Below are 72,089 nucleotides of genomic sequence, written 5' to 3'. Positions count from 1 at the left end.
AATCATGTAATAAAAATAATTTTTCTGATAATTCTCCGGTCTCTGTTCCTCGTTCGAGAGCGAAATGTAACTTAAAAATCCTAATGCATGAACTTTTAAAATATCATGAAATAAATCCTATCATACAAAAATTATGCATAAAATGCATAAAATAATTAAACAAAAATTAATGAAATAAACATGCATTTAATACTTTAAAACGATTTAATAAAATACAAAAAAAATTTAATAACTTGCATGCATGTGGTCCACGTGGACCTTCAATATTTCGAGACGTTACATGATTCGTCATATCTATCATAGTATTTATTATCAGGATCAGATCTAACTCTTTTAATAATTAAGCTAAGTTGATTTTTAATTTCACTTTTATAATTTTTGAACATATCCATTGATTGTGTCTTTTCATGAATGATATAAATGAAGCCATAATTTGAAAAATATTATGTGAATATCATAAAATATTGTTGATCATTCCATGAAGCCAAAGAGAATGCTCCACAAATATCAGTATGTATAAATTCTAAGATGTTTGAACTCTTTTTGGTTTCACATCTCTTTTTGTAGGTTTGTTTTTCTTTTATACAATTAACACGATTATTAAAATATATGTACTTTAAAGGCTAGAGAATTTCGGCTCACACAAGTTTCTAGATTCTTTTTTCAGAGATATAAACTAATATTTTGTGTCATAACACAACTAAATTCTCACTGGTTAATTTAATTTTAGTGTTTCTACTGATTTACATGGATTTATTAAATGAAACAATAATATTTAACAAATAAATATTATTGTATCCTGATAAAGACCCAAAACCAACTAGATTTGAATTACGGAACAAATTGAATATTTCATTTCTAAAAGATCAAGAAAAACCTAATTTGTCCAATGTAGAAATGTAAATCAAATTCCATCTAAAAACAGTACATAAATGTATCACAAGGATCCAAATAAATTTCAGCATTCTAAATTTTCCTATTGCTTCAACTTGAACTATGTTGTCATCACCAACATAGATGAATCTTTCAATATCATTTGGTTTTCGAAAATCCAAGCAGCTCTGCACAGACACATTGATGTGGGTTGTTGCACCAAAATATATTAATCACATGTGTCTAGGAATTGAAGTTAAACTAACCTCATAACAAACCATATCTATAAGCACATATTTCTTAGCATGTCAAGTATGGCAATTGGTGTATTGATTCTTTATATGTCCATCATTGTCACAAAAGAAACAATCAGAACCTTGAGAATCGTTGGGATTCTTCTGACGTTTCTTTGGAGGCTGTGTACCTACACCTTCTTTATCCTTCATTTTCTTTACTTTTTCCTTTGAGTATATGCATAATGAGCACTTTCTGTCTTGTCTTGTCTTGATTCAATTTTTCATCTTCATGAACATAGTGTGATACGAGCTCATTCAGAGAACAAGTCTCTTTTTGACAGTTTTAACTCACCTTAAACTAATTAAACTGTATTGGAAGATTTATCAAAACCACATGCACCAGAAAGTCCTCAGAGAGATCAAGCTTAAGTGCTTTCAGCCTTGAAGTGAGATGAGACATTTTCATAATGTACTCCCATATATTTCCTTTACCATTATACCTCATTGACACTAGGCTTGCCATGAGTATACCAATTTCAGACTTTTCACTGTTAGCGATCCTCTTTTCGAGCTCCTTAAGGAATTCTTTAGATGCAGCAATGTCGTTAGACATTGTGCCTTTAAATGTTTTTGGAATGACCCTTTTCATGATTATCGTACACATACAATTAGACATCTAACACCTTTGAAATTCTTTCTTCTCATCAGAGGTACTCTTATCAGTAATGGTACGAAGAAAGTCAATACTTATCACAAGGTCCAAATCAATGACTCTGAGAACCATAAGTAGATTCTCTTGCCATCATTTGAGATTCGAGCTATTTAGCATATGAATGGAATGAATGTAGCAACTAATATTCTCAAGAGTCAAATCTTAATAGAGAACAAAACCACAATTTACATGCTCAAAATTTATTCGTATAAAATAATCAATAAATTTCCCGAACATGATACCGATCACTCCATCAATATTCTATCTTTTAACAAAATATTAACTTGTAAGTGATAATCTGACACAACAATCAAACACTGATAGTAACTAACATGTCAAATAATTCACATATAAACCGAATAAATTCCAAATGTTTACACCGCTATCAATATACTAAATCCCCGAAAAAATTTCAATCAAAATATATTTTCTGAATCCGAATTGCAAATACATGCATCAGCTTTAATGAAAATCTCAATGAATCAACATGAGGGCCCCTGATACTACTTGTTGGAGAAAATCCATAAATAAAACCCAGAATCCATCATGTTAAATCATCGAAAATTAAAGCAATAAAATGTAACCTAAGCGTACCTAAATCTTTAATCATTAAATCTTTAGAACAAGTTCATGGCCTTCCAGATCTACGCGTTCTTTTTTGGGAGAGCTCTTTAGTTTCTCCATGGATCTTAATCCGATAATGGGGACCAGGGAACATGATAAGGTGCGATCTGGAAACTAGTACCATTATATAGATAATGTTTATCATCATTTTCTGATATTAAAGTTTTAACACATGATAAAAATTAAAACTATATTTTTGTCACTATACATTAAATATCACAATCTATCATATATATTAAAATTCATTAACCAAAATTTTAATGGAGCATTTTAATTTAAGCTCAACCTTGATATAAAACTCACAATACATACGTACATGCCAACCAGAATGTGAAAAACTAGAAATCAAATGGGAAAAGGGGAGTTAATGCAGAACACTGCAAATAGAAGATAACAAATAAGGCAACGTTTAAAACTTCTCTATAACATGCTATCAGCTCTAGCTGGCAATCGCCTGAAGAAATTGCTGGGGACCGATGGCATCTTGCTTCGAAATCTGGGGTGCCTCAGCACAAACAAACCCGCTAACAGAATCACAATCTTGAATGGAGTTATATATAGAGCAACAGCAGCACAGAGACAGAAAACCACGAATATACTCGTCGCTCTCGGGTCCCTCCAGCCCAGCAGAGCATGAAACCTTTCCCCCTGTGTCGCCATGTCTCCCACAACCGTCTGTATCCTCCCCGCCACGCTTCTGAGCCTATCATACCTCATCCGGACAATATCTTGAGCTTTAGATGTGGGGAACGTGTCGAATTCCTCGTCTAGTTCATCTGGATGCACCGCTTCTGCCCAAGAAATTTTTGTGTCCATGTGTGGTGGGTTTCTTGGTTTGTGTCTCAAGTTCCAAAGTCCGATCAGAAACATGTAGAGGAATGTTGTGGGGAGGATTAGTTCTGGGTAGCAGATCAATATGCAGAAGAGGATGTGCACTAAAATGGTGGTGATTGGGTTCTTCCATTGGCAGACCTCGGCAAGCCATTTGCTCATCGAGATAAGGCCGGAAAAGAGGGAGACGATTCGAAAGAAATTGGCCTTGCTTCTGCGCATGCTCCACATATGAGAATCCACGTCTAACATGTATTCAACCACTTCTTTTCTCAGTGGTGGCTCAGCTCTTCCAAGTCTTGACGCCACAATGTTCATCGCCTGATACCTTAAGCTGTCTAATTGGCTGACTGTGAATGGATGCACGTAGTGCATTTTGGGGAGTAATGGCCGGCTGTAAAGGTACAGCATGTGTGCTAATGAGAGGCAAGTGAATCGAAACGCTATCTGGAGTTCGCCTGTTTTCTTTAAACCAGATGGTTGCAGCACAAGGAGTGGGTAAGAGTGGGTGTAGATCCTATCAGTTTCTAAAGTCGAGAGCCGGATTCTTACTTTACCGATTCTTGAATCTCTTCCTGACCCACTGCCGGCTGCTGGTTTCTCGTTCCCTCCCAAGTGGCAGTTGTCGAAAACTCCAATTGTGATCACCGTGCTGGGGTCATACACCTCCCATGTGTACTGCTCATTCCATTTGGGGCTCATGCTATCTACTATGGTTCGAGTTCTTACCCACTTCTGCCCATATTTAGCTACGCAGTAAGCATCCGTGCTACCTCTTCCATCTCGGGTTTTCATTGGAAGAAGCCCTTGTGCACTCAAGAGCCCAACTTCAAGAATACCAATTGGCTGCTTCCACAGTTGCCTAGCAGTTGGCCTTTGATCACTGATGTACATGGTGGACTCATCTAGTACGTGGTATCCACCTTCAAGACAGGCTCTGAGATGAATTCTCGTTGAAAATTTTAGCTCCTTTCTTCTATCTCCCTCCAAAACACCGAACCCAAACTTCTCAAGATCGAACCAACGAGAATGCACATGCCGGTGATCCAAACGCCTCTCAAAGATTGTTAATGGCAAGCTTACCTTCCCAACAAGCTCATCTTTAGATGCGGTCAGCTTATTTTCGATAGTGAGGAATAGTTGCTCTTCGAAAGGCTCTGCAGCAACAAAGATCAGATCTTCATTCCAAAACGGATTAATGGTTCTAGTTGGGCAGAGCTTAGTCTTGAGTATCTGGTTCCCAACTTGAGCTTTCACAAACACTTGTGGGAGCTGGCTTTTGTCTTCTGATTCCACGTCCTGTGCCTCAATCACATTAACACGCAAGTACCACAGTTTAGGCGAAACATACACCTTTGATCTTACACTGAAAACGCCTTCTCCTTGCACTAAAGCAGCGTCTGAATGCCAAGATTCAGGAAAAGCTTCATCAGCTTGTGTCCCCATCCAAACTGCCACCATAACTTCCCCTTTCAATTTATTTTCACCCCGACGATCTTCGAGACGATACCATTGAGGGGCCAAAGGACTATCTGGTGGAACTCTTGTGGGAACTTCATTCATATCAAACACAACTTTCCCAAGATAATCATCTCTTGTTACCAACTCTCTGTCTCTAACAAACACTTCTAGAACAGAGGACTGAATCTTTTCTTTCGAGAATGCGAACACTTGATTCCACTCCGGGTTCGTTTTCTTCTCAAATCTCTGAGTTTTACCCTTGTAGTTCCCTAGCTTCACCTCCACATAAGGATCACAGTTTCCTGTGACAGGATTAGGAGGGAGGTCTCGAGCTTTCACCACACGAACATATAGATAATACATTTGTTCAACAAGATCATACGTACTCGTGACTCTGTCACTACTAATCCACCCTCCACCACCTCGAACTCCTCCATGAGGCCACCGCTCCCCTAGCTGTGGTTTTGTTTCTTTAATCTTGTAGTCATCTTGAGGAGGGTTTGAAGGTGCACGAGTGTTCATCATGTAAATCAAACAGTCTGGGACTGCCAAATTTGTCTCGCTTGAGCTTGGTTTTTCGACCTTGGGTTACTGGAATGATGGATGCAAAACACGCATCAGCTTTAGTTAGAACACATAAATCTCTACGCAAAGAAATACTATTTTTTTAAATGAAGATTTCATTACCTTTTTTGTAAATTTAAACTCTGAAATGTGCTTCATCTTCTTTCTCCCTGCCTCTGTCACCAGCTAATCATGTTCTTGATTTTTATGAAGCTTCATTGAACTTAAGGTTCGATCGAGGGACCAGGTAGTCTGAAATAATTAAAAGGGTATGAGCATTTGCTTTGTTTAAACGCATTTCTTCAGTTTGCCCACTTTACTTAAGCTTATCAAAACCTCAGGAAAACTAGAATATTGGCAACAAAAAGCTTCAAATATTCTGCAATTTATCAAAAGTAGTCTAATGGCCCATGCATGATAACAAAGGTTGTCTTTTGGACTTAAAAACTGTGGCATTTTGGCTTTTTTAAGATTCTTGGATTTGTTTATTGAAGCTCATATTCAATCCCTTGATTGGAAATTTCACATCCTTCTCATGTTGTAACACGTATTATTTTCACAATCGATACAAGTCCGAATAAATAAGATTTTAAGCATCACTTATAGTACACATTGTCTAGAATAATTTAAGATCGACTCTGATACCATTTGTCATGTTCTTAAATCCGCGGCTTAGTTAAAGACGGACATGAGGACAACTCGTGTAACTTAAAATCCGATTACGTCCCGACAGAAGAAGATTGAAGGCTTTAAATTCCAAGAGAGGACTAAAACAAGAATGTTGAAGCTTTAGAGAAGGGTGATAACATGCTCGATTCTTGCCTGCTAATAAAGATGCTTTCAGACTTTATTCTTTTATTTACTTAAGCTTTGAGGTGTCATTATTAATACTTTCTTCATCAAAAGCTTAAAAGCGATTCCATTTGTTTTACTTTAGAGAGAACACCGTGCCTTTCACTTATGTTATTCAATTTTAATATACATGAATTCATACAAAATTAAAATATTTAACCCACAGAATATCTACCTATAATGTTGAAATTCCATTAGAAAACCAAGTTTACACAATATTTTTGTAATGTAAATTTTTTTTAGAATAACATTTTTTTTAGCTGGTTTGGCCTTACGATCTCCTATGACACTTATACACAATACTGCCTTAGCCTATGAGTTTTCCCGGTACACATCGAAAAATATTACGGGTTGAATCGTCATAAAAAAATATGATAAATTATAATTTAAAATTTTCATCTCTATGTAATGATACTCTTCAGCAACGTAGTACACGTATTGCATGTATATATAATATGTTTATTTGTTATGTAGAATATATGTTTATGTTTCAAATAATCATTTTAAATATGATTTTCTATATTTAAATGATAGACTAAATACATTGATTTATTAAATATATAGTTATTAGTTGAGAGAAATGTGGAGAAAGATTGATAAGATGTATTTAAGACTCAAGACTACTAATAAGTACATAAAATAAAATCTTTGTTTATATAGAGTGTTGGTGTAAATTTTGAAGTTTTGTGGTGTAATAGGTCATACCAATTTAGTTATTCTAATATCCTCAAACTTTAATATATAGTATAATATATATATATAATATTTTTTCCATGGATTTTTATTTGTTTCTTAACTATTAAAACATTTCTTTTCTCTAATTGAAATTGTTATTACTAACATCATATTTATTTTCCATAGCCTAAAAATTTATCCCAACATCCAAATTAAATTACCAATACTTATTAGGAACGTATTCTCACACTTCGCTTATCCACCGGAAAGATGCTCTTAAAATCGAAGTTAGGTCATCAAAAGAAAAGGTCAAAGTCAGGATTTTTACAAAATTTTACCTAAATTTTTATTGGTTTATGTTTATATTTATGAAAATTATATTGTCATGTTTATTAATTAACAGTAACGAACACGTGCGAACACTTTATTTATGATCAATTAGGTATCCAATTGAATTAAAAATAATGTTTATGTTGAAGATTTGAAACACATGCATATTAAGGTATCCGACTGAATTAAAGATGATGTTCATATTGAATATTTGAAACACATATATGTTGAGATAAATATAGCTGATTGTGTCAATAAATAAATATTCCAATTTTTTTTATATTTTTTACTTTTATGACTTCTTAAAATTCTGTATCTGTTGTGAAAAAGTAAAAATTTACGGTAAAAAGTAAAAATCTCAAACTCTCAAAATTATCACACTACACACTTTATAATATTTTTCTCTCAACTCAATTGTGATTTTCTTCACAAATGAGATATCTATTTATAGAAAATTTTTACAAATAATTCAAAAATAAATTACATCATTACCTTCATCATCATACACAAATTTCAATATTCAACACCTAATTTTACCTAATTTTCAACATTCAAATATTCAACATTCAAATATTCAATACACACATTTTAAATATTATTTTTCAACAGTATCTATCTTGTTATTTATTAGGTATTTCAACCTTATTTATCATTTCCTTTTGTTATAGATAATTTGTATTGTAGATGTGTAACGATCATGTGTTATCTCGATCTTGGGCTCCTTCGGGGTTCTTTTCCCATCTTGGGTTCCCACTGGGGCATTTTCCCTCACGGGCTTTCCCATGCGTCATTACTCATCGGACTATCCACACCAGGTTGGTGGAGTGATACCTACTCAAGTCTCGAACCATGACCTCTTGCCATAAGTACATAGTTCAAGGAGACTTGGTACCAAACTCAATTGGTATCAAGTCTCCTTGAACTATGTACTTATGCCAGGAGGTCATGGGTTCGAGACTTGAGGAGGTATCACTCCACCAATATGGTGTGGAGAGTCCGATGAGTAATGACGCATGGAAAAGCCCGTGAAGTAAAAGGCCCCAGTGGGAACCCAAGACGGGAAATGGCCTTCGAGAAAGCCAAAGATCAGGATAGCACATGGTCGTTACAATAAAAGGCGCCTTTCACTGTAATGACCCGACACCACTCACTCGCGATCATTACTCATAGGACTTTTCCAGCTCAGGCACTAGGGATTTTACCTTACCAAGATTGCTTGGCCAAGACCTCTTGGATATAGCTCAATTGGTACCAAGTCTCTTTGAACTATGTACTACTTATGCTAGGAGGTCATGGGTTCGAGACTTGGGGAGGTATCACTCCACAACCTGGTGTGGAGAGTCCAATGAGTAATGACGCATGAGAAAGCCCGTGAAAGAAAAAAAGGCTCCAGGAACCCAAGACGGGAAATGGCTCCCAAAGGAGCTCAAGATCGGGATAGCCCATGGTCGTTACAAGATGATTATCATTATCTATTAGATTTGTAATATTTGTAATCAACATAATATATATATAAAGATTTATATTCTTTTATATGAGTGATTGAGTTCAATGAGAATTGCATCTAAGTATTGACTCATATTCATATATATTTCTCTTATGAATTCTCTCTATTCTTTTATTATTTATAACATCCTTGATAATTTATATATTTTTCAACATTTTCAATCTTGATGTCTATGTTTTGTTAGTCATCAATTATATTTTATTTTTTATTTTTTGCTTGTTTATGTTAAATCTTCCATTTTAGTAATTGACCTCAAATATAATTACCATAAGTATATCATTTTTTCGAAATTTTTGCTATTTAATAGATAATGACATAAGAGACAACTCCAAAAAAATTCCTAAAATATGATTTCGGTTAGAGATTAGTCTTAATATCATGGAATCTTTGATGTCCACCTCCATGTCAAATTTTTTAGTTTAACTCATAACATTAAAATATTAATAAAAAAACATATTATTTATCACATGCTTTGCATATAGACCTCTTTTCCACTTAATATGCACAAAGTAAAAAACTTCATTCTCATACCAAATTCATTTAAATTTAATTTATTTTCTATTCATTGAACTATTGTTGAACAATAATCTAGATTTCATAGACAAAAATATGGTAATTTAAAATTTAAAGTAAGTACTTATATGTAACACACTTAAATTTTGAAGTGTTTAGTCAAAATTTAATTAAACAATTTGAATAAATATTATAACAATAAATTAATGAAATAAAATANAGGAAATTTAAGAAAAATTTAAATGGAATAAAGAGCATTTCAATAAAAATATTTATTCTAGCAAAAATATTTTTTGTAAATATATAATTTGCATACAACAAATTCAAATAGATTAACACCTTAAGATAATGGCTACTTTCTACCCAAAATTTAAGAGCACAACTTTCTCGCACAAAGGGGCCGAATTTTTAGTGAGCTTGTGGAGGCTTTTTGGAGTGTCAATTGTCTAGGCCATGGGTGGTATTTATAAGCTGCAAAAAAGGCATAACAAGGGTCATATATGGCTGAAAACTTGGAGCCCAAACAATTTCCATGATGGTCAAATTGCTCAACCACATCAAAGGTCACTTTGATTTACTAAAGAGTCATCTTTTACACTATAAAGATGTCCAACTCCTAGCTTATCCCTTGGCAACATTTTATTGTCATTTTATGACAATATAGATTAGCTTATTTGAGCTAGATATTAGGATCTATGATCTGGAGTTTGCACCCTCGAGTTGTCTCACTTTGATTCTTGCGAGCTTGCATCACATCGGGCTCCATTATGCTAAATTGAGTACCTTTGAGATGTTTTGCGCTTTAAAATTCTAAGTCCTCGTAGGAGTTGCTTTTGAAATAAGTCCAGCCGAAAATGAAGAAACTACATAAAATCAAGTCGATGAATCATCACCAGCGGGAGATAACTCGAGAAGATAATATTACGGATGCAAATAAAGATCCAGTGGTTCAACATCGAGATCCAAATCCCTTAGGATAATGCCTCCATTGGAATCAGAATCATTAACTCGAACTGGTCATCAGTAACCTAGCTGCTCCTCTCAGAACTATAAGGAAAATGATTGATGCATTATTGCATGTTACATTCATTTCTTAGATAGAAAGATGAAGCATTAAGAAACTCAAGCTGGAGAGAAGCTATGTATTAATAATTTAATCAATCTGAGTGAAATAAAGTTTGGCATCTGGTTCTCATACCTTCATATCAACATATTATTAGGACTAGATGGGTGTTTATGAATAGATTTAATGAAAACGACTCAGTTTGTAAGAAATAAAGCTAAACTTGTGGCTCAAAGCTGTAGATATATAGAAAGAAAGAATAGATTTTGATGAATTATTTGCTCATGTAACCAGACTAGATACCATTAATATATTTCTTGTATTTGTTGTATATAAGGACTTTATGATCTACCAGATGAATGTTAAGTACGTATTTCTTAATGGCGTATTGAATGAAGAATTTTATATTGAACAACCGACTAGTTTCTTTAATCGTATATATCCTGATTATGTTTATAAATTTGATAATGCATTATATGGATTGAAACAAGCTCCTCAAGCACTTGTGTAAATTTATGCTTGAGCATAACTTTTGTATTGGAACTGTTGATAAGATACTGTTTAAATTTACTAAGGATTATCATTCTTTGTTCTTACAAATGTATGATATTATATTTAGCCCTACTAATCCTAAACTCTGCGATAGATTTTCTAACTTAATGCAGAAGTAGTTCGAGATGAGTATGATGGGAGAATTAACTTTATTTCTCGGATGCAAGTAAAGCAGCTAGATATTGGTATATTCATCAACCAGGCCAATTATACCAAAGATGTTCTGCAGAATTTTTCCATGGAAAATTGCGTTGTAGCTGCAACGTCTATAAGTTTATCAATCAAGTTAGAAAAGATGAAGGGGAAATTTCAGTGTATTTAACCATGTATATTTGTTTGATTGAGTCACTGCATTATCTGACTGCTAGCCGGCTAGGCATCATATTTTATGTATGTCTGTGTGCACGATTTCAAGCAAACCATAAACAATCACATTTTATTGCAGCTAAATGTATTTTTAAATATCTTAAAGACACTTTTTGTGTGGATCTATGGGATAAGACTCATGTTTTATCTGGTTGGTTATTCATATGCAGATTATGCATGTTATAAGATTGACAGGAAAATCACCAGAAGATCATGTCAGTTTATTGGATACAGACTGATATAATAGTTCAGCAAGAAGCAAACATCAATTGTTGTATCAACAGTTGAGGTAGAATATCTAGTCGTAGGCAGTTTTTGTGCCCAGATATTGTGGATTCAACAACAGCTCGGAGTTTATGGCACCAACTCATCTGAATCTCAAATAATATGTGATAACACACGTGTCATTGTCATCACCTACAACTCTGTGTTGTATTTTCGAACAAATCACGTAGACATCAGACATCATTTTATCTTCGATCGTGTGATGAAGAAAGATATCCAACTAAAATATATCTCTACATATCAACAAACCTCTGATATATTCACAAGCTTTTACCCGACTCTAAGTTTCCTTACTTTCGTAATATTTTTGGCTTAATAGATTTAAATTAGATACATTAATTTAGGGAGAATTAAAGTCGAGTTGGTAAAACAATCTGTCAATCTGATACGCAACTCTGACCGTTCCGACTGGAGTTTGCGAAAACTTGACTTCGTCATATAATCTTATTGATTCTTCCTCTAAAACATATTAATTCTTTTGAGTTGTCCAATATGTTTAAAAGTTCACATTTTTGAATTATATTAAATTTCGAATTTATTGCATGATCAGTTATTATTCGCTTGATTTTATCACGCGGATATATCAACCGCCAAAAGTTAATTTTTAACTTTTAAATTATCAAATTAAACATCTGACATGCAAACACATGGACTGTCATATGTATGACATCGGACCGTATATATTATGTTGGTACCTCATCACAAGAACTTGTTTAATATATTTAAGTCTAATCAATAACGATATAAATCTCGCTCACTATATAATTAGTGCTCAAATCACCAAACTCTCCAATGAAAACCCATGATTCATACAATCGAGTAAAAAAAATCTAAGCTTGAGAAAGTATGAATACTAAGTATACGTATTTCAAATCAAAATCCTTCAAAATCCTATGATTTTCAAACAAATTAGGAGACAAGTTAAAAACCACAGATGCTCAAGCGTAGAAAAGATTTCAAATACAAGAAAACAAATATATCAACATATTCAATCAACAACTAACAATTAGAAAAATGAAAGCCTTCAAAACAACAATAAAACGTTATTTTGGAAGCATAAATCGTACATTGTAATTGAAGTTTGAGAACGGAAAATGATTTTGATTTCTTACATTGTTCTTCGATTAGTATACTTTTGCAAATAGAGAGAAGTGAAAGAAATAAATAGGGATGTAAATGAGTCGAGTCGAGTCGAGCCGAATGATATCAAGCTCGAGCTCGGCTCGTTTAAGATATATACATGCTCGAACTCGGCTCGTTTGAAAATTAATAAACTCGCGAATAACTCGAGCTTGGTTTGTTAATAGCTCGTTTATCGTATTTAACGAGTCTAACTCGAACTAAGCTCGTTAAGCGGGGTCATTCTCGAGTTCTTTAAATAAACACGTTTTCAAGCTCGAGCTATTCGTGAGCTTAGTTCATTATATATATAATCACAATTAGAATGAAATGTTGTAAAAAAAAAATAGTTCATTACCAGAACAAGAAAACTAATTGGTTGCACCATCACCACTTGGTTGAAGTGACATAAATCGATTAGGTCTCGCAACGGTTTCACAAATCTATATCAATGAGACAAATCGACCTAATCCAGAACTGCAGTCCATCGGTCCATACGTGCATTGAAAATAATACTTTTTTACATAAAAAATAATAATTTTCACACAAATCAATATATATTACGCAACATATTTTTGACATAAAAAGTAATACTTTCATTCAAATCGGCACATTATAGACAATACTTCTTCATAACATAACTAACAAAAAATGATACTTTTGCATTGAAAATAATATTTTGAACATAAAAAATAATAATTTTATAGGTCAGATCGAAGACGGACTTCGATCCGTCTAGCAAAATTGACTGATAAAACGATCTTATAAGAGTTTTTGTGTAAATATTTCCTCTTTCAGTGAGAGTGGAAGAAACATAAGTTCAAACCCATGTCAAAAAAATATATCCTCCACCATATTTATTCTCTCTGTATTCTTGCTTGTAATTTTTTGAAAAAAACACACATTCATGTCGACAAATGTTTCAGTATCATCCTAATTTGCAGCCTATTGTCATTATTTATTAATGATTCAAGAGGGAAATGCCATTATTAGCATAATATTTGTCTTCTATATGTTTCCATGCAAAATAGCTTTATTTGAAATATTATGCCTTAAGCCTTTGTTCATGAATGATGACAATAAAATTTAGCAAGAAACTCAACCATATCATTGAAACTGAAAATGACAGATCTAATGAAATGGTCAGTTTGATCCTACCTTGTAGTGTTACCCAAAGGCTAGAGTCGAATAAATTCTATTTTCCAAAGATAGGGTCAAATAAGTCCCAATCAAATAGTTAATAAGCTTAGAATATGCATGAGTTTTCTTATCATATTGAGTATCGATGTGGTATACTATACCACAAATCAACACGCCCAAAAAAAATGGATAACAAATCAAAACATGAGCGTGCTGCAGAGAACACTTCACCTTTAATATCAACCTTTCAAGTTTCAGCATCTTTAAGTTTCCAGGTAGTACTTGAATTAGCTCATGTTGCCGTTCATTCGAACCTTAGCTATCGACCTCTACATATCTGCCAAATCCACAGGTTCGAGAAAAAACAGTAGAGAAATAGTCTTGCAGAAATATTCGATGTCAATCGATTACATGTTTACAAGCTATAGCAGAAGCAAATAACAGCACTAGTTATCCTAAAATAACACCGTCATAAATCGTCGTTGATTCCAAGTCTTGCTTATTTCACCAATACCATCACCTAGATGTCAGCATGAAAGCAGTTTGTATTACACTGGAAAGAATCTATGTTCAAATCAATACAGAGAGTTTGATCTTCGAGAAAAAAAGAAGGAATGAGTAACAGGAGTAAGAGTCTATCATCAAGTGATCATCAAGTGATGATCAATACAACAAAGAAGTGGATCATCAAGAGATGATCATCCATACCACGCGTGCCAGTAGTTCAGAGTCCTTTGACATCCCCAAAACACCGCCTTGTCTCAACCTTGATTGAGGTTACAAAGAATCATAAATGAACAGTTGAGATCATCGCATTGACATCAACGTCCGAACTCTTTTTTCCCTTTCAACTTTTTTGGCAGTAGGAGTCCTCTTCAGCTTACGAAACTCATCCATAACCACTTTTTCTACATTGTCGATGCTGTTTAGAAGCTTTCTCTGTGGGGTTAAGCAAGCTGTTTCTTCAACACTCTGTCTTGTGATATCAAGCAATATCTTTGGCACTTTACCAATAGTTGGTGGCCAGTGCTTATTTCCAATTGTTGTGTGTGGAGATGCCATAGAAATACCATGCTCGAGTTGAGCACCTGATGCAGACACAAAAGGATCGTGAACTGTCTGGTCCCGGAGTATAGGACTCTCAGTTAATAGGCCTTCACCTTCTCCCCAACACGCTCTTCTTCTCTCTATTGCCTAAGGAAAGAATCATCTTGATGTAAATATAAACACATTGAAAGAGAATAATATCTGATAATCGTTACCTGCTCAAGCTAACCTACTATGAAGTCAAAGACTCGATCCATCCAACCTCAATCCAGCCAACATGGATGTTAATTAAGGTAAAATTTAAAAGAATCTTGTAATTTTTCTTGATTGTATGCCTAATAATTTGAAAACAAATTATCCCTTCAAAATCCGCTTGTGGAAAGTAAAAATCAACCTTATATCTCAGGACTTACAATATATTAACACATGATTATCAAAGGATGAGCATTAACTCAGTGAAACATGGATTGTTAGGCTTTTTGAATAGTTTTAGTGGATGACACTACCGCAACTCAACAGTGAAAGTTTCAAAAGTTGGTATTATTTATTTCCAGAACTAAATAAGTTATAGAACAAATCAATAAATATGTAATTTTGGAATATGGAGAAAAACATTGACCTGCAAAATAACAAGTACAAAATAAGATTTAAGAATTCCAGCATAAATCAATATCAAGGAAGATGATACACTCTCACAGAACAAACTAAGAACAAAAATGACAACGTTATGCTACTTGCTGATAACATCACATGATTCAAAGTAAAGTGTAAATAAAAACTCACTTTCAAATTTATATTAAACTGATTTGACAGTAAAGATCTTAGGGACATAGCCCGACAGGGTTTAAGATCATTAGCTGAAAAAGAGAAGGCATAATATGCCAACAAACTGTACACAATAAACATTTCTTCCTATGATGAAACAGAATCAAGGTTATCATTCCAATCTTTGAGTAATTAATCATAAGTAGCCCCTGGCAAGAATTTGAGTAATGTCTGAAATACGTCAGCTTAAATCAATCCCATGAATGCATAAATGGAATAATTGGGCCGAGTTTGTGCACAAATACTTAAAAGAGTGTATTCAAGAATGTGCATCACTTACTCGCAAAACACAAGAGATGACGGCTAAAAGCTTGACTCAGAGATTAGATTTCAAGACTCAAAACACCAGATCACTGTTTCATCCAAAACCCCCAAAATCCAAATTAATTTACGCCATTTTTCAAAATACACAATCACAAGATAAACTCATTTCCTAATAAAAAAAAAGGGATTAGTTCGTTACCCTCGCTACAGCAGTGATGTCACGCAGAGGTTTTCTTGGATACCAAGCGGGCAAAACGCTGCGTCCACGGCCACGGTAACCGCCTCGACCACGGCTAATCATGGGAGACAAATTTTCACCCCCGAAGACTGATGCAGGTGACCGTGAAAAATAACCTTCTCGCCCGGTTCTTGGACTTCCAAAAATTCCCCTCCCAAGGACACCACCACCACCAGAAGCCTCTGCCATTGTCCCCATCATTGCTGTCCCTCGCCATCTGAACGGAGTTTCAGCGAGCTGCCTCTCGTCAGCATCAACTTGTAGAACAAATATCGGCGAGTCACCTCGCCCACTGCTTCGATTGCTAGTGTTCGAATTCCTTCTTCTGTTGTAAGTCGCCACTATATCGTCTTCCCTCGATAACCGATCTCTTGCCTCCGGCATTGCATCAACAACCTTCAAACACTTGAACTGAATCAACCATAAAAAAAACATGAATCCGCGCATGGAAATTCTTGAAGAAAACGAAAATGTGATCATGCTTGAAAGCCCACATCAATAATATGCGACAAAAGATCTGAACACTTAAAATTTGAAGTTTCTTGATACCTTAGACAATAATTCGGCGGGGCTTCTCTACGTACTTGGGTGGAATCGAAGGAATAACAATGGAGGTGGCTCTGGTCTGGTGTTCGTGTATTGGTAGGGCGATCAGTGAGGGAAAAAGGAGAAGAGAAACTGAAAACGAATGGAACGAGAATGGTGAAAATTGGCAAATTTTCAAAATGAAATTTAGGCGGTATATAATGCACTAGCTGAAATGTCAGCTGTAGGGTCTGTTTGGCAAAAGACCTTATTCTGTTTTACATCTTTGAATATAATTATTACTTTTAATTCAACATGAATTTGAATGTCTTTGCTTGGAAAATTAGAAGACTTGGAAAATATAATAAATATTTTTTAATATTTATTCAAATGTCAAAATCGCTTCTGATTTTTTTAATAAAAGCATTTTTAACATATTGACTTATTTAATTGTATTTTTAAGTTACTTATGTATCCAAACTTGCCTTTTATTTTTAATAAGATCATCTCCAACTCATTGCATTCTTTTAGTGCAGTTTTAACTTTTAAAAAAAATCAATTTATGAACTATTATTAGTTGTGGGCAAAGGTCGTATTTTTTCGTGTTCGGGTACTCGACATGTCAGGCAAGGAAAAAACATACATGATTGTGACCCGACAAAACCAGGTACCAAATTATGCGACCCAACATCGGATACCCAATAAACCTTGGCAAAAATTTTTGTGAGACAGTCTCACGGGTCGTATTTTATGATACGGATCTCTTATTTGGATCATCCATGAAAAAATATTACTTTTTATTGTGAATATTAGTTGGATTGACTCATCTCACAGATAAAGATTCGTGAAAAAAACTAGTTATATAACCCAAGTTAATGTTCTTTACTAGAGATTTCTTGATTGAATGAATAAAATGGGAAATACTTTGATATCAGAGAATATATTCGATGAAAAATTATCATATTATTTACGTGAAATATTGCAATATTAGTTTTCATGAAATGATATATATACTACTTCTCAGCCAAAAATAAAAGTAATATTTCAAAAAATAAAAAATGATCATCGGTCTTTTGTCTTAATTAAACATTGGGATTTAAAATAAAAATATTGGTATAATTTATCTATTTTGGTTATTTTAGTATAATATTAGTTTGATTATCTTTATATAAAATGTTGTGTATGAAATTTATATTTACTTAATCAATTTATTTATGTTTTTATATATTCAAAACTGTCAAAAAAATAAAATAAAAAATAATCTTAGTCAATACCTTTATTTAATCATGGAAAAAGTATCGACTCAAATCCTAAAACATCTTGTTTTATTCTTTATCGGCTAACATATGTAGTTAATATTACATATATTGATTTAAAAACAAATATATTTTTATTAACTTTCAAATATGCACTAATTTTATTCATACGAGAGATTGTTAGAAATTAAATGAAAAGAGATTAAGAGTTATCCAACGTTGAAAGCCAAGTCAAGTTAACTCTTCTTTATTAAGTCCAAATGTGGACTTTGGATATGAGTCCTTGGAGCACCAGAAGTTTTTGAAAGGTAAAAACGCTAGTAGACTAAGGTGGGTTCGGTGGGTTCGGTGCAAAAACACGTGACCGACCAACGGCACGGTGTGGTGAGGATTTATGATCTTATGATTCTTTCTGGATAAAAATTATTTGAAAATTATATTTATTATTTTGAAAATTAATTTCTGAATGAAATAAATCAAAATTTATACATGTGAGATCCATCATTTGGACCAAACATTGCACTGGAAAATTTCACCTTTAAGGTACATGTGTGTCTGGCCAGAACACTGGAGTCTTCCAGTACAGTCGTGTCCCTTGGCATCATTTGCGCATAAGATCGTGTACCTTCGTACCAGTGAATATAAGTTAAATGATATCCCTGTCTGCATTTATATTATTTTGCATTCAACATTAATGTTGAAAAATGTTTCTTTTCAACAATGAAAAATGTTTGTTTCTAATTTGAAAGTTCTTATCATATCGAGTTCGTTGATATCATGAGATTTGTTTCGCTACGTTCTCTTGATTAAAAGTCACTATTGTTATAGTAGGTGTCCAGCGAACCAACTTGTGGTTTGAGTTTTATTGATTATTATGCAAAACAATCTTTATTTTAATAATATTTTACAATTTTATCTAATTATGACATTTTTTATATATATACTCATGCAAGTTACACACAGATAAAGTCCTTAAATATACTATAAGTACATGAGGTCTATCTCTTAATATAAGATAATGAAACTCATTAGAAAGCGAATTGTATATTCCAAATTGGTTCTTAGTCGATTTAGCCACCTAAAATAGGGATAAATGTTGTTCGAGCTTGATACTAGCATTTGTAATGTAAACTACATGTTTCCTTGGTAAGAGCATGGATATATTCATTCATACAGATGAGTGATCATTTGATGATGCACTGACAACTCTCCCTTGGACTTTCCAATTGGGTATCACTTATTGAGTGGAAAAGTCTGCGGTTATGATTTTATAACTCGTTTACTGACTCTATTGAGTGTCATCAGGTGGCGAGATTGGGTGTAGTTTCGAAATACGTAGAAGCAAATGTATTGTAGTCGGGGATTAACCGTTTTTCTACAGGTAAGATATCATATGTGATCTGATGAGTTAATAGTGCAAAGAATATCTGACCAGAGTAAAATTTGTGATTTAGGGAAGGTGGTTCTCTAGTTACACATCCGATGTCACTATTATTACTCAAATATATATCACATCATTATCGAATTTATTTGTAACTCTCGATATACCATGGCTACAGATTCGATCGAGATATATGAGTTGAAGGGACCGTATTGTATGTTAATCATAACTTAAAGTTCTTGCAGGCACTATTAGTGATAACTACGGGATCATGGGGCGATACTAATAGATGCTTTTACCTTGATCTGATGGGTACAATCAAACTTGAGTTATCACATTCTTGATCAATGGGTTGATGAAAAGAATATGATTAATTAGGGTAAACTCGAATAGGAACAAATGTTATTTTGAATCATATGAATTTGTGAACACGTTGCTAGTTGAATCCCTAAACTATTGATGATCACGCAAGTATCGGATTATGTGTTCACGTTGAATTGCAGGCACTATTAGTGATAACTACGGGATAATGGGGCGATACTAATACATGCTTTTACCTTGATCTGATGGGTACAATCAAACTTGAGTTATCACATTCTTGATCAATGGGTTGATGAAAAGAATATGATTAATTAGGGTAAACTCGAATAGGAACAAATGTTATTTTGAATCATATGAATTTGTGAACACATTGCTAGTTGAATCCCTAAACTATTGATGATCACGCAAGTATCGGATTATGTGTTCACGTTGAATTTTGGCGACTGTAGTTTGATGGAGATCAAATAGATTTCTTATGAAAGATTTTATAAGATGATTCCATGTAATGAAAGTTACGAAAGTTAGCATAACTGGTAATTATGTGAGGATACTGGAATTGTCTGCTTTAGTGAATGAGTTCACAAAACTAGAAACTGTAAATAATGGATCAGTGAAAAGTTTTGTCCTCTGAAAATTTCAATTTTCATTAAATGAAGAAAAATTGTACCATCAGCACATCGGTGCTGTCTGATCATCGATCAGAGTTATAATGAGTTCACAATTATTTATTTAGTGATTTATAATATACTAATTAAATAAAATATTAGTAGTGGTGACTACAATATACAAGATCCTCATTAAATATTATAGAGGAGTCTAGAATTGATTAATTAATTAATAGTTAATTAAAAAAATCAAATAATGTTNATAAGTGGAGAAATTGACCATTCATTATCAAGAGTTGACTTTGCATTGTATTTTCAAGAAAGAAAATACAACATGATGTGATTAGAATTATATGAGGATTGTGATATTGCACTTTTTTAAATATCAAATGTTGATAACACAAGAAGAAAAACATAAAAATACACAATACATTTTTTACACCAAAAATTTTCCTCATGCTCTCCCCAAAATTTTCGGCCACCTCAACTTTCGATGCAAAATATTTCGGCCTCTTTTCCACCATGTCGTCGCCCCGATGCCGCCGCAACACCACTGGATTTCTGAAATTCCGGTGATCCAATCTCGACGCAAATTCTTTTATATCTCTAGGGCGATTTATACTAGGAATCCAGTCTTTTATTGTGGACCTGATTAGACGATCGAATAAAGGAGGAGATCTGTTCGTAGGTTTAATATTGGAGAGGCATGAATGTCGGAAAGCTGTGACTTTCGCTAACATATTTGATGTGAACAACGTTGAACTCTCATGGTTTTGGCTCATATTATTAGGGATCTCGTGGCGACTGTCCACCAAGAATCAACATTGATGGGTTGAGCTTGACTCGTGAAGAGAAATTTTATCATATTATTGGACCTTCATCAAACGTGACGCAAAATATGTGAAGGTCGCAAGGGGTTGTAATTGGACTCTACCTTTTAAAAATTATGATTGGCTGATATTATTTGAGATCATAATTTTGCGATTGGACCATGCGTACTCACTAAGGAAATTAGATTTCACATTTTCATCAAAGGGTGATGAAAAATGTCAAAATAGTGGGAAACAATTCATAAAAACAAATTTTCATATTTTACGCCATATAAAATATTTAAAATAGTCGGAAATGATTATCTGTTTCATATTCAGTATATTTACGATTTCTTCACGTGATTCATTTATGTTATTCTCAATTAAAACAAGCTAACCAAACTCGAATTTTCATGATTGATTAAGAAAATGTAAGATAAGTATAATATGTTCGCTTCTATGTCAAATGAACTGTAAAGACAGTTTGAGGAAACAATGAATGCTGCTGACATTCGAAAGTACATCCATGAGTTATACGGTGTTGAAACTCGTACAATGATGCACACTACTTTCAAGGAACTCATGACTACATACATGCAAGATAAGGCTTCAACACATGAACACGATTTCTGCGAGGCACAATTATTATAATTATATTAATTATCAAACAGTGTTGATTTAATTTAAATTTACAGCGGAAAATGATTTAAAATACTTAAAAATGGACCTCAGGGCCTGAAAAATTTCTGTATGATCTCCCCATAAATAGAACATACCAAAAATTTTAAAATACCTGTAAAAGAAAAATGACTCAAGGACAATGCTCAGAAATTCATAAACAATCACACACAAGTACCGATCAAGCTCAAATCAATAGTCCATAAGCAGCAGTACAAATATAACTGACAAGACTCACAACAAAAAATAAATCCAAATGCAACATAATAACTACAAATCATCTGTAAAACCCAAGATTTTGTAATCGTGATAAATTTTTTTTGTAATTTAAGTGTGCTAGAATTATTCAATCTTTGGGTATCTATCTCATTATTTTATTTAAGATGTAAGATTTGCAAGTTTATCTAAAGTTGGGTGGATAATTATATCGTGTACAATATTTTTGGAGCTCAAGATATAAGATAATATTGTGTATATATTTTGAACTTGAGATAAATAAATAGATCATAATCTAAGAAATTAAATAAGAAATTTTCGGATATAAGCAGGTAAATTTTGAGATATAAATTCAAAGTTGGAAAGATTATACCATATAGAGATATAAGATTTGAGATGATATAGATTATATCAGATAAATATATAAGATAAGAGATATAAATATTTGGATAAGGATAATGAGATAGATAAGAGATAATAATCTATCTTAGATTCAAGATTTACTTCAGAGTTTAAACGAGAAGATAATATGCGATCTCGATAGCAGTCACCCCCTATAAATAGGAGAAGCTTTCATTCAGAATTTACACCTCAATTTTCGAATTTTGCTCTCCAATTTTCGAAATGCCTCTCCAAAATTCTGCACGAGTCATCAAAATTCTGTCCAAGTTCAGAAATTTGTTTCTCTCGCTCGGGTACTTGGAATCCGATCTTCACCGTTCAGAATGTGATTTCATATGTTTTTAATAACATATCCAAATTTCAGTAAAATCCAACGGTTAATTGTTTTTGTATAGCCTTCGCAAGAAAACTGCTCAGATTATAGGCGGGAAACAGCATACATACGGTTTTTCGTACATAAGCAGATCAAAAAGACTTTCAAACCCGATCTCCACCGTTCATAATTTATTTGACAAATTTGTAAACGTACTGTAAAATTTTAAGCTCGATCTAACGGTTCATTGAGGCGCAAAGAATTTTACAAGGTGGCTGATTTTTCGATAGATGTGCTGCTGCGTTTTCGAAGTGTCGGTTGCATGATTCTTCTATGATTTTCGAATTCTTCGTGTTTTTCTACAAGGATTAAGGTAAGTGGGCTTGTTTTAAAGATTAAAATTCGTTATGCATGTTTCTTCGTTTTTATGAAAATACGGTCGAGTACACCTTCTTCTTCTACTCCATTCTTGTGTTAGTTGTCATGTGGTTTTGGACACTGTGAGGATTCAACTGTATATGGGAGGGAATCCCAACCATGATATGACCCTCATACGGTGGAGATATAACCGATTCGGTCTCACCCCCTTATAGGAGTAAAAATTAGGGACTGATATCAGTAAACCATAGAAAGTTGAGGAATCTCAGTGTCTGGTCAATGTTATGCATGTGCTATGAATGATGTTATGCAAGTCATGTGATTTTCGAAATTATGCATGTTGTTATATTGTGCTCGAACGACCCTCACTTGATGAGTGACGACTATATCACTCATCCCTTACTCTACCCTCCCAGATAAATCAGAAGAAGAAATAGAGAAAGAAGAATCAGACATCAGTTTTTGGGTTGATAGTGGACGCATGAAGAATTTTAATTTAGAATATGTTCTTGTGAGTTTTTAATTCTAGTTGTGAACGCTTTCGCAGATTTTTATCGTTTTCAGAGTTACTATTGTAAAGACGATTCCATTTTTATGGTATATTTATGATATAAACTTGTTTTGGTTTATACTGTACTACGAGGCTTGTTGTTTAGCAATTATGTGATTGTTGAATAACGCCGGTGTCAACTAACCCCGGTCTCGGGGTGTGACATCATCAGACAAACACACAGGAAATCTCCTCGATCAATGGACTCTGACATAAAATAGACCAGACTCCAAAATAATAAAAGTTGACTAACTGAGAGACTTCAAATCTGACCACCGAGAAATCCCATCTCGGTCACAAGCTTCATGGGCAGAACCTTCGTCTGGTTCTGCAAAACTATTAGGGTGATATCATGGTACCCATCAGCATTCACAATAGCCCGCAATATAAAATACTTAGATTAGGATTCTGGTATGAAACAGTTCAACAATAACAACAATAAACATAAATCATGCATAAACATATATAAAATGAATAATGAAATGCATGAAACATGGCTCAATAACAACAGAAGAACAGGAGCCAATAAACAGTGCGATAACAACATGAGTAATGCTCGAGCAACAACACACAGGGGAGCTACATTGTTATGTATCTAAACCGTCCTGCCAAGTATGCAAGGTATGCCATGTTGTGTCGAATAAACACTCACAACTTGGCCTCCATACAGCTGATAATCATACGACATAAAAGTACAATAACAGAAAACATATGATGTGAATATTTCAGGTGCATATCACACAGAAAATGCATCAAGAAATAAGTAATCATAATTTTGGTATCAAGGATTACTCGACTCGAAAGCCGTCACTTGATTCTGAAATAACCACGTGTGCCATGAATACAATATAACAAGATGAACGGGTCACAAGAATGACAAGACTCAACATGAACGTTATAATATTATGTCATATATTAAATGCCATAAAATATGTCAAATATTTGAACATAAAATCAACAAAATGTATTTAACAACTCATATAAATCCAGAGAATCACATTAACAACAAAAAACGACATATAAATATGTCTAGAACATAATTTATATGTTACTATTTTATGTTGCCGAACTGTAACATATTTAAACCAACTTTGAATCACAACAAGCTCAACTTTAATCTCCTCTGCCTAACAAATAAGATAATAAGTCGAATAATTTCAAAATTTGCCAACAAATCTAAAATTATCCAACTTATTTCCAAAAATTACTAAAAATAAATTTATTTACTAAATATCCAATTTATTGATTTATTTATCAAAACTTCGTCTCAATATTCTCAATATTTCTCCAAATTGCATATTATTCCCCATAATATTCAAAATCACTTATTGAATTCAATATTCGACTAAAATCACAATTAGTTCAATAATTCAATTATTTTTTCCAACTACTCAAACAAGGCGATTTTATTCACTAATTATTGCTCAAATCAATTTCAACAATTCTGAAATAAACTAAATAACCTTAATTTCCAATATAATCGCACAATTAATTCGATACTAATTTATAGGCTCGTCGAATTATACCTCGAACCTTTCCAACGATCAAACTTACAATATAAACCCGATATATACGTCAATATAATGCATTTCAATCGACGAAAACAAATTAAAGCAGAGCAAATAAATTCTCAATTCTCGGCAGCTTACAAAAATCGAACAATGGCTGGAGTTCGAACCCAGAAATCACAAGATCGGAACTTAAACTAGTCGTTAGCGTTCTTGAGATGAAGCTACTCGCCGGAGTTCACCGGAGCTCACCAGAAAGCTTCAAATCTCGTTCGGAGATGGATGAAAAATGAGCTGTAAATTAGAGGAAACCTAAAGGGCTAAAATACACAACAAAATCCTACCAAAAGCTCAAGAAATGAAGCCAATATCTCACCAAACTTTCGAACCCAAGCTCGCGCATGAACATAGCTCGTGACAGGCCTCGATTCAGCTTCTAGCTTCTTCGCTTCAGGTCACAAATGGAATCGTGAGGCCTCGACTACCTGCTGCAGTGGTCAGGGCTACATTTAGCCGGTCCAAAGGAAGATTATTTTCTGACCAGATTTTGTATACAATATATCTTATTCAAGTGTATTTATATTTATGCGAAAAATAGCCGGCCCAAATGAAGGCTATTTTTTTTGCCCATATTGCAGACTTAATAAGTGACCCAAAAAAGTGTTTATATCTATGCAGAAAATAATAGGCCCAAAGGAAAGTATTTTTTTTGCCAGATTATAAGCACATAATTCTGTGGTCTTAAAGCGTGCCAAAACTATGCAGAAATTAATCGACCCAAAGGAAGATTATTTTATTGCAAGATTGTAGACACATTATATGATTTAAATTGTGTTAAATTTATGCGGAAAATGATCGGCCCAAAGGAGTGTCATTTTCTAGCCAAATTTTAGCACAATATATGTTACTAAATATGTGATAATTTTGAAATTATCCATGCATGCAATTCGGTCCAAATAAAGATATATTGTAGGCCAAATTTATTATCAATATTTAACAACCATGATATTTGCATGTACTACTTACAAATTGTTATTTTTGTTCAAAGACTAAATATCAATGTTGTGCTAGGTACTTTTTTATGGGCCCACCACCTGCATGCATATATTTTGTGATTTATTTAATTTAAATATATGCATTGACTATAATTTATTGTGAGTTTTTTTTGTTCTATTTTGTTATAACATCTTCTATATCTGCCAATCTAAACAACATTCAAGTACTTAATTGCTCAAATTTCAAGAAATGGAAAGAGCATGTTATGATAGTGCTCGGCTGTATGGATTTAGACTATGCGCTAAAGGAAGATCGCCCCTCACTTTTGACCACCAGTTCAAGAACTGTTGATCAAAAGAGTTTTTTGGAAAAATGGTCAAATCACATGAGTCTGATGATTATGAAACATACTATTCCAGATACTATAAGGGGTGCAATTCATGAAGAAAATGATACTAAAAACTTCCTTACTCAAATAGCAGATCGTTTCACTGCAAACAAAAAGGTCGAGACATGTACTATTATGACTAAACTTGTCTCAATACAGTACAAAGAGAAAGAGAACATAAGGGAGTATATAATAGAAATGTCAAATCTTGTGACTCAACTAAAACCATCCAAGTTGGAATTGTCGGAAGACATAGTCGTGCATTTAGTCTTGATCTATCTGCATACGCAATTTAATCAATTCAAAATAAGTTACAATACCCATAAGGAAAAGTGGAATTTGAATGAACTTATTGCGCAGTGCTTTCATGATGATGAGAGATTGAAGCAATAAGTGATTGAAATATATGCAACTTAAACAAGATAAAGTGATAACTTGTTTCTTTTTCAAAAGGATTGATGGGCATGTGAAGAAAGATTGTCTCAAATACACCAGTTGGCGTGCAAAGAAAAGGTTGCCTAAGGAGCCGATTGCCAACTGATGATGAAAGATACAACTTATGAAAAATAACAATAAGGTTGTTGGTGTTTTTTTTTTTTTTAAAAAAAAAAAGCGTTATTTAAGAATTGTTTTTTTTATTATTTTCTAGTATTTGAATTTGAAAAACACTTTTGTAGCACTGTGTGTTTTTTAGGTGAAATTTGATTTTAATTTCATGTTTGGACAAATCAAGTTTTTCCTTTATCCATATGGTAATGAAACTTTTTAATTTTTTCAAAATTCAATGGTTTCTTGAGTGATAAGATTGATAAATTGAACATCAATATTTTTAATGACATCGATATCATGCAAGCATGAAATTATGAAATTAAATGCAAATCAATTTTGTATGTTGACTTTAGTGGGAGTGAGTAAATTAGAAAGTCAACATTGAGAAGAATATATTGATATCTCTGTCTACATATGTGGTAATATAAATTTTATCAGGTGATAATCTCTTCCGGATTTATAGATAATACCGTTTGAATATTGTATATATCATTGGAATATTGGGCAGATATTTAAGAAACTTGACATTGGATCATTAATCGGGTTATGCGGTACATAAAATCAACTAAGGATTTTATGCTCACATATAAGAGATCTGACATTAGAAAATAGTTGGATATTTGGATCCCGAATAAAGTTGCGGAGTTTTATCACCGATAATGATCATTGGTCTAAGAAACTATTGAAGATCAATTATGATAATAAAACCGCTAGATTATATTAAAAGAACAAGTGAAACTTGTCAAAATCAAAATATATTAACATGGAAGGGGATTCAAAGCATGGACATCCTACATGAATAAATTAGTTAGAATGAGAGCAAACCCAAGTGTGAGAATATATTTGAAATATACATACACTGTAAAAGTTTAAATCATCACACATATATATAAGAGTTGAGTTTCAAATTTTAAATGAGCGAGTTTTCATATAAAAATATTAAAGATTGTGTTTGTAGTCTTAACATAAGAAACATTGAAATTATGCAGATTGTAAGGTTGCAGTCTACAATCGAGTGTGCTATGAGTTTCAATTAGGCAAGAAATAAGTCATATGTTGAAATAAGTTTGTACATGATTTGTATAAACCAAAGTCTTCTAGTCATACTTTCCTAGGTGGAAAATGAGGTCACACATAAATCTTATTATCCGAATATCTATAAACAAATTTGTGTATCTTTATTTTATTGTATTTACTTCTTGCTACTATTTTTAAGATGCATTGTTGAAGCATTTTACGTGTTCTTCAAATACCAAAATATTGTACACTAAATGTTTGGTAAAATATTTCCAACAAAATATTCTCACCCATTCAATTTGCATATCTTTTAATGATTTACCGATATGTTTATTCGGTTTCTACGAAAGATTATTTTGAGTTTTTTTCGCTTGGTTTGGAAATCAAACTCGATTTAATCAATCGATATTCAATATTTAAAAAATCGAGCTATCGTAGCTCAATGTTTGTCCCCTAATCGATGCTATCAAATCTTATGCAGCAAAAGGACACCAATCAATTAACTAAAGAAGCCCCAAGCCCCAGATAGCAATACTGGAAACACAATCATATGAAAGTACCACAAGGCTACTACAACATAGAATTTTCCAAAACAAACTAGGCATCTTTACAATTTTCAAGGTCCTTTTTCATTCAATTTGATGCAGTCTAGATTGTCACAAACCGTTTTCATCCTAGGTCGTAACTCGGGGTCCAGTTCCGTACAATTTAGCGCAACATGAAACGTTGCAACGACTTGTTTTTTAGCATATACCTCGTGCAAAAGATCAGGATCAATAATTTCAGATAACGGTCTTTCCTCACGAAATACTTTTCTAACTTGACTCTCGAGTCCCTTACCATCATCATCAGGCCCACCGTCCAGTAGGCGACCAGTAAGAATCTCTAAAAGCACAATGCCAAAAGAATAGACATCGCTTTTTTGGGTCAACTTGCTGCTTGGAACTCGGGATTCGGGTGCCATGTACATGATAGCTGATAGAGTGCTATTAGAACTTTTAGGCGGTGTTACGTAATGAGCGTGTGAAAATTTTGGGTTGTTTGGAATGAGACGAGAGAGACCAAACCCGGAAATATACGGTTTTAAGTCATCATCAAGTAGGATTTTTGACGATTTTATGTTACCGTGGACATATTTTTTGGGACTGCACTCGTGAATGTGCATCAGACCCCTTGCAGTTTCTCGAATGATCTTCAGTCTTGCTGTCCACAATAATGGAGACGATGCATAGGCAGGTCCTCCTGCAGTAACATTCAAATATTATTTCATTTTTCATTGCAATTATTTGACAACTTCCGATTGGCGGATTTTATACGCTGAAAACGTAACAAGATAACGAAGTTTTCTTCACATATATGCATCTGGTATATAACACCCTCAAGAATGGTGGAAGAAGCCAATTTTTTCCCAAATTTTATGACAATGAAGTCACTTTTAACATTTAGTCTAGTCATAGTGTTGCTTCTAGAGATTTATATCACGGGGAATGCCTTGAAACCACCAATAATCAATGTTTGAGAACATTTCAGACCACATTGTATTTACTTCACAGGTCGAATGCCAAATGGACACAATATATTATTTGTTCAAGATAAACATTGATTCTTGTTTCTTACCTATCCCCGTTGGGATTCTCTATCAATGTTAATTGTGTCTGAATATTCATTAAAATGTGATGGTGACACTATTCATTATCCATTCTCCAAGTTGTTCGCCAATGCCAGAAGATTAATACTAAAATCCTTACGCATTCAAATTGCCACCTGCCCGTTCTACACCTATTAAGTAATGCCTTTCGTTCTCAGAGTTCATACCTTGTCATAACAGCCAGCACATGCTGAAAATTTTAGCACATGAAACCCCATGATTTCGAAACATACGACTCGAACGTTACACGTTCCCTGATTATTATAACAAGCAGACGCTATCCCTCTAATTCATTATGAGAAACCCACTTTTAAATATCCTGTATCAGCTCCACAACAAATGGTAGAGAGTTACATAGGTTCGAGCAACTCCTCCACGCAATAAATTATTCTTTCAGATTCCGGCTCTCCGTTTGGAGTCATGGCCTCATGCCAACACGCCTCGAGTGTTCTCAACTATATCTCAAAAGGTCCAATATATATACATTATTGGAATGACCTCATATCAATCCACAAACTGCTAGTCAATTACCTCTTGTAAAAGGCCTGGAGGAAATACATACTTGATACTTCCTTATATAAGCTTCTATATTAGACGACTTCATTCAGTCATATAATATAATCGCTAAAAGGTAAGGCAAATCACCCCTAAGAGAAGGTAATAATCGACACAAGAATCAATTCATAATGTCAGCTGATCCTGACCATTTGAAGACTTCACAAAAAGTTGAATCACGAAGCAACAAACAAGAATTCTCCAATTCACAAGCAAATATATATATAATTCATGACACAACAATCAAATCTAACTGCAATTAATGATTTTATTCGTAACAGACTTAGCTAATAATGAGGGACCAAAAAAATTCGTACCATGAAGTGCATTGTGCAAGCTTCCGTTCCGAATGAATTCAGAAACCAGCAATTTTTCATCGCTGGCATAGTAATAAGCCTTCAGTTTCACAATGTTTGAATGCTCAACTCTACCAATGGCCTCCGCCTCCGCCTCGAACTCCTTAAACTTCAACGGCTGCTCACCCTCGGTCAGCCGCCTCACTGCCACCACTGCCTGGTTGCAGCCTCCCTTTCCTCCACCACCAACCACAACCTTGTACACTATGCCACTCCTACTTTTGCCCACAACATAAGCTGATGCCCTTAATAAATCCTCTAATTCCAACCCAAACCCTTCATCGACAAGAACGAATCTACCCTTTTCCTCCTCCTCCTTTCTCTCCCATTTCTCCATCCCCAGTTCCTCCTTGCAAAAGTTTTTTGTTCCCATTTTACCCTGCCCCATCTTGCATTTTTTCTTAATCGCATACACTGAAACAAACACTACACCAACCACGAAGAGAATCCCCGAAATAACTGAAATCAACACGGACCCGGATTTAATCTTTCGATTTTCTACAAACCCATTTGATGAAACGCCTTCGTCAACAGGTTTTGTTGGGTTGTTAAAGAATCTTGGGTTCTGAGCTTGTGGCTCCGAGCATGGAGTGTCTAATGGAAACCCACAAAGATAAGGGTTCCCGGAAAACGCCGTTGGACCCTGGTTCAAAAGTGAACCGACCTCAGGTATTTTTCCAGTGAGGTTATTGTACCGAAGGTCTAAGCTAACCATCACGGGGAACCGCCCATAGCTCGCCGGAATGACATCGGAGAATGAATTGTATGAAAAATTCAAGGTCCCTCTCAATTGGGTCAAATTGCTTAGGCTTTCTGGGAGTGAACCATTGAAATTATTACAAGATAAATCGAGATGCACGAGGCTTTGGAGGGTGGAGATAGCATGTGGCAAAGGTCCACCAAAAAAGTTATGCGAAAGATCAAGATCCGCCAGAAATGAGAGTGATCCAATTACTACTGATGGGATATAGCCAGTGAGATTCTTGCTGGGGAGTGAAATGGAGGTTACTCTATCGTAGGAAAGATCGCAGGTGACACCAGTCCACCTGCATGGAGTTGAATCTGATTCAGACCAAGAAATGAGAGCTTCCGTTGGATCTTCAGTAATGGCGGTTTTGAGAGCAAACAGTGAAAGGCCATCTGAATTCAGTGAAGCAGTGAAAGAAATGAAGAACGTGAAGAAGTAGAGAAACTTGAGTACTACAGCAACATTATCGTTCAGATACTTCATACTTCCTTAGGTTTCTTCGATAAATATTCAATCTTTGAATGCCAAGTTGACCAAAGATTCAATCTTTGTGATTCATTCAAACTTCTGAGTGAACAAGACAATACTTGTATAAACAATTCAGCGGAATCTTCTACAACCAGCTGCAACCAGGAGTTGCAGCAAGAACGTGTGATGCGTGAAGTGAGTGGATGATTCCGTGTTAAGTCCATCTCCAATCCACTGCATTACATTCTGCAATATATTGGTGTTACACTAAAATCATCTCCAATCACATTGTACTACATTTTACACTACAATAAAATATTCCAAAAATATTCATTTTCTTTTCAATATTAATATTTCTGTTTTATGTTAATTATTTATAATTTGATAATATAATGATAATTAAAGACTTGAAGATGAACGTCGAGAAAATGACAACTTCGGATCTTATTTTGGAGATATTGGAGGATCGAGGTCTGGTTTACCGCATTACTAAAAATCTTTTTTTGACGTAATTTTTTTTTATGTTTCGTAATTTTATGGTTTGTTAGTTGTCGTAATTTGTTAATTGTTTCGTAATTTTTGTTGTTTTTTGTTCGTAATTTGTACCATTTTAACGCATTATTAATTTAATCTGTGTTTTTTTATTTTTTATTTTTACACTTAATTAATTTCTAATCAAAATATTAATTAATTAAATATTAAACACTTATATTAAATTAATCAAATTAAAAACTAAAAAAAATAAAAAAAAATAAAAAAAAAATTGTGGCGCAGCACCAGCTTGTAGAGCTGCTCCAATCCAGCGCCAGTTTTGGTGCTGGATTGGAGTGAAATATCATGGCACCACAATGGCGCGACACCAATGTGGTGCCATGATTGGAGATGGTCTAATGACGATGAACAGCGAGAGGATTTGGAGAAGAAGAGGATGTACGGGATGATATTATTCTAATTTTTAAATTTGAATTAAGTTAAATGGGTGGATTTTCCGAGGTGGTTAGTCAATTCAGGGGTGAAGTGATTTAAATTGTCTGAGTAACTTCGTTTTTTAATATTTTTTATTTATTGTATGTTCAAGTTAATTTACACAAAAATTTCTATAAAATTGTAAGTTAGTCAATTTCGTGTAACTTAATTTATTTATAAAAAAATTTATTTTTATGTAAAAAATATTTTTTTAAAAAATATGAAATAGATTAACTTGTTTTATCTATTATATATATAAATATGTGATTTTTATATGTGAATTTCCATTTATCTCTTTATTAATTATTTGCTTTACATTAATTGTTTACTTTAAATATGTTTTTTCTTTCTCTTTATTCATATTTTAAATATGTGTGATTATTAGTATTTAATTTTTTATGTCTACCTACGTTATAATATGTTATTTTTATCCAATGATATTTTTTCATTAGGTAAATTAGTATTTGGATTTTTTATGCCTATCAACATTATAATATGTTATTTTTAATCTAATTATTTAGATTTTTTATTTATCTTTTCATTATGTAAATTCATTAAAGTTTAGAAATAACTCATTATCGAATTGTGAGTTTTTTTTGGTGTCTTATTAATTTTTTTTCATGTTCTCATGTGACAGTTTGCTAGAATTTATGTGTTTAAATTAAATTTTTTTTCCACCGTCAAACAGTTTAAGTGAGTTGGGTTGAAATTTTGTCGACTCATTTAAAGGTGAGCCTAAATGAGTTCGCGCGAGTTTATATTAAATATATATATGTAATATTATCAATTTTCAATCATGAAAATATATAAAATATACAAAATTTTCTTACTTATACAATCAAGTAATTTATTATAATTGTATTTTTGTACAAGAATTCTTGTCAAACTCAGTGATTGTGGATTTAACATCTATTAAATCAGTAAACTAAAGAGCGTGTCAATTAAACTAATTGAGTAATCACATATTCTTGAATTTCTTAAATAATTTTTTATCTTGATAATTTGTTTCATTTAATATTTTAAATTATAAAACACCGTTACTATAACTAAAGACACATTTTTTTAAATGTTCATAAGAACTCAACCACTAAATCATATGGAAAAACATTTATCGACATACTATATTGAAAACATTCTAATTAATTCAGCGCATTTGCTGAAAATTTTTTAATTAATTAAGAAAAATTCATTTACAATAATCATATTAATCTTTTTGGGCTAACATCATTTATTTTATAAGAAATACATCGCAATTCTTTATTTGTATGTTAATCACTTAATCTTTAAATCTGAATTATGATGTATATTATTTTTCTAAAAGTTTTTAAATAATGATTTAATACATTTATTCGACACTTCAACATTAACATTTTAAAATATATTAATTTTATATTGTATGCATGCAACACTTCTAATTATGATTATAAAAATTCAATAAAAATTCTAAAAATGAATTAGGTAAAACAAAAAAAAATTACACAATTAATCAAAAGACAGAAAATAAAAACTAAATAATTGTCTATTACCTATAAACTATTAATACCAACTTTTAAATATTGAAGTCGGTGAGAGTGGAGGCCACTATGTACTAAAAAAATAAAACGTTAATGCTTGAATGAGTCACACTGCAAAGTTAGTGAAGTAAAAACGAAGGACAAAGTGGATTAATAAAATTATTATAATGAGTTAAGTTAAATGAGACTCATATATAAGTATCTCACTTGGTCTCACCTTATGTTTTGTCACTGTACAAATCAAAAGTTTATGCACTGTAGTGTTCTACATTTTCTTAATTTTTCTCTTGATTTCAAATTTAATTTCATCATCTATTGGTCTTTAAATATATATTAGAATTTTTTCTAAACATATAATATTAAATGTGATCAATTAACCAAATAATTATTATACTTTGAATATAATAATAAATAGATTAATATATTTGAAGATAAAAAAATTAATGTATTGATAAGAATAAAAAAAGAATGTTAGAATTAATACTATAATTATCTAATGTCAATATTAAATTTAACATCTTACATTCGAAAATGTGTTTATTGAGGTAAAGACTATGATGATAAACTAAAAATAATAATTTATTTATCATTGTAACGTAATAATAATGTGATCGTTATTCGGAATCAGAAAATGATGTACTTTGATTTTTTTATTAAATTGTATAAACAATTCTTTCAAATGTCTTATAAATTCATATGATACAGTAAAGGTTAATTATTTGCATAAACTTATTTGTTGGGTACAATAATTGATCATGTTGGGTAAAGTAATTGAAATGTTTTGCTTGAGTTGTTGTACTATTTAAAATATTTGATTTTCACTGTTACCATAATCTATAGGTTTTGATAAAACAGTAAACGCTTAAGCCTACAATTATCAGAGCCAAGATCGCGACTTTTATTTTCATTGATTGCAATTGGTGCAATTATTAAGAGATAGATTGTTTAGTACAATAATTGTCCACGATGGGTAGGCGCTTGAGCTGTTGTATGATTTAAAGATTTTACTTGCATAGTTACCATCAGTTATAGCTTTTGGTAAAGCGACAAACCCTCGATCCTATATTATTCAATTGTAAAGTTAGAAGAAACATGTTGCATCAACTTTTAGTTTTGAATTGATCCCTTGCATGCTACTCGATTTTTAAATTTAGAAGCATTCTACAGTTTTCAAATATTATTATATATTGAATTATAATTTATCCCTTTCAAATTGGATAAATATACAATAAAACTCATGTAAATATTATTAACAAAAACATTTAAATGAAATATTGGATTTGTAGATAATCAAAATAAAAAATAAACAAATTTTGATCCTTGAGTGAGAAATAAGATATTTAAATAAAGTTATAATTGTCACAATGAAATAGTGCACCTACATGCATTTATCATTGTATTTTGCAACTAAAATGTCATAAAAAATTTCCACATATTATTTTTATATCATATTTAAAATAATTATGAATCCTAATTTTTATTATTTTGAGTTGGCCTTTGTTATGAAAATTCATTATGAATAAATTGAATTTGAATATTCTTATATCTATGTATATCACATATTAATATATCAACCTAAGTCCAGGTAATGAAAAACTACAAAATGAACTTATTCATCTTCAATGTACACAAATTATATAGTAAAGATATATGACAATTAAGACAATTAAGTTGAATATATGTTCACATATAACAAAATATATAGACAAGAAAAACAATAAATAAAAATATTTCTCTAGATATAAATATTTTTTATAATTTTTTTACTGTGAGTTGGAAAAGATAAAAGAGAACAAATATTAACTCTTTTGGGTTACACAAAAAAATAGAAATGGAAGAAATGTTTGTCATACAATGAATTCAGTTTCCAGATTAAATGTATACTATAAAGTTATATTTACCGTTCAAACTTTATAAATGCAATGAATTTTTCTCAAGATAAGGGTACACAAATGTTCTCGTTAAGATATTTAAACAATTAAAAAAATTAAATATATTATTTTTCTGGAGGTAATACCAATATGACATTAGTAATTTGATTGTGCTAATTATACTTATGAGTTAATATGAAATATTAAAATAAGTGTCATAATAGTCAGTAAAAAGATGATTTATTGTCAAAAATATTACTATTATAAATTACAAATAAATGACAACATTTAATCAATATTTTTTTAAATCAATACATCAGTACTTTTTATGTGATGATAGATTGTTATAATAATTAAGGGTGAACATTCGGTCGGTTCTGTTACCGACCGAAACGAATTAGTCATAACCGGATCGAACCGAAATATTTAGCAATAAACGAACCGTTCGAATTAATTCTCATAACCGATGAAAATCAAACCGAATTAAAATCGGTTGGTGACCGAATTAACCGATTAGTTTTAAAAAAAATTTGTGATTTAACTTTAATTATATATGTAAATTTTTTGAACACTACAGCCTACACAAATGCATAAAAACATAAAATCACATACATCACAAATTTTTTTTAGAATTAGGGCTGATTTTAAAATTAAAAATTAAAAAATATATTAAAATTGATAAATAATAAAAAATTATAAAATAATAGTATTTATTATATTGGTTAATTCGGTTAACCGATTTCAAAATTTTGAAAACTGTAACCGAAACGAATTAACCGATGTAACCGAATTTTTTTAATTTGAAAACTGAATTTCCGAAATAACCGAATCAAATTTCTGAATTGACTCGGTTCGGTCGGTTAATTCAGTTTAACCGAAATTTTGCTCACCTCTAATAATAATGTGTAGTTTATATGTTATCAAGTATAAATGTCTAATAAATTAAAGGTGACTAGGAAAGTAAAAGCATCCAGTAGAAATTGTTGTCAATTTACATGAAAGAGAATAATAATCAAACAACATTGTAAATAAAAATTGTATATCATTGATTGTCAAAAAAGATTGTAATAATTGAATATTATAACAAAATATATGCATTATTGAGATAATATGACAAATAACAAAAGAAAACAATATCATAAAAAAGATATGAAAAAAATTTTAGTAGTCCAAATCTTTTTTTAAAATTAAAAAAATATGTTTTTTTTCAAATTATTTACATATGCTAATTAATACGAATTGTCAAAATTTGCAATACTATTATCATTATCTTTTGTTGAGTTAACTAATTTTATTTCAAATTCTAATTGCTTCTACATATGTTTCTTAAGTGCAACGCACGTGCATTATTTCTAGTTAATATAAATATGTGATAACATCTCAAATAATAATTACTCATTAATTAAATGTTACATATTTGAATTTATTAATGTTGTTGGGCTGTGTGCGTTTTTATTAAATTAGTTAAATCAGAAAATTAAATTATTTTCACCTTCAAAAAAAAAATTAAATTATTTTATTCGATTTGTTTTTTTTATCAGTAATCTTTGAACTTGGCTTTAAACAAAGTTGTGTTCTTTCTATGTGAGAGATACTAATTGGTTTAGTTGTTGTTAATAAAATGCATTTATTAACTAAGTTAACCATATAAAAGAATATGGGTAAATTAGGGGAAAAAAATCTCTAATCATAAATTAAATTTAAAGTTTACTCCCCGTTATCTCAAAAACTTTATTTTCACTCTTTAATTGACATATTTACTTTTTTTTAATTATTATTTCATTATGTGCAATATATTTATTTTTACATTTGTTTTCATATTAAATTTATTTTTTTGATAATTTATATTAATAATAAAACTTTAATAAAATTATATTTTTTTATTGAATTAGTTAATTTTTTACTAATGATCTTGTATTCTTTATTATTTTATAATTAATATTATATTATTAATTCATCTCCTAGCATTTGTTGTTTTTTCCAATATTATTTTATTAATTGTTTGATAATATAATTGAGAACAAATAAGATGTGTATATTATGACGATTTATCAATGTTATTTATTTATTTTAAATAAATATGTTGCACAGTTATCATGGAATTCGATATATATTTGAATTATAAAAATAAATAATTTAACTAAATTTTATTATTAATAAAATTATAATTTATTTTCATTAGTTATATTAATATCACATTATTATTATTAAAAAAATTACGTGTGACAAGATAAATTTGTTTCAATTATTTTGGAATGTGATTCTAATTTCAGTAAATTATATTAATTTATTGAGATAAGAAAAAAGATAATAAGATATGTATATTATGATAACTTATTAATTTTTTTAAAATACGCATGCTGCATAGTCATCATAGAATATAGTTAAATACTTAATATGACCTAAAATGCACTTAATATGATATAGCCTATACCTGATTCTTCCATGTTGTTACTCAAATTTGATGAGAAAATATTTGATCTTCGAATGGCCACCAAAAATGAAGTTTGCGTTGGTGTTGTCAGGGAAGATGCATTAAGATGTCTTATTAATGTTATTTGTAGATTTAAATAAACAAGTTGTGTAGTTATCATGGAATACAATTAAATACTTAATCCGATCTAAAAAATACTTACTTTGATTTAACATATATATGATTTTTCATGTTAATTCGGCCTGAAAAGTACATAATTTGATGTTCGAGTGGTCACCATAAATGAAGTACACCTTGAGTTTCGATTGAAAGTCATTAGGATGAAATATTCAAGTGATTTAATAAAAAAAAATGTTCTCCACTAATCATTGAACACGTAACCTACGAAGTACTTAAATTAATATATCAGATACCTGATTTGGCCTATTTGATACACATATATTGTTTGAAAATACATTTAATATTTAAGTGGTCTCCATAAACGAAGTACTCCAGGAGTTTTCAATTGAAGACACATTAGGATAAAGTATTCGTGTGATTTAATACCAAAAAAAAAAAACATGTCCTCACCATCAAACACAAGTGAGTACTAAATTTAATTTAACAATACTAAATTGAGAAACTAAATGCCTGATTTTGCACATTTGATGTCCATTTTTTGTTAGAAATTATATTTGTATTATACTTGATAGTATTCATTCACAATACTTACCATTATTCGTAAAATACAAGAATATAATTAATTTGATATTTTATTTATTAATATTCATTTACAATACTATTGGTAGTCATATATTATACTTAATAGTATTATTTCATGCTACTTATTGATAATCATCCATTATACTTATGAATATTCATTAATAATACTGACAATCAATATTCAATAATAATACTTATTGATATTCAGGAAATATATGATAATACTTAAACAGAACTTATACTTTGAAGTATTCATTAATAATAATTGTTGAAAACTTCCAAGTTAAGTACCATCATGTTATTACATAAATATCAATATATATTGTTGGGTGTAATACTTGTTGAACACTTGTGATGTTATACTGTTTAAAAAATTTGAGTTACATCATTACTATCAGCTACAACTTTTGGTACACCAGCAAACGTTCGGTTTTACATGTATTAAAATTAATACTAAAGCATAATATCAAATTAGGTAAGTTTTAGGTCAAATTAATGCTTAATTGTATTTCAAGATGAGTACATAACATGTTTATTCTAAAAAATAAATAAAATAAATATGTCATCCTAATACATATTCAATGACAACACCAACACATACTTCATTTATGGTGGTCACTTGAAGATCGAGTATTTTCTCATCAAAATTGAGTATCAAAATGACAAAATCAGGTATCTATTAAATCAAATTAAGTATTTTCTTCGATGAATTAAGTATTTAACTGTATTTCATGATAACTACTTTATTTTAATCTATAAATAACATTAATAAGACATCATAATGTATTTTCTCTAGTAACACCAAAACAGACTTCATTTATTGTGGTCACTTGAAGATCGAGTATTTTCTTATCATAATTGAGTAACATGACAAAATCAGGTATATGTTAAATCAAATTAAGTTAATATTAGGTCATATTAATTATTTAATTGTATTACATGATAAATACACGACATGTTTATTTTAAAAAAATAAATAACATTAATATGACATCATAATGCATCTTTCTTGGCAGTACAACCCCAAAATTAATCTATGGTGGCTACTCGAAGATCGAATATTTTCTCACCAAAATTGAGCATCAACATAGTAAAATCAAGTATATGTTAAATCTAACTAAGTACACTTTAAGTCAAATAAATATTTAACTATATTTTATGATAACTATGTAAATGTTTATTTTAAAATAAATAACATTAATAAATCATCACAATGCATCTTATATGGCAATACCAGCATAATCTTAACTAAAATATGGATAGACTTAGTTTTCGTAATTTTTTAAAATTACAATATTATCCCTTACGGGAGATTTTTTGTTATGCTATTGTCTGGAGGACCGAGAACTGGTCGGCCCTTGGTGGGGAGGTTTTGACTTTTTGACTTCAAATTTAAAGTTTTTGTTTTTTGTTTTGATATGATATTTAAACAGCAATCGAGTAAAATCATTCTTTGATGTTCATTCATTAGTAAATTAATTAAATTTTTTTAGGACAACAAAAGTTTATAGTAGGTATATTGTGTGACGATATCACATATCTTTATTATGAGATAAACAAAAAATGTTCATATTTACAATAAAAAATAATAATTTTGATGAATGACACACATAGAATATTCGTCACACAAGAGTTTTTGTGTATCATTAAGAATAAAAATTTGATTAAACTAAAATATTAATTCGGTTTTAATTTTTTTAAAATATCAATTAATTTAATTAAATCAGTTTATTTTGGTTATCAATAAAAAATTTCGATTATACTGAACTAACTGATTTATTTGTTTATAATATTCATTCTTTACGGGCTTTAATAGTTGTAATAGATTTATTGTGTTGGGCTTTAATATTGGCTCAAGGTTTGCAAAAACTGTCTGAGAGAAGGAAAAAAATCTATATTTTCCAATTCTTTCATCAACTCTAAGGGTTTTTTTTTACAAGTTTAACTAGCCAAATCGGAAATTTCCACACCCAATGAAAAAGGTGAAGAGGAAGAAGCGGAAAATTTTGCTAAAGCGCTACTTCATTCGCTGATATTTTAGGTCCCCAATCTCCACCGCACTGGTACTGATATAACTCAAATACTCTTGTGGCATGGTAGCTGCTTGCACAACCAAAAGAAAAAGTGTCGTTGCTTTGACATTTTGAAATCCCTTCTCCTATAAAATCCTTAGGGCATCCACAATGGTGGATATAATCCAAGCCATGTTATCCAAATATCCTCTCTATTTAAATATTCATCCCAGCACACCATTGATTTGTGCCACAACAATACCCGGTTACAAATTTGTAACCAGGTATTGCAATTTTTTTTTAATTTCTTCAAGCCGGCGTGAGTTTCACGTTGGCTTGAGACGCGCGCGTGCAATCAGCGAAAATCATCTCGCTGCAGGTGTGTTTCTTTTCCTTTTTTTTTTCATTTTTTTAATATTTATTTAATTATATTTAATTATTATGTGAAATATAAATAGACAATTGAATGGAATCTGCACAACCTTTTTTTCTCTGATCAATTAAGAACGTTGGGTAACGTTCAAATTTTAGTCTATAAATACATAAGTTTTTAAGAAATTAAAATTCATATTTTCAACATTCCACATATATATTTCTCTCATAAAAAAATATTACATACAAAAAAATTTTGGAATGGATAATAGTTCCAATAATTTTTTTAGAGATCTTTTAAACTCTCCAAATATCGACGAAAATTCAAGTGGAGAAAATTCTCGAGTTCGTCCGAGTGTCCAACATCCTCCATTTCCATTTCTTACACAGAAACCATAGAATTTGCAACATTTTCCATATCCACCACCATATTTTTTTAACGCTCCTCTAGCTCCGTGGAATACATGTCCCACAGAATATTGACATAGTAGCCAATATTTTGTGCAAGCTCCATCCCATGGAATTAATCCTGTTCAATCACTGGAGCATCAATCAACTGAATCGAGAAGGGCTAATGTTGATGCAAGTGACAGTGATAAAGGGGTAGAAGCACCTTACGAATTCCGAAATTCACAATTTCCTCCTTTCTCGTCTGAAATAGGACTTGAAAATATTACTCTCAATCAGGCAAGCGAGACGGGCCAAGATTCAGATGGAGATCATGGCAAGCGGACAGCGTGGACAGTAGCATATGATAAGCTCCTTGCAGCAGCATACACAATGATGAGCGAAGACCCAACCATTGGTAATGCCCATAAGAGTGAGTCTTTTTGGAAACGGGTTGTAGAATACCACAATACCAATCGAGACAAGAAAGCTAAAAAAAGACTGCAGAGAAAGCCAAAGCACACTGGGCTGTGGTGAAAAGGATCGTGAATAGATATAATGGAATTTACAATAAATGCTACACGGATCGATCAAGTGGATGGAGTGAAGAGGATTTGATGATGCGGGCGGCTCATGAAGAATATAAGAGTACCTTTAAATCTACTTTTCAATATGAACACGTGTGGAGGATTGTTAAAGATAGTCCTATGTATGCTCCTCAATCCTCAGGACACCGTTTTGCAAAGAAGGCAAGGACATCAAAATCATCAGGTGCACATACAATTGTGCTTGAGGCAGTTGCATCAGCCGACTTGTCGATATGGCACACATTTGGAGTGGCTGGGTCTCGTAATGACATCAATGTCCTTAACGAGTCGCCTCTTTTTAATGACGTCTTGAAAAGAAATGCACCAGATGTTAATTTTCTTGTGAATGGTATACAATATACTAAAGGATACTACTTAACAGATGGTATATACTCGGAATGGGCCACTTTCGTGAAGAGTTTTTCATGTCCACAGGATCCCAAAAGAATGAAATTCAAAGAAAGACAAGAGGCTGCAAGAAAAAATGTTGAACGGGCATTTGGGGTTCTCCAAGCTTGTTGGGCAATTATAAGAGGCCCAAGGAGACATTAGTTTATGGATAAATGCAAAGAAATCATCTATACATGCATTATCTTACACAACATGATTGTTGAGGACGAGGTTCATGCAATATCAATGTGGGATTTTGAAGAACGAGATAATTTCGTAGCCAATCAGGGTTCAACCGCAGAATTTGGCGAATACCTTCGAAAAAATACAGAGTTACGTGATAGTTATATGCATCATCAGCTTCGTCACGATTTGGTCGAACACATTTGGGAGACATGTCGTCGTGATGAGTGAACGACTGGTGTATTTGACTATATGTGTGGTTTGTAATTTCTGTTTTCATGTCTTATTTTTTAGTATCTTCGTGAATTACTAATTTTCAATTATTATTATTATAAATGTTGTTTTATGGTTTTTAATTTTTTATTATTAATGTTATAAATATTGTTTTGTGGTAAATTAGTTTTGTATAGTTCGTTATAAATTTTTTAATTTTTATTTTCTTACAAATTAGTTATTCAAAAATAATCGTTATAAACTTTCTAATTTTATATTTCAAAAAAAAATATAATACTAAATAATAGATGAAAGTAATTAAAGTGGTGAAATGATTTTATTTAAATGAAAATAAAATATTAATTAAAGTGACAGTGAGACCCATAAATATTTGGTTGCTTTAATATTTGATTGTGAAATATGAGATATTTGAGTAGAAAAATATTTGATTGATGATGTGGATTAAGGGAGTCCACAAATATTTGAAGGAAATATCCTTCTTATTGTGGATGGCCTTAGTCCTTCCTGTAGTTCCCCATGTGTCACAAAATGTGTTCGTTTGGTTTGCTGCCCAAAATCGAAAATCAGCTTTCCATGGTGATCCCGTAAAGCACCCCCAATTGCATATAAGTTCAATTGTTGATTAAAGAAGACATCCACATGAGACCCGGGAAGGGTCCGAGCTCGTGCATCAGCAAATAACATATATCTCTAGAATCCTGGCCATGGATTTTAGCAGTAAGGCAGTGGAATTATGTTCTCTTAAAACAAGTTTTACCGGTGGTGCATGAGAATAATGAATGACTCGTTGTCTTCGTTCCGAAATTGCATATGGGCAATGAACTAAAACAAGAACATGATGAGTTAACAAATTCCAGCTTGTTGTAATAGAATCATGAAACACCTTCCACTAGAACATACGTACGGAGACCACATGAACTTCCACCTTGACTTCAGTTTGATTTTACTGATTTTATTATTTTTTAATATAAAATTATTTTTATTAATGGACAATTTTGTTTACTTAGTAGTTTGAGTTGAAACAATATTGATTAATCATAAAAATAAAATAACTTAAACATTGATTTTTACAATTGAACATATAAAATCCATTATGATTTATTAAAATATATTTTGAATACTCCGGATCTTCGTCGGAGCTTGAGCTTTGAAATTCATCGATCGCTCCAGCAGTTCTATTCTTTTTTTTTCGGCTGCAAACCAATCTTATAGGCATATTAGCATGCGAAGTGTTTTTGACTTTAAATTAGTTCTTTGTTCACCAATTATTCTTCCACATAATGAAAATACTTATTCAGAAGCAACACTTGATCTTTGAACGGTTATGATATCTTTTGCAATTGTTGTTAATACTTGATAAAATTGAGAATTTACTTTCCATTAATCAAGAATATAGAAATTCTCTTTAGTCTCAATATATTGTCTAATCCGATTATGCATTCGGTTCACATTGTTTACTAGCATACATATCAAATAATTCTTAGAGAGAATGCATGATTGACTTCTTTTGATCATTAACATTCTTCCGAATAAATTTAACATAATATTAAAAAAAAACATGTCTAACCCACTTTGACTTTGATTAAGGATCAAGTAATGTTGTTAAGTCATGCACAATTGAGATATTCTCCCATTATTCTAAAATTTAGTTTTCCATATTTGAAACAAAATCATGCATAACAACATCATCACGATATTCAATAAATGTATAAAGCATATTGAAAAGCAAAGGTAGAAACATAACTAAAGTAGGGTAGTTAAAGCCATAAAATTTTTCGGTTGCTTATTTAAAAATTTCTAACAAAGTAACACAATAACTCAAAATATTTCAATCATTTTCATTCAACATTAAAGACTCTACTGCAATATTACCGTAATAGAGAATAAGTTAATCTTGAAAACATAACAAGGTTTGAATCATTTGATGTAAATAATTTAATCTAGTTTCAACATGAAGAGGAAATTTTGTAAATTTAATCTCATTTGATTCGACTAGTGTTTTCCAATCACATTCATATCTTCTTTCACGTAACAATTTCCTACATATTTTGAATTTTTCTATTGCAATAGACATATGCTTATCACATTCACATTTAACAAATAAGTTGATAATATGACATGCATATCTAACATGAACCAAATTACCATTTAAATTGGTTTCAATGAATTTTTAAGGTATTTAATCGCAAAAATTATTGGCACTTGCATTATCTAATGCGATCGACATTATTTTATTTTGTATGATATAAATTTTAACAACATTATCTAGCTATAATGTATGCGTGTGTGACGATTCTTAATGATGTAGCGCTAAATTTTTTTCATAGTTTGAGTTTCATCGATCCAATGACATGTAACAACAAATTAAGATTCATATTTTAAATTAGTCAAAATATTAGTTGTCAAACTAATTATACAAAAAATATTTGAAAGATGTGATTTTGATGTTTTTTTATATTCGTTATACACATCAAAACAATATTTCTCAAGTGTATGCATAGAAATGTTATGAAAAGAAGGTTGAATAAAATTAGTAAATTCAACAAAATCTTATTGTTCAGATATTATAAAAGATTGACAAAATTTCGTAACAAATTTAACAATGATTTTTCGATAAATTTCTTTTATAATTGTAAAAACTTTACCACTTGAAAAATTAATTTGTTGTTGGCTTGGTTCCGTACCGAATAGTTGTAGAGTATCATGGTCAAGTTTATCTACCTTAATTAAATGTTTTTTCGAAGTGTCGGTACCACCACCCATTTTTTAAGAATATCTGATTTTGAAAATTTTACATATGACAAAAGAGTTATTTGTTCCTTCTTTTTCAATATTTAAGTGATCTCAAACTTTTTTTCGCTTTTCTCGGAAGCTCATCGTGCTCGTTGCCATCATGTTGCTACTTGGGCGGACGATTGTACCCCTACATCTTTTCTTGGGAGTTTATGGCTTCTTCGTTCTCGTGGCTAGGTTCGACTTAATCAAAATATAAGATATGGCGAAAATTTTCACAGAAGTTGGAAATATATTCACTTTCATGACCACCACGGTCTGAAGATCATGCCATCGAAATTCGAATTATTTATATGAATAAATTGCGAAATATTAATTAAATAATAATAAAGAGAATATTGAATGTAGATAAAATTATAACAAAATTTATTGAATATATGTTGACAAATGATAGCAAAGGAGAATTGATTATAGAGAAATGTAGAGTCTGGAGAAAATTGTTTTTGAAAATGTTAAAAAATGATCTTGTAGTATAGTTATTTTTGGGGTAAAAAAAAATATGTTTGCAATTTGGCTCCCAATATTTTGGGGCCAAATTGAAATTAATCTATTGTATTCAATATTCATTGGCAACAGCTACTGGATAGAGCCGTTGGGCCAACAACCTTTATTTAAAAAAAAAAAAAAAATTCATGTTCGGGACCGAATCCGGTAGGGGGCCGGATCCTATTCCGGAACCGGAACATGTTCAGGAAATACTGAGTCGGTGCGGTTCCGGCTCCAGTTCATCCATGAGTTATCATGCGCCCGATTTTTAATACCCTTTGTCCCATATCTTAAAAATTAAATATTTAAAATGAGTTTATAATGAGCTTACAATGAACTTATATAACAATTTGAGTTAATAATTTTTGTAAAACGAGGACGAATACGAAGCAGTTGCTATAGGGGTACATTGTGCACTCACGTGGGCCGGAGCTCGGGGCGTGACACGATTTTCTTCGCAAGAAATGCTTTTTTAAATAATTTTAGCTTCCTAAAACCATGCCTATGAGGCTTTTCAGTTTACATAGCGTGTCACATTATTTCCAGTGCATTCTTTTTCTTTTTTTTTCGACTCCCAACCAAAAGTCAACAAACACATTCTCAATTTAATTGCATATTAGTTCATGGATTCAAAAAAATGACATAACATACGTTGGTATCGCTTGGAGAAATGATTTTAATATGACCTCATTCCCACCTTCGGACAAAAAATTATTTTCCCATTGCTAAATTTTTTTCTCAACCTTCTCAATCAGATAGCCAAATTGTACCTTTTTATTCCTCAAGGAAAATGTTGGGAGTCCTAAATACACTTAATGTCCCTGAACTACTAGATAGTGAGCTTCATCCTAATAAGATCAATCATCACATTACTGATAAGACTGATTTTTAAAAATTTATGAGCTGCCAGAAGTTGATTCATAAAGATTTAAGCATCTTTTTACCTCATTACAATCCTCTGTTGTAGCTCGAAAAAACACGAAACTATCAGCTAAAAAAATAAATATGATATCGAGGGAATAGAAAGGGAAATTTTGATGCCATGAATAAGCCCCTGGTATTGAAACGTGGAAAACATCTATGATAGACCAGACACATATAACAAATAAAAATGGCGAATACAGATCCGATATTGAAACGATATGTCTTTCCAATGTGTTTATTCTGGAGCTAGTGAGTCAATTCAAATCCCACTATTATATTATCTGAGATCAATCTGTCCGTAGAAATGCACGTTGAGAATCCTCTATTATTTGTGACAGAATCGGTCTTAACATTTTCGTCAAAGCCCTGGCTGTGATTTTATACCACACATTACACAAACTGATAGGGCGAAATTATTCCATCATCATTGGCTATGTAACTTTAGGTATCGTTATAATAAACGTAGAGTTAAGCTCTGTCAGATCGGAACCTTATTCAAAACTTTTAGGGAACTTTTGATAAAATAGCGCGGACATTCCGTCAGGGCCTGGGGCTTTATCAGGATTCATGTCAAATAAGACCGTGCATGCATCTTTATTTCTTTTCCAGAGAATGGGGAATGTGTTCATATTTGTATTGGCTTTAGGATTAATGCATTCAGTGACTAGTTGGATTTCCTCTTGTGTGGCACGATTTGAGGTGAACAACGTAGAAAAATAATCAAGAACGATTTCTGCCATACCTATGGGTTCTTCACAAAATCACCATGATTTGATATTAATCCATGGACGGAGTTTCTGGCCTTTTGCATCAACGCCTTTGTGTGAAAGAATCTTGAGTTTCGATCCCCAAAGCCAGTCCGTTCTACCTCTTTGCTTCCAATATATTTCATCTTTAGTGCAATGATTCTCTATTTCCCTTTCGAGATCCTTAATTCTCCCAAAATCCTTCTTCCAGTTAGCACTTGTTTTGAGTTTATGTTGTTCATTTGAATGGTGATCTCTTGTTTACCGGTGAAAAACTCACCTTGGCAGTAGAGATCTTTTAGAGAGCAGTCATTCAAAACATCATGAAAGGCCCGAGTTTGAGCTGTTGACCTTAAATTTCCTCCATTTTTTCACTATCAAAACAAATTTCATTGAAATCAACTCCCACCAGTCAGAGCAGTCTATTAATCAAAGTGTGAAGTTTGAATTTTATTAATCTGTTCGTCAGAAATGTATTGGTGATCAGATGAACCAAAGTTTCCAAATTTCTCAAATCAAGCAGCTATGAAACTAAATCTATCCATTTTCCACTTCCAAGCCTTTCTTTATTGCACTCTCAGCCTACACTCGTCAATCCTCTAACCACTCAGCCTTTGCGTGAAAGATTACCGCGCCACCGGCACCGACGTCGTCTATGACACCGTTCCAACCCAATCCAATCCACCATCGACGTCTGCTCCTCCGCCACCGCCATCCCTGCTACATCATCTTCCCTACCGGGAAGTACCTGACCGCTACTCTGTTCCTTAAATCCGGCGTGACGTTGGACATCTCAAAAACGATACTATTCTTGGCGGCACCAAGCTGAGTGACTATCCTGAAAAGCAGGACAGATGGGGCGTGGGGATAACTGGAGGCGGGGAGATCAACGGTCAGGGTTTGAAGTACGTGACAAAATTCGATGAGAGGAAGAATGTGATGGTGAGCTGGAATCAGACTGAGAGGTGTTTCGATGACGAGTGTAGGCCCAGATTGGTGGGGTTTATTGGCTGCAAGAATGCGAGGATTTGGAATGTGAGATTGAATGAGCCGACCTATTGGCGGTACGTAACCTGTTATTTTGGTTGCCGACTGGTGAGTTTCTTTGTTAAAATCCACTTGAAGGGTGTGCCATTAGTTCTAGTATTCGCTTATTAGAATATAATTTTCTTTAATACTTATGAGGTCGAAGCTGTCACTCCCCGAGCCCGGACCCGCGGCTGTGTGACTGCACAATGGACCCCTATAACAACTACTTCATATTCGTCCTCGCTGTACGAAAATGATTAACCCAAGTTGCTACAGAAGTCCAATATTGTAAGCCCGTTATAAACTCATTTTAAATCTTTAATTTTTTTTAAGATGTGGGACAAGGGTATCACAATCACCCCTCCTTCAGAACGCGACGTCCTTGTCGCGGCCTGACCCCTCAATCCACCAGCACCGAGAATCTAGAGGTGGCTCATACAGGTTCAAGAGGTGGCTCCCGTCATGTAGCACTTTGCCCCGCAGGTTCAATAGGTAGCTCCCATGCACGTAGCACTTTGCCCCGCATAGCACTTATTTCCCGGTGTTCCATGCCGGTAACCGGCTCTGATACCATTCTGTCATTCCCCGAGCTCGGACCCGCGGCTGCGTGACTGCACAATGGGCCCCTATAGCAACTACTTCGTATATGTCCTCGCTGTACGAAAATGATTAACCCAAGTTGCTATAGAAGTCCATTGTAAGCCCATTATAAACTCATTTTAAATTTTTTATTTTTTTTAAGATGTGGGACAAGTGTATCACATAAGCTGGCTCAGTTTTTTTGCCGATGCCATTAACTCAATAACCAAGATTTTATGATTATGTGGCTGAATTCTAATATGGCGTCAATTGAAGTTGGTTTCAGAACATGAAATGATTGTAGTCATATGTTGGCCTTGCTGGTGCCCGTGTGTTAAATCATAAGCCTAAGAGTACACTACAAATTCAAATGGCATGTGTATAAGTTAGGAGATTACTTAACATCAAGAATTTTGGGCACGATCAACGTGGGATCGTAATATTTCTCATCCCTTGGGAGACCACATCCAAGTTCACCCTCTATAGAAGTCTGTCACCTTTCTTGACTATGCGATGCATATACTTTAATTCAGTTTATAATATGACATTATGTTGTGATATCCACATTATGAACGGCAACCTGATGACATCCTTTGTTATGCTTTCATTGCGTGATTAACAATGAAACCATCAGTTTTAGTTCATAAGCCAAAATAAGAGCAAACTCAAAAGACTAGAATTTTAGTTGGCTGGATACTCGAGCATATTTGTTATTTGACGGTTGCTCGTGCAGTACAAGATTGAAATGTATATGTTATGGCTGAGTGGCACACATTCATTTATTTCACAAAGACCTTGTAAACGTATCCAATAACAATTTATTTCTGACCTGCTTTCATTTATCATTAGACTTATCGATCTTATAGCATGAAGCCTCTTGTTTCATTTGCATGTCTTGAGGTATATTGTCCGAGGGAATGCTTGGTTAAGATTATCTTCAGTCAAAGATGTCGGAAGGTCCATGGTTGATAACGAAAGGATTACGGTTTACATGTTTGTCTAATTTGTTGAGCAGCAACAATTATCTCCAATATCTTAACTCTTGTATGATGCCTAAGTGGCATATTGATTGAATTATAATGTTTAAGCTGTATTTCTTGGTAAAGTGGCAGATCCTTGATGCTATGGCCTAATAAATCATAAAAACCATCTCATAAAGCTAAGTAGCGATTGTTTTAAAGATAACATATAAAGCCTGTAAAACTCGATATAGGCCATAAAAGTTTAGTAGATATTTCCTTTTTAAACTTGGCCGATCACCACCCTCTTAAGGTCTTGGGCCAGGTGGAAATTATCATATTCGTGTTGTTTTATGAACAGCGGAAGTCATCGGTATGTTTGTGTTGTTCTAAGAACTATTTCAATCAAATTATTTCTGTAATCAAAATCTTAATCTTACAGGAAATGTTAGTGACATTATCTTCTCAAACATTAAAATAAGCACAAGGTATTATGATCCTTCATGGTGAGGTAGAGCGGAGCTAATATACGTTACCACCTGCCCACGAGTTGACAGATCAAAAAATGTTTCCATCTCTAATCTGCAATTCATAAACATAACAGCAACTTCCGAAAATGGTGGGTTCTTATCAGGATCGAAAAGGCGGAATTCTGAGCAATTTGAAACTTATCAACGTGAACCTGAACTACAAAAGGTTGACGAACTATTCAGGCGGGCTTGTGGACTACAGACCGTGGTGCAAGGGCTCGTAAATCACAGCACTGCAGGGTTCATGATGGAACACATCGATGGTTTGTATGTTCAGAATTTGAGCATGAGATGGGCTGATGAGAAGAATACGGCAAAGTGTAATAATCCACTCGATTTTCGGCCTTCGACTGTGAATAACATTTCGTTGCAAAATTTCCATTCTGGATTTTACAAACAGTGAGGACCATAATGTTACACTTTTTGTAAAAGATTGAACACTTGTTTCTTCACCACATGGTTTGAATTTCAGATTAATAAACATGATCATATGATATACTTGTATGATAATGCGGGTATTAGAGATCGTGTCACCTACATCAGTTCTTCGGGCTGATCAATTAAAACTTAATCTGCACCCATCCCTTTGTGTTGAAGTGTTGCAATTATTTGAACTCTTCCAATTGATCAGCTTTATACAAACTTGCTTGAAAAGGTTCTCTCTTCATGCATTAAATCTTATATCATCCGTAGTATTTGTATTAAAATTTGAACAAGTTTAATTAATAGCTTGAATTAAACTTCTAAAAAAAATTAGGCCCACACTTGAGTAACCTACACTACTTAAAAGAAGGCAAAAGGGAAAAGAAGAAGAAAAGAAATCTAGTATTCATATTATGTTAAAGGTGTGCGAATTAAAGTTAATGTGGTCCTTAATTTTTAACTTTTGTCTTTAACTTTTGTCTCCGCTTGAACCGGAAGCTGTTAAGAACAAATGTGTCTCACATGATCAGTGTATAATGCGGTTATTTTGATCCTACACTGGGGTATCCAAGAGGGTTGATTCAATTGATGTAAAAAAATCACGTCATTTTTTCATGTAATACAATATATTGGTCGATGTGAAAAACACATGCAACTCCTTTACCGTAATTAGATCAATATTTGGGGTATTACCCTAAGAATATGATGGAATAAATCAGATACTGGATGCTTGTGAATTCATATACAATGGTTTCAGATGATTGTTTTCGTATATTATTCTTATAAATGTTGGAATTTCGGGTAAAATTAATTATTTAATTAACTATATTTTGTTCTTTCATCAAATGGATGTTCATTTTGTATTTTCTTTTAATACGAGGACAGTTTTAGTGATATAATTACTAAAATTAATGAATGTGATTACTTGAAACATTTAAATATAACCGCTTTCTCCAAAACCAAATTGCCTAGGAAACTGAAGGCTTTTTTTTTTTTTTTAAAAAAGTTAAAGTATGAAAAATTCTTTAACCAAATTCAAAGGAACGATTATGATTCTTTACTTGTTTGAATTAGATTGGAATATTTTTTTGTCACAAACTGAAATGAAACTATATAAGACCATAGGGATACAGCTTCAAGTGTGCATTTTCATCTCAATTTTTGGTTGAAAGAAATTAAGGAAAAGAAGGGAGATCATTTCTTGTTTCCAGGTTCTTTACTTCTGTTAGCCCTTTCATATCTTGCCAACTTTTAATTAATGCTTTTGGTATGATAATATCTTGGTGGATAATTGTTAAAATTGTTGTATAAAATTTCAAAACTTCTCTAGTGCGTGCGTGCATGCATGCATGTTAAGCACGTGTGTCAATGTTAGTTCATCAATATATATGTATTGATTTTCTGTTCATGTTGTCGTGAATCTTTTCACATTGGAGAAATGCTAATTACTTATGTGTTACTGCAGTGATGAGCACTTCCGAAAAGACTCCACCGCCAACAATGGCGGCTGCAGACCCTCAAGAAATGGCTGATAAGCTGTTAAGGGAAGCCATGGAGGGCGTTGGATCAGACGATGAAGCGCTGAAGAAAGCATTCAATATCCTCAGCAGCCAGATGAAGGGTTACGTTTCTGCAGATGTGATTCAGCGTGCGATGCCAATTCTTTGTGAGTGTGTAGAAGATCGTAAGGAGATTGATGAGGTCATTAAGAACAAGGCCAATGTAGAAAATGATACGAAGATCAACTATCAGGAATTCATCAGAATCATTCGGTAACCCAAACTGTTTACTCTTCGTTCCTACGGCTGTATATAAATTCATGGTCTGGGCTCACTCTTGGTGTTTAGATTTAGCTGTTTCATATACATTAATGTTGATATTCTTGATTCCAATTATTTAAAATCACGAAACAGAAACATTTGGAAAAGGGTGGCCGATTCGATGATCAATGAAAAAATCGATTCAGACGAGGGACTGGAGACAGCTTTCATGGTGCTTGCCAAGAAAAATGAGTCTTATATCTCCGCTGCTCTGCTTCGGCGTATCATACCGTTTCTGGGTGGTAATCTAAACGACAAGGTGATCTTCGACGACATCAAGAAAGTCAAGAGCAATGTAGACGAAGATGGAAAGATCAACAAGGAACAATTCATCCAGATCATAAGGTAATACAGCGTTTTCGTAGAAAAACCAAAAGAACAAAGTTGGCGTAGTTTTTGTATAGTTATGATTAAACCGAGCAATAATTTTAAAAAATAAGCAAAAATAGGCAAAAATATATATAAAAAATTGTTGGACAAGTGCAGATATAATACAAGGACAGTGTTTTGAAAGAGGTCTGTATAAATGCGTGGTATGGTTGAGTGCCCATTCAAAAGTGGAGAAAATTGTTTGTTAGAAATTATGATCCATTGTATTTTTCAAATGTTAGGGGCTTAGTTTGATAAATGATTTGTTTGTGGCATAATATATGATGTTGTCAAGGTATCTGTTGTTTCTGGATATATATAGGATACATGACATGATTCTGGCTTTCGTTCTCTAACTGTTTTTATATGCATGCAGTAATGTAATAATAACTGAGATTTCTAACACAATTAAAGTAAGAATCTGAATGTATATAATATATATGTTAAACTCTCAGCATGTAGGTTTACATCATAATGTTATCATAGTCTCAAGTTTTACTTAAAACCATTCAACAGAAACATTTGGCAAATGCCAACCGATTTGCTGTTAAAGGAAATGCAAAAAGGTGCTGATTCAGTGGATGCACTCAAAAACGCTTTCACTGTTCTTAGCAACCCACTGGATGGTTCTGTTTCTGCTACTATTCTCAGAGTTGTCCTGCTAAATCTTGATAAAAATCTAAATTCTAAGGATGTTGATTGGATAATACACTACGTCAAGGCCAAACTGGAAGATGAACAGATCCAAATGAAAGGGTTTACTGAGATCGTGAGGTAAGAAATGAACGAAAATCGAATTATTATTTTTAAGTATGCGTCCATAGAAAAGGCAATGAAAGAAAATATTGATGAGCCTGTGCTTATTTCTTGAGTAAAGGCATGTATTAGATGATAAAAACTGTGTTGGTGATAAAAACTTGATATAATCTGGTGTCATGTTAAAAAATGGTCCATCGTTTTTCCTTATCATATCCCTCAAAATTCAAGATTTTGTTGAGAACTTGGACGACTGTTCGTTATGTTTCATGCAGTTATGTCAAGGATCTGATGGAGAAATACCCATTGGATAAGATATATGGAGTTCTAACTAGAGAGAAAACAAGAAAAGTTGCTATCTTTGGTGAAAGTGGCGTCGGGAAGACATGGATGGCAACAAAAACAGCTGACCGGGCAACAAGGAAAGGGAAATTCGATTTTGCACTTTGGGTGAATCTAAAAGGTATAGATCTTTCCAAGATTATCGCGTATCAACTGTCTCTACTTTCCGCTTCTGATGACATGGAACCTGAAGACGCCAAGGACGTGTCGGGGAAGGATAAGAAGTCCAAAAGCCTCAAGGAAAAGATTCACGAAGCACTGGAAAAAAAGAGCGTTCTTTTGATATTCGATGCTGTGAATAGTATTGAGAAAATAAACAAAGTCTTGTCAGAAAAATCAGAACTGGACCAACTTTTGAACCTGAGTAAGTTGAACCATTATAAGGTTCTAATCACTACTAGTGATTTTTACGAACCCCAACAAGAATACAAACGAGAGTGGATCGGAATAGAGGTGAAACGTTGGACTAGTGACGAGTCGACATCATTTTTGAGGAATATGATTACTGCTGGTAAATACTCAGAAGTAGAAAAATTAGCAGAATTTTATATCAAGCGGAGTAAAGGGCTACCTGCTGAAATTCTCATCATAGCAAAAACCTTGAATTATTTTGTGAGCAGCGACGAGGGATTGCAGAAGCTGCAGGGTGTGAAAAAGGTAGTTTTGGAGGACACAGCCCATGACTACGATGACTATCACGACATCGAGAAACTATTAATCAGCACTGAGATGGTTCCGAAAATTATTTTAGTCGACTGCTATAGCTCAGAGACTCCGGCAGAACACTTCCTAAACAAACGTGGTTGGGTGCATTACAATGAGTTGATAAGCTATTGGATAATTGAAGGGCATCTTGGCCATTTTTCTTGCATCGAAGATGCTTATGCGCAGGGACATCGTGTCTTGATGGAGCTTTTAGACTGCGGTCTCCTCAAAACGCTCAAAGCTGGATACGTTAAGTCGAATGGGGCGAAATTTGAGTTTAGTGCTCAAGATTACTTTGATTTATATCAAACTAATCGACTTGGATTAGCAACTACATTTGACAACAAGCTAGGGAATACTGTGCTGGGAGATGGAATGATAAGAACATTCCCCAGGGACAAGGAGAGGGAGAAAAAGGAGGAGAAAATGTCGACATTGCTGCTCGATGGAGACCGTACTGGTGAAGTATCGGACAACTTATTTGATTCCATGATAGATCTTGAAATTCTTGCCATCTTCAATCCCACCCATAAGCCGTTTCCACTGCCTATATCTTACAAGTCAAAGTCTCGTTTGCTCGTGCTTAGAGGCTGTGAATTCTTGGAGAGCTTTGACAAAGTTTTCAAAATGATCCGTCCAGAAGCTCCAGAAATATCTGGTCATAGTTCAAAAGCATTTTCCTATCTAACTGTTCTTGAAATATCTGGTCCTAGTTCCTTGGAGAAAATTCCTGAAGATCTTTTCGACACCATGACAAACCTCAAAAGCCTTAACATGTCCTCCCTCCAGATGGAATTTCTGCCGCCATCTTTCTATGATCTGAGAAAAATAGAAATTCTCATCCTGAAGGACTGTTCTTCCTTAAAAAGAATGGAATCTTTGAAAAAATTTGAACGACTCCAGTTGCTTGACCTTTCTGGTGCGACATCCCTCGAGGCCTTCAAAGACAAGAGCTTCATAGAAAACAGAGAACTTCAAATGATCAATCTTTCCCAATCCAGGATCGCAAAATTTCCTGTTGTCTACTCTCTTAAAAACCTTCAATATCTGTCGCTTAGCAAATGTCCCGCTTTAGTCAGAGTTCGCAAGATTGGTTTGGTTAAAACACTCCGAGTTTTTGATATTTCAGGTTCCAAAAATGTTGAACAACTCCTGGATCCAGGGTTAAAAAACCTTAAAAACCTTTTCACTCTTGATGTTTCAGGAACTGCAATTAGAAGGTTACCCTCGACCATTGGTACACCCCGCTATCTCCATTTAAGAGATTGCTCCAATCTGAAACAACTACCACCCATTGAAACTCTTGGCGAAGTTCGAGTCCTTGACCTCTCAGGTTCTGCCCTTCTGGATGATGTCAAACAGGATTTCATAACTGCTTTGAAAAATCTCACAGAGTTCAACCTTTCGAAAACCGGCGTTGTGCATCTTCCTTCCCTTTCTAGTCTTGTCAATCTTCGACGCTTGTTAATGTCACAATGTCAAAGACTGGAGAAGTTGGAAGGTTTAGGATCCTTAATAAACCTAGAAGTTCTTGATCTTTCCGGTTGCAAGGCTTTGTTGAAGATAGAGGATCAATCTTTTGACAAAATGGATCGTCTCCATTCTCTTGACCTATCCGAAACTCCTCTCGACAAGTTGCCATCCCTGTCAAATCTCGAGAAACTTAAAAGGCTGAATCTGAGAGGTTGCACAAAATTAACCAACATTCCAGGTTTCGAAGATCTTCCTGTGCTTGAAGATCTGGATATTTCCAGGACCACTCTGAAAGTACCAAAATTTGAAAACCTCGATTGCCGTCATGGCCCTAAACCTTCAAGTTTTAAGATATTTAAAGCCACAGAGATCGTAGAAGATCTAGGTGCCCAGCCACTGTCCAATTGTGATGACACGAAAAAACTCCCACAGGAGAAGATGGATCAGTGTGATCACTGGAATATTTCGAATAGGCTGGCGTCTCAAAACTCGGAGACCATCGGCAAACCTGTGATTGATGCTCATTTTCTTCAACTCTTGGAGATGCATTCAACACTTTTAGAGGATAACATCAAAAAATTCCATTTCTTTGTTTACCCTTTGGAAGAGGCAACTGAACAGCCCATAGACAAAAAATTGCCCATAAAAGAATTTGTTTTGAGAAAAATCTTACTTGGAAACGTCTTCCCAGAAGCTCAAGACCGGTGCTTGGAGATTCGAGGATTTCAGGATTTCCCAAAGTTTCTTGAACAGTTGCTGGAACATGCTGAGATGATGGTGCTGATCAAGAACTCATGTATCCAGTTTTTATCTGATTTAGGTGCTGGTAACTTAAACAAGATGAAGGTTTGTTGGATCGAAAGGTGCAATGAAATGGAGTATGTGACTGACGAAGTAAAAGAGTCTGCTGATATTCCCACTGAAAATATCGAGATTCTATGGGTTTCTGAGGCAGCCAAACTGAAGAGTATTTGTAAGGAAACCTCACGTGGCATTGGCTTCAGCGCCCTAACGTCATTATACCTGGAGTATTGTCCGGAGCTCTCAAGTCTTAGCTTCTCAAACGAGCAGCTCAGTGGCCTAAAGATCCTTCATGTCAAATATTGTCAGAAATTGGTGAAACTCTTCGAGGCTCAATTTCCAAATCTGAAATCACTGCATCTGTGGGCGCTGCCAGCGTTGAAGGAAATTTCATGCGGCATGCAATCTCTTCGTACTTTGACTGTGGCACACTGCCCCTTGCTGCTATATATTTTTGATCGGGACACTTTTTCTCCGACAAATTTCGAGGGCCTTCAACTTAAAGTGAAATTTTGCGACAACATGAAGAGTATATTCCAGGATGGCAAATTACCATCAGGCTTGTTGCGGGAAAATATCATTATACTGGGTTGCCCAGAACTGCACCTGCCTGAATCATCAGCGCCAAGAATACATGAGATAGTTGACAATTAATTAATATTCTCTCAATTCCAGTTACACTTCCGGGACAGCAGTGAGTTTTTCTGTTGTGTGCTGCAAGTTTCTTGAGCCTTTGTTTCTTTAATTTGTTCATATCCTTGAGATGTTGCAAAGTGCCTAATATTTTGTACATATGCGATAAGCGACAATGACCTTTTACTGACTACATTGAACACTACTGTTTCGCAAACTTCTTTTACCGTTTTCGTGCAAAAAACATGGTATACCACCTATGAATATTTCCCTGTTCAGGAGATGATAGCATTGGTGGTTCCCAAAGGAGAGTGGAGATTATAGCTGTGGATTGATGTTTCATTGATGTATACGTCAAATGTATACGCAGAACTTACTTTCAAGAATCACATACATGTTTAGTTTCTTTAACCGAGCCAGACCAAACCCATCCCCAAGTCATCAAGTCTTCTTACAGACCCACCTGACCATAGAGGTATGGGCCTGAACCTGTCCCGGTACGAAAAATTGCACAATAACATGAAGAGAAAGTTGCAAATTTCACAACAATATTGTCATTCATCCAGCAAATAACTTACGCACTGTAACAAACCAAACGAACCACTACCCAACTGGCAGCGACACTGGACTCGATATATCTCGATGAAATCACAATGATACCACCCATTTCTTCGGTAATTCGCCCCCACAACACCGCCAAAGTCCTAATAAGAAAACTGATCAACTTATATGAGAACGCACAGATAATATATAACGAGAAAGCATCTTACTTCAGTTCGTAACCTTCTAGATCTTCTCGAGCTTTTCACCTTTCACAAGTGGATTCGCTTTTGCTATGGCATCCTGAGCAGCAGACCGATAATCAAATTGGCAGTCGTGTTTGTCAGAATACCGGTGAACTGAGCAGAAGAGGTGCCCACACTTACAATTGAATCCTGTTAAACCCACACGCTTGTGGCAAGAAGTGCATCGTTTTGGGCCTTCTACTGCCTTCGTATCTGAACTCTTGCCCGACATCAATCCAGACGATGACTGTGAAAAAAATTCTTTCACCTCTACTGCTCCAGCTTCCGTCTTCACCATATCAACAAGAACTGGTTCTTTCTCATTGACACTACTTGAACTAGCTTTGACTATGTTCTCAATGGACGAGGTAGCAAGACTCACCTGCTGTTGTTGAAATACCATGTCTTTATGACACTTGGAGCACATATTCATGGTAGCTGCACTTCCGAAGAAACCACAGTTGTTAATGCAAAGAATCGGGCCTTCGGGAACTTGACAACCAGTTTCTTTGGAAGACTCCATTCCTGTAATTCCTGATATTTTGACATACTTACACTCGATGTGTATGAGGCTATTCAAGAAATGCATCAAAAATTGAAGGGCACTAGCATTTCCCGAAGAAAATTCCCACCCAGGAAATGAAACACGACTGCAAGAATCTATAACATCCAAATCCATATTTGATACCTAAATCAAGTGAGCTTGGATACAAAAACATTCAGCCTGCTCAACAAAGAGTTCTACTAAACAAAAGCTTTTTAATATATTCTTTTTTTTTACAAGGAAAAAAAAGAAAAAAAAAGAAGCAGAACCGATTCAGATACACAAAAAGACACTTTTTGAAGGAGTAACTGCATAGTCGTGTTGCATAATTGTGAGGCAACATGCATTGAACACATCTCCCATCCACACGCAATTCAATAAAGTAACCACTGTAATTGAACAATCCAGAAACAATAAAAGAAAAAAAGGTTTACAGGAGCAAAAATCAGTTTTATGCAAAAAAGTAAAGTTATGGACCAACTGAGTCGATAGAAGTAAATCAGGCTTCAAGTGCTTCAGAAAGTTAAATAGCAAGGTCCAAGTACAAAACTAAACCTTAATCCATTGGTATTTCAACAACAGCAGGTGACTGCCACCGAACCAACCGATCCCATAACTTACATACAAAATCCCAAAAATTCTAGATTTCCACCTTTCTCAAAATCCTTTAGTTCGAAACCAAAAGAGATTCGATAGGTGAAAAATATTTCAGTCAGAAAGATCGTAACACTTCCATAAGCAGCATAATCAATATGATAAAATAAAAGTTAAGTACATACAACAAATAACAATCAATTCACGCCAAATAAGAAAGAAAGCAAAAGCCAGCAGACACGCAAAGAAAATTTTCATCTCTAAAATTGAACAAATGACGAAGCTTATCCCAATCTCGACTTCGCAAAATCAAACCAACAATTTTATACTATATCCCGACCCACGAGAAAAAGGAATACGAGCAAAAGATTCAATATTTTTACGAAATTAACAAAACCCATGAGCAGATCACGAAACCGAGTAAATTTTTTGCCAAAAAAAAAAAAAAACAGATTAAAAAGCCCAAAAGCGCCGATAATACCTTCGACTGAGATAATTGGAGCAGTTTGAGGGGTGAAAAAAAGAAAAAGGGAGGAACAGAGAGAGAACACTGTAGGGAAGAGTAATTTCGGGAAATTTAGAGAAAAAGACTGGATCGTAAGTTATTTAAAAAAAAGTATCCACAAGTTAATTTACATAAATATCTTTTTGTTTAAGTGTAAATATATCATTAACTTAAATTCTTAACATTAAATCCATCTATCTCATTCAGTCGACTTCAAACTAGGTTTTTCTTCCGTCGATCTCCTTCATTTCCTTTCCGACGACGATTCTCAATGCAAATCGTTTTTTTCTTCCCATCAATTCTCGATACAGATCCTTCCAATCAAAGCAAACTCAATCGAACAAATGACTGACAAAATTCTGATAATATTAACGTTTATTTCGATTTATTGCTTCTATTTTTCGACTCGCTTGAAGAAGAAAGAGTCGACCTACAAGCCGTAGACCAAAATTTTGATCTACCCAACATTTTATTTGAGTCGAGCAAGATTGGTTCTTGGTCGACCAAAATATTGGGTCGACAAAGCTTTGGGCTTGGTCAACCAAGAGCTTGGGTTGAAGCTTGGTCGACCAAGAGCCGACTAAGAGCTTGGTCAGCTCTTGGTCGACCAAGCTTATGGTCTACCCATTTTGGGTAGACCATAAGCTTGGTCTACCCATCGGCTCTTGGTCGACCAAGCTTATGGTCTACCCGAAATTGGTAGACCATAAGCTTGGTCTACCCATGGTAGACCATTGGCTCTTGCTTGGTCTACCAAAGAGCTTGGTCGACCAAAGAATCGACCAAGCTTATGGTCTACCCATTTTGGGTAGACCATAAGTTTGGTCTACCCATGTGTAGACCAAGCTTATGGTCTACCCATTGGTCGACCAAAGTTTTTGCTTGGGTAGACCTAAAATTTGGTTTATCCAACATCGGCTCACTGCTTATTGATCAGTTTTTGGGTCGACCTTGTTGATATTTGGGTCGACCATGTTAATCTCTCAGTCGACCCATGTTGATTTTGGGTCGATCAAGGTTGCTTTTGGGTCGACCATTTTTCTAACATATGAATCCATATATTTGACAAATATGACCAATAATTACTTAATTTTGACAGATAATTAAACAATTTTGACCAATGTTGCATGTTTTTTTAACATATGAATCACATAATTTCACAAGTATGTTCTATAATGTTACATGATTATGTTACATGTTATGACATATGAGTCACAATTTCACAACTATGTTACATGTGTTTTGACATATGAGCCACAATTTCACAATTATGTTATATGTTTTAACATATGAATCACAATTTCACAATTATATTATATGTTTTAACATACGAATCACAATTTCACAATTATGCTACATGTTTTAACATATGAATCACAATTTCACAACCAACTATGTTACATGTTGTTTTAACATATGAAACACAATTTCACAACTATGCTACATGTTTTAACATATGAATCACAATTTCACAACCAACTATGTTACATGTTGTTTTAATATATGAATCACAATTTCACAACTATGTTACATGTTTTAACATATGAATCACAATTTCACAAGTATGTTATATAATATTACATGTTTTAACATATGAATCACATATTTAGCTGGGTCGACACAAAGTAGACCTTGTTGTTTTTGGGTCGACCTTGTTTCTTTGCTTTTGGGTCGACCCAAAGGTATATCCTACAAAATTCAACAAAAAGTAAGAGAATAAGATAATTAGAATAGACAAAAAATGATAATAATAATAATAATAATAAAACCTGACATAATTGTGGATTTTCTTAGTCAACCAAAATTAGTTGACCAAAAAGAATTTCTTCTTGGTTTGGTCGACCAAGATGAAATAATAATAAAAAATAAACATGACATAATTATGGATTCTTCTTGGTCAACCAAAATTAGTTGACCAAGAAGAATTTCTTCTTGTTTTGGTCGACCAAGATGAATCCTTGGTCGACCAACAAAATTAATCTTAGTCGACCCATAATACTTGGTCGACCAACTTAATTTTGGTCGACCAATTCTTCTGGATGTACTCTTATTTTTTCTCAAAGTAGATTTTTGGTCGACTAAATTGATTTTGTGTCGACAGATCCTGATTTGGCGAAAAAAAGGTAGATGACTCGTAAATTTTAATTGGGGAAAGATGTATGTCGACCGAGAAGAAAAAAAAGATGAAAATTAATTAAGTTAAAGAGTTTAATTGCAGTTAATATAATAATCAAAAGTCAACTCCTTATTTCTTAAAAAAAAGTTAGAGTCCTTGTTTTTTAAATACTTTCTTTCTCACTCCTATTTTTTTAATTGGCCCGAGTAATTTCTTACTGAAAAACCAATTTTTTTGAAAATTAAGAAAAAGGGATTTTAAAAAAAAAAGATCCACAAGTACATTTACTTTTATGTCTTTTTATTTTAAATTTAAATTCTTTGAACACACTATTAAATCAACAGAGAACAAATCTTTGTAAAATAACAGAGAACCCTCCCACCTTAAACCCTCCGTTCCCGGAAAAACCCTTCACTCGAGGCGACGCAAACTCAATCGAAGGAATGAAAAACGAAAATGTAGTAATTTTCACGTTTATGTCGATTTTTTGCTTCTGCGTTTTTGTCGATTTAAACTTTGCTACGTGCGGTGTGCGTCGTGTTGAAGAGATCGACTGTGCTTTTATGGTCGACCTAGTGGCATGGTTGCTTTGGTCAACCAATTTACTAACGTATTGATTTTTTGTCACAGGTCTATTTGCCGATAAGACTAGGCAGGGATGCAATATTTCGATGCAAATTGACAATTCAATCGAGATATAAAGAGATTGCTGAGAAGATTCATTGTTATTTAAACAACGATGAGAGAACCCATTTTTTCGAGTAGTCGCCTTTTGGTAATTTGGTTAAGTATTATAGAGATTTTAACATTTCCAGTCAAATTCTATGGTATTTAATGACTAATCAGATAGTTGATAGTAGTAGTGATGATTTGTGGATGGTGGTGCGCAAAAAGCCGCCTAGATTTTCTTTATTAGAGTATTGTTTAATAACGGGTCTCGATTGCGCTATCGAGCCTGAAAATTTACCAGATAGATGTGTATTTGGCACCAACACTTTGTCGGTAAGTCTGAGATTGTTTTGAGTGATTTGGAGGAAAAGATTATTGTCCAAGAGCAGAATGAGACTGGTATAGACGTGGAGAAGATAAAGATGGCTAGTCTATACTTCTGTTGTGCCGTATTCGGTAAGGCGACTAGGAAAAAGACGACGAAGATCGACCCTAAATACTTGAGGCTTGTAGATGATTTGGATAAGTTCAACCATTATCCCTAGGGTAGAGTAGCTTATCGGTATGCGGTCCGATCTTTGAAGAAGGACCTATTAGGGCGATATAATTACCTCACCGAGGCACAGGGTCGGAAAGAAGTTGACGGCAGCTTTCTTGTCGGTGGTTTTGTTCTGCATCTGCAGGTATATTATTTTTTGAATTTTAAAGTGGATTCGTTATCTTTATTTCTACTAATAACATTATTTGAAATTTATGTTACAGATCTTCGCTTATGAATGTTTTCCGAGCGTGGCACAAAAGTTAGCAAGGAGAAGAGATGTGGACGGTTTGATGTTGCCCAGGATGTTTCAGTGGGTGACTAACACGTGGCCGTCAAACCGTGCCCCAACTGGTGTTGATATCGCCGCAGCCTTTGGTGATTCTGCTATAGATGTAAGTAATATGAATTGATTTGATATAATAACTGTGGACATTAATTTTAATTAATCTGACCTGTTATTAATTATATGCAGGATTGTCTTAGTTTTTTGACTCCTACTCCTGAGGAGCTAGTTTCACCTTATTACACGACTGGGGTTTTTGTTGATTCTGCGCCAGATGCGGTCATCACTCGGGTGCTCGAGCTCTGGAAGCAAGGTCAAACAGTCATATGTAGCGAGCACCCTCTGGAGTCTCCCTCAGTCCAACACACGCCTTCTGCACATTCAAATCCCGATGTTTCCGGCACCATTTATGGTGATATTAGTAGATCAGTCTAGCACACGCCTTCTGCACATGCATCTCCGGACGTTTCCTGCACCCGTTTTGGTGATCTCAATAGATCCAGCTCTAGCACCAGTTCTTATGCGTACGGGTCCTAGAGTCCACTTTAGACTCAATCCTTCCCGCCACCCATCACCCTTGGAGCATCGTTTCGAGAGGCGGTTTACTGCCTTGGAGGATTCCGTTACGTCTATGCATGTTAAGATGTCAGTAGGATTTATTGAGACAAGGACGTGTATCCGGAATATAAATATGGCTTTAGATGACTTGAAAGCGAGTTTTAATCTTGGTCTCGATGAGTTGAGATCGAGTTTGACTGAACAGATTAGAGCTGGTTTTGCTGAGATAAGGTCTAACATGCCAGTGCATCAGGACAAAGATCATAGCATATCCTATAGCAGAGGGTGGAAGAGGAAATCATCCGAGGCAGATTTTGGTGAGTTAATTTTATTAATTAAATTTATGTTTATGTCATAGAATAATTTTGTAGAATTGTCATTATTATTTTAATTTGTTTAATGTACACTGTTAGGTGTGGATGATAATCTGGCTAGGGAAATTGGCAGTAGTAGCTAAACACAACATATATTTGAACCTAACATTCCAAACATTACAGAGGAGTCCTCAGAAGATGAGGTAATGCACTTTTTTGATTCTATATTTATGTATAGTATATTAAACAATAAACTTTTTGTTTTTAGATATTCAAGTGACTCCGGATGTGCGTATGTCAGGTGGCGAGGCGACCACGTCGAGAGGTTATTACACTACACCTTGTCTATTCATATTTGCATTAAAGTTGTTATTATTTTAATTTGTTTAATGTACGCTGTTATGTGTGGATGATAATCTGGCTAGGAAAATTGGCAGTAGTAGCCAAACCCAACAGATACTTGAGCCTAACCTTCCAGTCATTACAGAGGAGTCCTCAGAAGGTGAGGTAATGTACTTTTTTGATTCTATATTTATGTATAGTATATTAAACAATAAACTTTTTGATTTTAGATATTCAAGTGACTCCGGATAAGCGTATGTCAGGTGGCGAGGCGACCACATCGAGAGATTATTACACTACACTTTGTCTCTTCATAGTTGCATTAAAGTTGTTATAATTGATCAATTTACGCAGCGAACCGTCAGTTTGGGGCGATTATAGATGACGGTGTGAGGCCACTTGTGGAGACCGTGACACTGAAGGTAAACAACTCGCTGGCGCGAGTTAGGGCATCGATGCTCGACCGTTCGCCAAGTAGGATTCGAGGTTTTTATGGCGAATATGAGAAGTCGTTCTACGGGCCCATGGCGATCGCAAACTTGCGTGTCGAGATCTCTGTAAGCATTTACAAAGCGTGTAAATTTGTAGAGCACTTAAACATTGAAAACCTTTTTTATGTTGAATTCAGCACATCGGCGAAGCTCTCCGTGGATTGCTTGAGGTATATATCCGACATCCTGAAGTGATGTCCTCAGATGTATCGTTGATGGACAGATATTTCTACAGTTCGATGTCAGTATTGACCGAAGATAAAGATAAAGTTGTCAACACAAATCTGGTGGGGATAGTGAAAAGCAGTGATCCAGAATAGCCGTGTCTCTCGTGGGAAAAGGCACGAAGAATTCTCATCCCTGTCTACAGAGATAGGCGCTGGTTTTTGTTAAAACTCGTTACAGGGGTGAATAAGTGCATTATATTTGTGAGACACCAAGAATAAACAATAGTCCAACAACTTTTAAAATAGTGTTGATGCTATTTTTGTAAATAAGTTGAAAAATATTCAGTTTATTTTGATGGCATTTTTGTAAATAAGTTGAAAAATATTGAATTAATTTTAAGGATAAAATGATAATTAGTGACATATTTTGGTCATATGAAGTCCAAATGATTTGAAATTTTGATATAACGTAGAAAATTCAAAGATATAGAAGTTTCATGTTTTGAGTTTTGGAAAATTTGATCGTTTGAATTGTCCCAAAAGGATATATCGATATTAAAATGTTAAATATTATATATTATATATTTTATTATATTATTAATATAATATATTATTTAAAAAATAAAGAAAAAAAAAGAAAAAGATAAGTTTGAACTTACGTGAATGAATGCTTTCATTTACACTAAGCTTCAACAGAAATGTGAGAAGGGAGAAAAGAAGGTTTTTGATTTTTCTTTTCGATCTTGCTACTTATCGGTTTATCCAATCGACGAACCGACTTCAGTTCTGGGATCGTTGACATGAGGTCTTCGATTTGAGGTATAAATTTTATATTTTTGGTGATGTTTGAAATTCGTCGATTTCTGGAATAAATCAGATAAATTGTTAAATCATACAGAAATTGAAGATTGTTGAATAGTGTATGATTTTAACGATTGATTGGATTGAGATTACATGTCTATATGCCTTATTTGTTAAGTTGATGTGGCGTGGCATACATGACATGCACGTTGAGCTATGATCCTTGGATACCCTGATATGATTTGATTTAATTCTGGGGTTTGTGAACACGATGCTATGTTTGGTATTACATGACCCTTCAAGCATAGTCATTTGTGGTCCCGATGATTGATTGAGATTTGAGATTTGATGACGTTTTGTCGATGTTATCATATGAGTATCCCTTATTGAGGCCGGTGTGCCAGCTCGAGTATTCGATTGATTCTGACATGTGCTCAGTGGATGGGCATTTGACCTGATACCTCTACGACATACATGCATTGCATATAATATATCATTGTTTAGATATTTGTGGTATATATTTTGGTTGTTTCAGACTGAGCTTTGCTCACCCCAGAGGTGCTGTTGTTGTCTTTGTATGCGGACAATGATAGGTACTCCAGGATATTAGGAGGCCGGAGAGGGTGCTTCTGGAGGGAGTCACAGTTTGAGCTGAGGTTTATGTTTTTCCCAGTGTATATATGCATCTATATACCGGGACATGTCTCGAGGATATGATTTGTTGTTGTATGAGTTGTTTTGATTATGTGTTNGCCGGAGAGGGTGCTTCTGGAGGGAGTCACAGTTTGAGCTGAGGTTTATGTTTTTCCCAGTGTATATATGCATCTATATACGGGANTTTTTCGCTGTAATTAATTAACCCTAATCAAATTGCATTGTAATCACTNTTTATGAGGTGAGATGAAATACTATTTTTAGTATTCAAATAACATATTTTGGGCTCATTGTAAAGAAAATTTAAACATGTTTTTCGCTGTAATTAATAAACCCTAATCAAATTGCATTGTAATCACGGTTAGAAGTTAAGGGCCCCACAATATTTGACTTGCAGCGAAGGCTCGATCCCAACTTCAAAGATCTGAATGAGGAAATAGAGCCTACACTTATAAATGTTGCTCGTCTGCTATCCATTGTTGGGAACAACCCACACCCCGAGAGGCCATGGAATATAAAGCTACATGATGAATTCCATGCCAAGATTAAACAGTAAGTTGTCATCTTTCTATTTAAAATATAATAACTTCATTATTTTTTTTAATTGCACAGTCCTTTTTTTTTCTTTTTTCACAGTGAAGATTCCGGAGCATTTGTGTTAGCTGTTGCTGGATATGCTTTGTCTAGGAAGAGTGAGCAATTTGTACTAACTTTAGATGACGGATTAGTATCTGAGTTTAGATATTTTTTATCTTGTAATATGTTCTTTAATGATTGGTCATTGTTGTGATGTATCGGACAATTTTATGTAATTATTGGACTTTTTTTTAATGTAATTCCGTAGTAGTTTTTTGGTCGACCATTGTGTTTTATGGTCGACCACTACGTTTTGTGGTCGACAATTGTGCTTTATGGTCGACCATTGTATTATATGATTGACCTCTACGTTTTTTGGTCGACAATTGTGTTTTGTGGTCGACCAATGTGCTTTATGGTCGACCCCTACGTTTTTTTGGTCGACCAATGTGTTTTTTGGTCGAGCACTGTGCTTTGGTCGATCAATGTGCTTTTTGGTCGACCAATGTTGCTTTGGGGTTAGGGGTTTACGGTTTAGGGTTTAATTTCGAAATTATGTTATATGTTTTATTTGACATGTGTCACAATCTCACAATTATGTTACATTTTTTAAAATATGAATCGTAATTTCAAAATTATGTTATATGTTTTAACATTTGAATAATAGAATAATAATCTCACAAATTTGTTATATTTTTAAAAATATGAATCGTAATTTCAAAATTATGGTATATGTTTTATTTGACATGTGTCACAATCTCACAATTATGTTACATTTTTTAAAATATGAATCGTAATTTCACAATTATGTTATATGTTTTAACATTTTAATCACAGAATCATAATCTCACAAATTTGTTATATTTTAAAAAATATGAATCGTAATTTCAAAATTATGGTATATGTTTTATTTGACATGTGTAACAATCTCACAATTATGTTACATTTAAAAAAATATGAATCGTAATTTCACATTTATGTTATATGTCATAATTTACATTTGAATCATAGAATCACAATTATGTTACAATTTTAAAAATATGAATCGTAATTTCACAATTATGTTATATGTTTTAACATTTGAATAACCGAATAATAATCTCACAAATTTGTTATATTTTTAAAAATATGAATCGTAATTTCAGAATTATGTTATATATTTTAACATTTGAATCACAAAATCATAATCTCACAAATTTGTTATATTTTAAAAAATATGAATTGTAATTTCACAATTATGTTTTATATTTTATTTGACATGTGTCACAATCTCACAATTATGTTACATTAAAAAAATATGAACAGTAATTTCACATTTATGTTATATGTCATAATTTACATTTGAATCATAAAATCACAATTATGTTACATTTCAAAAAATATGAATCGCAATTTCACATTTATGTTATATGTTATAATTTACGTATGAAAATTTTAAAAAATATTAATCGTAATTTAAAAATTATGTTAATTTTTTTTCGACCATGGTAATTTATGGTCGACCACTACGTTTTTTGGTCGACAATTGTGCTTTATGGTTGACCACTACGTTTTTTGGTCGACCATTGTGCTTTATGGTCGACCCCTATGCTTTTTTGGTCGACCAATGTGCTTTTTGGTCGATCAATGTACTTTTTGGTCGACCAATGTTGCTTTGGGTTTAGGGATTAGTTTCACAATTATGTTATATGTTTTATTTGACATGTGTCACAATCTCATAATTATATTACATTTTAAAAAATTTTAATCGTAATTTCAAAATAATGTTACATTTTTTCGAAAATTAATCATATCAATTTAAAATAAAAAAGCATATATTTAACTTGAGCAAACTAGCAATTTGGGCCGTAATTTCAAAATAATGTTACAAGTCGACCATAACTTCCAGCCTATCTATCTTTTGCTAAATTCGTCGATTGAAGGAATTCTGTTTTGCTTTCTTCTGCCAACTCTCTTCTCCAACAAAGGAGGCAACAAAAATGGAAAATTAATGTTGCGTGGCCACTCATTTTCTTCCGGAACGGGATACACAGTCTCTGAGTAAGCCATGCACCATGACATTGTAGAATAGTACTCTAAACACAGATCATATAAATCAATCTTGGCTAACCAACTGGCTGCGATGGCATGAGCACATGGGATTCTATCAATATCAAAAACTCGACATGTGCATCTTTTTGATTTCAGGTCCACTATGGCCGAATGTCCACGGCTCCTAACATCAAACTCCAAACGTCCTAATTCAAAAACTTGCATTCCCTGGGCATCAGTGAACCTGGTACGAAGAAGCCCCTTAATGGTAGGGGTCAGATTAGTGTTACTTGCAATTGATGCGTGGCGAAATCGGGCAAACCAAGATGAGGCCAGTTTCTGCAAAGAATCTATTAGTGCAATGATTGGCAGCTTCCTCTTTTCAAGTAGTCTAGCATTGATCGACTCAACTCCGTATTTCGTCATGATATTGTAACGGGTCTTTGGACAATATGCTCGAGTCCATCTATCAAGTGAGTCTCTCTCGTCCAAATATTGCGCTGCCTCATGATATCTATTCCTAAATTCATTGTATGCAATATCAAACTCGAAAGATTTATAAATTTTTGCAATGTGCAAAAATATTTCGGTTGCACCCTTCTTTTTGCATCTAGTGTTCATGTTTTGGGATAAATGCCACGGACAATGACCATGATGCCTGTCTGAAATTATCATCAATTCATCCTCGTTTGGTACTACTTCTAACAACTTCGTTAAAAACCAACTCCACGAAGAAGTACACTCGACATCTACGATTCCCCACGCCAAAGGATATTGGTGATAATTTCCATCTTCTGCCGATGCCACCAGTAAAACACCATTATATTTGCCTTTCAACCACATACCATCAATTGATACAACTTTCCGCATGCTTCGATATCCTCTGACACATGCACCAAAGGCAAGAAACATATACTTGAATCGATTTTCCTCGTCGACAAATATGTCAGTTATGCTTCTTCGATTCATCTGCTCAACCATATGCAAATAACAAGTCAATTTAGTAAAACTCTTCGTAGGATCACCTTTCAACATATTGCCTGCTAGTTCTTTCCCTTTCCAAGCCTTGTAGTATGATATATCAACATTCATACTATTGCGCATCATCGCCATCACCGCTTTTGGTACAATTGGCACTGGATGACCTTGGAAATTATCCACCAACATATCACGAACAACAGCAGAACTCGCTCCACGAATTCTCTTTCGTCTCCCAGTCAAACAACATGTGTGCGTATTGCAATATGTTCGAACGGAGGATGCACGTGAATCATTCTTAATCTTGCAGGTCCAAATTCGCCACTTACAATCAGACACTACACATTTTACGGCGTACACTTTTTGGCTACTTTTA

The 72,089-nt window shown here is 33.6% G+C and overlaps 6 protein-coding genes and 1 long non-coding RNA gene across 18 annotated transcripts; 3 read left to right on the top strand and 4 right to left on the bottom strand.

The window, feature by feature from the left end:
- Positions 1-2,669: 2,669 nt before the first annotated feature.
- Positions 2,670-5,649, bottom strand: LOC140968445 (FT-interacting protein 1-like). Its single transcript, XM_073429391.1, has 2 exons — positions 5,425-5,649; positions 2,670-5,328 (listed from the first exon to the last, which is right to left on the bottom strand). The coding sequence occupies exon 2, from the start codon at positions 5,260-5,262 to the stop codon at positions 2,866-2,868; it is 2,397 nt and encodes a 798-aa protein (XP_073285492.1). The 5' UTR covers positions 5,263-5,328; positions 5,425-5,649; the 3' UTR covers positions 2,670-2,865.
- An 8,461-nt stretch (positions 5,650-14,110) lies between these two features.
- LOC140968430 (protein POLYCHOME-like) lies at positions 14,111-16,888 on the bottom strand. 2 transcript variants are annotated; one of them, XM_073429372.1, is made up of 3 exons: positions 16,627-16,888; positions 16,039-16,488; positions 14,111-14,897 (listed from the first exon to the last, which is right to left on the bottom strand). In XM_073429372.1, exons 2-3 carry the CDS (start codon positions 16,459-16,461, stop codon positions 14,511-14,513), a joined length of 810 nt encoding a protein of 269 aa, XP_073285473.1. In that variant the 5' UTR covers positions 16,462-16,488; positions 16,627-16,888; the 3' UTR covers positions 14,111-14,510. The 2 variants fall into 2 exon arrangements, with proteins under 2 accessions (XP_073285473.1, XP_073285481.1); XM_073429380.1 differs by having other exon boundaries at positions 16,039-16,473.
- An 11,607-nt stretch (positions 16,889-28,495) lies between these two features.
- LOC140968421 (probable inactive leucine-rich repeat receptor-like protein kinase At1g66830) lies at positions 28,496-31,956 on the bottom strand. Its single transcript, XM_073429361.1, has 2 exons — positions 30,490-31,956; positions 28,496-29,211 (listed from the first exon to the last, which is right to left on the bottom strand). Exons 1-2 carry the CDS (start codon positions 31,757-31,759, stop codon positions 28,586-28,588), a joined length of 1,896 nt encoding a protein of 631 aa, XP_073285462.1. The 5' UTR covers positions 31,760-31,956; the 3' UTR covers positions 28,496-28,585.
- A 9,956-nt stretch (positions 31,957-41,912) lies between these two features.
- LOC140959627 (uncharacterized) lies at positions 41,913-43,594 on the top strand. Its single transcript, XR_012172021.1, has 2 exons — positions 41,913-42,420; positions 42,907-43,594. It is a non-coding gene; the product is annotated as an uncharacterized lncRNA (long non-coding RNA).
- Positions 43,595-48,675: 5,081 nt separating this feature from the next.
- LOC140968379 (putative disease resistance protein At4g19050) lies at positions 48,676-58,964 on the top strand. 2 transcript variants are annotated; one of them, XM_073429318.1, is made up of 5 exons: positions 48,676-49,409; positions 53,331-53,637; positions 53,779-54,030; positions 54,571-54,828; positions 55,086-58,964. In XM_073429318.1, the coding sequence occupies exons 1-5, from the start codon at positions 49,391-49,393 to the stop codon at positions 58,783-58,785; spliced, it is 4,536 nt and encodes a 1,511-aa protein (XP_073285419.1). In that variant the 5' UTR covers positions 48,676-49,390; the 3' UTR covers positions 58,786-58,964. The 2 variants fall into 2 exon arrangements, with proteins under 2 accessions (XP_073285419.1, XP_073285424.1); XM_073429323.1 differs by lacking the exon at positions 48,676-49,409 and adding an exon at positions 53,036-53,076.
- A 148-nt stretch (positions 58,965-59,112) lies between these two features.
- Positions 59,113-61,261, bottom strand: LOC140968394 (zinc finger A20 and AN1 domain-containing stress-associated protein 8-like). Of its 5 annotated transcripts, XM_073429334.1 has the most exons (3): positions 60,649-61,150; positions 60,403-60,482; positions 59,113-60,083 (listed from the first exon to the last, which is right to left on the bottom strand). In XM_073429334.1, the coding sequence occupies exons 2-3, from the start codon at positions 60,434-60,436 to the stop codon at positions 59,551-59,553; spliced, it is 567 nt and encodes a 188-aa protein (XP_073285435.1). In that variant the 5' UTR covers positions 60,437-60,482; positions 60,649-61,150; the 3' UTR covers positions 59,113-59,550. The 5 variants fall into 5 exon arrangements, with proteins under 5 accessions (XP_073285435.1, XP_073285454.1, XP_073285446.1 ...); XM_073429353.1 differs by lacking the exons at positions 60,403-60,482; positions 60,649-61,150 and adding an exon at positions 61,169-61,261; XM_073429345.1 differs by lacking the exon at positions 60,403-60,482.
- A 2,680-nt stretch (positions 61,262-63,941) lies between these two features.
- LOC140959603 (uncharacterized) lies at positions 63,942-66,928 on the top strand. 6 transcript variants are annotated; one of them, XM_073417545.1, is made up of 6 exons: positions 63,942-64,660; positions 64,740-64,910; positions 64,991-65,676; positions 65,773-65,998; positions 66,370-66,572; positions 66,644-66,928. In XM_073417545.1, the coding sequence occupies exons 4-6, from the start codon at positions 65,968-65,970 to the stop codon at positions 66,824-66,826; spliced, it is 417 nt and encodes a 138-aa protein (XP_073273646.1). In that variant the 5' UTR covers positions 63,942-64,660; positions 64,740-64,910; positions 64,991-65,676; positions 65,773-65,967; the 3' UTR covers positions 66,827-66,928. The 6 variants fall into 5 exon arrangements, 2 of the variants coding, with proteins under 2 accessions (XP_073273646.1, XP_073273638.1); XR_012172017.1 differs by having other exon boundaries at positions 66,397-66,572; XR_012172020.1 differs by lacking the exon at positions 66,644-66,928 and having other exon boundaries at positions 65,773-66,180; positions 66,246-66,384.
- The last annotated feature ends 5,161 nt before the right edge of the window (positions 66,929-72,089 follow it).

Source organism: Primulina huaijiensis, chromosome 2, assembly GCF_012295235.1.
Source record: "Primulina huaijiensis isolate GDHJ02 chromosome 2, ASM1229523v2, whole genome shotgun sequence".
Taxonomy (NCBI): Eukaryota; Viridiplantae; Streptophyta; class Magnoliopsida; order Lamiales; family Gesneriaceae; genus Primulina; species Primulina huaijiensis.
The sequence above is the reverse complement of the archived record's forward strand: the minus strand, read 5'-3'. Positions and strand labels throughout refer to the sequence as shown.

Bases quoted from the DNA above. Each gene is read 5' to 3' on its own strand.
- LOC140968430 (XM_073429372.1), bottom strand. From the start codon at position 16,461: ATGCCGGAGGCAAGAGATCGGTTATCGAGGGAAGACGATATAGTGGCG. The intron at 14,898-16,038 runs GTAACGAACTAA...TTCTTTCCTTAG, and splicing joins ACATCACTGCTGTAGCGAGG to GCAATAGAGAGAAGAAGAGC.
- LOC140968379 (XM_073429318.1), top strand. The intron at 54,031-54,570 runs GTAATACAGCGT...ACCATTCAACAG, and splicing joins CAATTCATCCAGATCATAAG to AAACATTTGGCAAATGCCAA. The intron at 54,829-55,085 runs GTAAGAAATGAA...TGTTTCATGCAG, and splicing joins GGGTTTACTGAGATCGTGAG to TTATGTCAAGGATCTGATGG.
- LOC140959603 (XM_073417537.1), top strand. From the start codon at position 65,076: ATGCGGTCATCACTCGGGTGCTCGAGCTCTGGAAGCAAGGTCAAACAG. The intron at 65,677-65,772 runs GTGAGTTAATTT...GTACACTGTTAG, and splicing joins ATCATCCGAGGCAGATTTTG to GTGTGGATGATAATCTGGCT.
- LOC140968445 (XM_073429391.1), bottom strand. From the start codon at position 5,262: ATGATGAACACTCGTGCACCTTCAAACCCTCCTCAAGATGACTACAAG.
- LOC140968394 (XM_073429334.1), bottom strand. From the start codon at position 60,436: ATGTTGCCTCACAATTATGCAACACGACTATGCA. The intron at 60,084-60,402 runs GTTACTCCTTCA...TCAAAATATCAG, and splicing joins TTATGCAACACGACTATGCA to GAATTACAGGAATGGAGTCT.
- LOC140968421 (XM_073429361.1), bottom strand. From the start codon at position 31,759: ATGAAGTATCTGAACGATAATGTTGCTGTAGTACTCAAGTTTCTCTAC. The intron at 29,212-30,489 runs GTACGAATTTTT...ATGTTACTGCAG, and splicing joins CTTGCACAATGCACTTCATG to GAGGACCTGCCTATGCATCG.